Below are 71207 nucleotides of genomic sequence, written 5' to 3' on the forward strand. Positions count from 1 at the left end.
ACAAAGGAGCAAGCAAAGCAACTTCATGGTGGGATACTGAATAATAATAGTTTTGTGGATTGCAAATTATTATCAGAGAGATACTCCTGGACACTAAGTCCCAAGAAAGGTGACTTGACACTTGTCCTGATTTGGGGCCAGAAATGGAACTTATACTAATGGGTGCTTTTCACTATTGCAGGTTGCTCTAGGGGTCAAGTAGCAATGAACCTAAGACTCCTGGTGTCCATGAAACATGACTCTTGACCAATATTTGTTCCTCTTGGGCACATTGTCTCTGTTTAATGGTTAATGGACAAATACATTTCTCAACAGTTTCTCACCATATAAAAGACCAAGCAACACACAGTTCTCTCTCACCCCTCACCTTCAAGTGGACAGACATCTCTGAATGTTAACGTAAGTACTGAAAGATCATTTTCTGATTTTGGCATCACAGACATTTGCTGGTCAGAATGATTTGCACAGGGGCTGATGGGTTTCACTGGGTGAACTTAACATTTTTTATTTTTCAATTAAGATTCCATTTCACTGTGCCCATCCTCTCCCCAAGTCATCGTTAGAGTTTTAATCACAGGAGAAATATGAAATGATTCCATATTGGCTCAGCTGTGGTCTCAAGACAGAAAAGCTACAGAAAAGAGGGGCAGGTTGGCCATTTAAGCTCCTGGTAGCCAAGCCTCAACAGCTCTGCGAGTGCTTCAGATCCTTGGTTCAGACCCTTCAGTGTCACCTCCCCAGTTCTTTCCTCTTGCACTGCTGCCATCTTGTGGGATGAGGCAAGAGCAGAGCCAATGTCCATTGTCAATGCCACAGAGTGGCAGAGCATTAGATTCACCTGGAAAATTTTTGACCCAGAAGTGTGGTCTACAGATATATTCATCAGAGAAGAAAGAAGATAAGATTGTTTTATTAGCAAAGTGCCTGCTAGATGGTTGGGCTTGCATCATGTAATTTCATAGAGAAATGGAATACCTGAGAGTGTATGGAGTGCCAGTCCTATTTTTCTTCCCTGTTTCCTGTTGCTTGCACCATCCTTTACCCTTGCTGGAAGAGCCCCATGGTGCAGAGTGTTAAAGCTGCAGTACTGCAGTCCTAAGCTCTGTTCATGACCTGAGTTTGATCCCCGGCGAAAGCTGGGTTTTCAGGTAGCCGGCTACAGGTTGACTCACAGCCTTCCATCCTTCTGAGGTCGGTAAAATGAGTACCCAGCTTGCCGGGGGGAAAGTGTAGATGACTGGGGAAGGCAATGGCAAACCACCCCCGTAAAAAGTCTGCTGTGAAAATGTCGTGATGCGACATCACCCCAGAGTCGGAAATGACTGGTGCTTGCTCAGGGGACCTTCCCTTCCTTTTCCTTACGCTTGCTACAGGTTTCCTCCAGCCCTTCTCTTTGCCCCCTTGCTGCTGACCCATACTGGCTCCAAGGCTTGGACCTGAAGTGCAGCCTTGGCTCTTCTGGGTGCCTGCCACCAATCACTCCATTAGAGGAGAGGGGGAAGTAGGCATGACAAAGAAGAGAAGCAGCTGGTCAGAGCAGGATCAGGGTTCATGGCATGTGCTCTGTTGTACTGACTGCTATTGCTAGAAATGCCTCCATCCTTGTCTACTTTTGCCCCTTCGCTTTGCTTGATGCTGCTTCCATTACATTCCTGTTGCTTCTTGCATCCACTTCCATTTTCTGCCTTCCCCAAAAGCACGAGTCTCCTTTCTTATGGCTTTCCTGTGCCTTTTATAGATTTTCCCCTTCCACCAGTCTTTCTTCTTCCACCTTACGGGCCAAAGTCTACAGTGGTCATTGGCCCCTTTACCTGATGCCACTTTGTCACATTTCTTGGTTTCATTCCCACCCAGGGGAAGTCATTCCTCACATCCTTGAACCCAGGGCTTTTCTCATAGCAGGAATTCCTTTGCATATTAGGCCACACACCCCGATATAGCCAATCCTCCTACTGTAAGCTCCAGGAGGATTAGCTACATCAGGTGTGTGTGGCCTAATATGCAAAGGAGTTCCTGCTACAAAAAAGCCCTGCTAGCAGGGTTGCCAACTCTGGGTTGGGAAATTCCTGGAGATTTGGGGTGGAGCCTGGGGAGAACAGAGGCTGGAGAGGGGAGGGAGCTCAGCAGGAACATGATGCTGGAGGGTTTACCCTCTGAAGCTGTCAGGTGTCTGACAAAGGGAGCTTTGAATCTCAAAGTCTTATCTCCTGAAAAATTGTATTGGTCTCTATGGTGCTTCTGGACTCGAATCTAAATCTTCTCCAGGGGAACGGATCTCTGTAGTCTGGTGAGATGTGGTAATTCTGTGAGTGCTCCAGACCCCACTGGGAGGAGTAATTAGTGGTGTTTCTTGTTGTTATTTTACTAAAATTACAAAGGATGGTGTCCTTCATGTAGGTTGGCAGCTGTGCATTGGGAAATACCTGAAGACTGAGGGATGGAGCCTGGGGACGGTGGAGTTTGGAGAATGGAGAGATTTCACCATAGAACACCCTCCAAAGCAGCCATTTTCTCTGGGGGCACTGATCTTGGTCATCTGGAAATTATTTGGTATAGTAGCAGATCTGCAGGTGTCACAAGGAGCTTCAGACGATGCAAATAGAAACTATTTCATTCCCACCCATTGTACAGAGCTGAAGGCATCATACATGCCTCTTCTTTATTTTATTTTCATAAGAACCCTATGTATTCTCTAATGTGTGAAGGCAGGGTTTAAGATTACATGTCTTATTCACAGTGCTGATAAACATATTTTATTATGTTCTTGAAGTCTTCAGTGTGAATGTTGTTCTTTTTTAACAGATCCTCCCCAAAAGGGCACCATGTCTATCTCCTGGCTGTATTTGTTACTTGCTTGTCTCTGCGTCATTGCCAGCTGTCATCATGTGCCCGGACATGAGGGTGGCCACGATGGGCATGAACATCCAGAGGATGACCAACACCCAGCTGAAAGTCACCAGGAGAGCGGCCATTTGCCCTGTCTCAAGATAGCCCCAAGCAGTGCTGAGTTTGCCTTTAATTTCTATCGCCAGATAGCTTCCCAGGCTTCTGGCAAAAACATTTTATTTTCTCCAGTGAGCATTTCCACCGCCTTTATGCTTGTGACCCTGGGAGCTAAAGGGACCACACTAGATCAAATTGTTTCAGGAATTGGGTTTAACCATTCTGTGATCAGCAAGAAGGAGATAAATGATGGTTTTCACCATCTCCTACAATTGCTGAACCGCCCCGATGCTCATATTGACCTGAGCGTTGGGAATGCCCTTTTCTCAACTGACAAATTCCCAGTGCGACAGGAGATTGTGGATGACGCTCGTAATTTGTTCCAAGCAGATATTATGCCTGCTAATTTCCAGAACAGTGAAGATGCTGTGAACCAGATCAACAGCTACATAGAGAAGAAAACCCATGGGAAATTAGTGGACTTTCTCAAGGGTCTTGACCAAGACACTAAAATGGTTCTTGTAAACTATATCTTCATGAAAGGTGAGGTACTTTGTTTTTTCAAATTATACAACATTTTATTGCTGAACACAAGCCCTGCAATACCTCTTCTTAGGCCCAAAGTGGTTCGATTGTCAGTGCTCACAAGCAGGGTGGGCCATGGTTAGCATTTGGATAGAAGGCCACCAAAGAAGACCAGGGATGTTATGCAGAGAACATAGCATAAGAGGCGTCATGTTGGATCAGACCAGTGGCCCATCCAGTCCAATATTCTGGTCAACCACCTCTGCTCTTCTCTTGCCTTAAAACACCCATATGGTGGCACCTCCTTTATCATTTTCTGTTACTGAAAGGGTGACATAAGGAACTATTATAAAGCAGGGCTATATAAACAAGGATTTTAATAATGCAGAATCCCCACAAAAATAGGGGGGATCCCTATCCACTCAGTTAGTTTGGTTAGTTTTTGGCTCTGGTTAGTTTCTGGCTCATAACAAAGAAGCAGAGTAAAGTATGGGTCAATCCAAATTGGCAGAAGCTGATATAGTACACAATGCATCTTCAGTAGAGTTCCACCCTTCCAACCTCATTGACTTTAAAAGGGGTAATTCTGCTTTGGATGGTTAGATTTGAATCCAGCAGCACCTTAGAGTCCAACAAGAATTTCACAGGAATGAACTTTTGAGCGGGGGGGGGGGGGGGTGGAGGCAGGCATCCAGGCTGCCTGGGGGACCATGCACCCTCGGGCCGGGCCTACTCTTTAGGATGGTCCTGATAAGAACATAAGAGAAGCCATGTTGGATCAGGCCAATGGCCCATCCAGTTCAACACTCTGTGTCACACAGTGGCCAAAAAAATTGGAGGGTGAACTCAATGGCACTGTACCCCATTGAGGTCCTTGCCCTTCTCACCCTCCATCCCCACATCCCCTGGAGTTATGCAACCTGGATCTTATAACCCTACCCCCCCTTTCACCCACTGGTGGCTGGAGGAACATGGCAACCCTATTTCCCACTGATGCAATAAAGAGATGTGCTTGTGTGTCATGCTTACATATGTCCTTGTCAAGTAAAATTAGGACCTGACACTGAACATATTTCTTCACATGTGAAGGCACAAATAGTGAAGGAACAAGAGGGTTCAGGACTCAGGAAGGATTATATCTTTCCCATCAGATGAAACTGGTAAGAATTATAGCATAAGTGTATATTATGCACATTTAAATACCATTGCTTTAAAAAAGGGGGAGGAGGAGGAGGGAATCTTATACGCAATTTCTCCTAGTTTAAATCTGCTTACACAAATTCAAATGTTTGTAAGTATTGTTTTGTGTGCAGTCTCAAGGTTGGTTACTGGCAGACTGAGGAACTTCAGACACAAAAGGGTATTAACAGTGTTGTGTTTAGAAAGTTGATAACTGGCATTGTCTGCTTTCATGCAGAAATAATTCTCTGTGTAGTTCTTGCTGTTGGGGAGGCATTCATAGTGGTAGTGGAGCATCCATAATGATATTTCGCCTGCCCTTCGCTTGACTCAGTGCTCTTTTGCTGCCACACGCCTGTCACCAAAGGAGGGCTATTTCTATGCTCTAAAAAATGGTAATGGCTATAGCACTGTAATTTTATTAAAAAGTAAGTCTCTAGCCAGTGTTTAGCCAGTCGTGTTTAGAGAGCCAGAGTAGGTTCTGGGAGACCAAAGCTCATTTCCCTGCTGGATGATCTCCTGCCAGTCACATACTCTCAGTCTAACCTGCCTCACAGGATTGTTGTGAGGATGAAATGGAGGACAAAACAACATAAGATGATTTGGGGCCCTATTGATTGCAGAATTATAAAGAGATATGTCCAGCTGTTGCCTTTTCCTTTATAACTTTGCTATCAAAAGGGATAGAATATATTGGATGTATATCCCGCCCTCCACTCCGAAGAGTCTCAGAGCGGCTCATAATCTCCTTTACCTTCCTCCCCCACAACAGACACTCTGTGAGGTGGGTGGGGCTGGAGAGGGCTCTCACAGCAGCTGCCCTTTCAAGGACAACCTCTGCCAGAGCTATGGCTGACCCAAGGCCATGCTAGCAGGTGCAAGTGGAGGAGTGGGGAATCAAACCTGGTTCTCCCACATAAGAGTCCACACACTTAAGCACTACTGGCTCTCCCAGATAAGAGTCCACACACTTAACCACTACACCAAACTGGATACAGACAGTTTTCTTTTAACTGTAAAACAGTACACAGTTTCAATACACTGCTATAATGCTGTAGCAATATAGCTATTACAGATAAAAAGATCACCCCTAAATCTTTGTCGCATGTATGTGGGAATGACCGCCACAAGGACTGAGTTGAGGAAAACAATGCTAATGTGAGAGAGACCCCCCCCAAAAAGCACCTTCCTGTCCAAATACACTTTTAACTGCAATCTTTACAAAAAGGCCACACCAAACCAGAGAAGGATTGCAGGAAAGCAGGGTAAGGCCTGGAAACAGGAGTAGTAAGAGGACATCGTGTAGATGCTCCCCCTCAAACAGCGCTAATCTTAGAAAACCAAGGTGCAGCAAAACACATGGAAACAGCCATTGTTGCCTTGAAATCCTTGCATTAATATCCAACTGTTACACTAGCATATTCTTTCCTCAGTGAGTACTGAAATTAAACTATGAAAAGGTTCAGAATTTCAACTGGTCATATTCAGACCTGGATGTGCTTTTGAATTTGCATGACATTTCATGACTCATTAAGTATGAAGAAATCTTCGGACACTGTATCATATATTCCATCAACTTTTTCTTCCAAAGGTTATTGGGAAAAGCCTTTTATTCCCGAGTTTACTTGGAAGAGGGACTTCTTCGTCAATAACAAAACGACAGTGCAAGTGGATATGATGGAAAGAACCGGCTATTATTCTAGCTATCATGATAAAGAGCTGGGCTGCGAGGTAGTGCGGATACCTTACCAAGGCAGTGCTTCGGCACTCTTCATTCTGCCTGAGGAAGGAAAACTGAACCAGGTGGAACAGGCCCTGGGGCGAGAAACTTTGTTAAAATGGGAGACTTCTGCAGAAGAATGGTACGTCAAGGGTAGTGTATGCAGGGGTCATTTAGTAGAAAAAGAGGTGCCAGAGCTCATTATCACACTTCATTTGCATAACTCATTTGTATATGCCACACATCCCTGACATCACCGGAAGGTGTACTAGATTATATCAGTTCAGCATCTACCTTAAAATGCTTCTTGAATTATAATTGTCATAATAAAACCTTACTCCCATCATACTTTTAAAATTACTTTCTCCTATGCGGCCACAGCGTCATGATGAAGATTTCCATCTGTCTGCTTTATATTTTTTGGTTATTTTCCTTTTTTTTGTGGGGGAAAATGTTAGAAAGTTTGTCAGATCTTAGAGTTCAGCAAAATTCTTACAGGGGGTTTGAACGATGGAGCCCAGAAGCAAGTATGGGAGCAGGGGAAGAAAGGGGGAAGAAAGAAAGACCACCAGGGCTTTTTTTCCCAGCAGGAATGCACAGGAATGTAGTTCTGGCTGGCTTGGCATCAGGGGGTGTGGCCTAATGTGCAAATGAGTTTCTGCTGGGCTCTTTCCACAAAAAGACCCTGAAGAGCACAATAAAATTTAGACGTTCTGGAGCTCCGTTTCTGTGAGCTTCTGCCCAAAATGAGGCCTGAGTGAAAAGAGAGGGTGAGATCTGGTTAGGGGAGACTCTTTGTCAGATGTCTTAGGTCAGTGGCCATCCCTCATCTTTACATTTCTTCACTGAGCTGTTATTTCGTAGAGCCCAACTGTTCATAGTAAATAAGACTGACTATGGACAGTCCCAGTATCCTCCTTCTTGTCCTTGTTCCAGTTCTGTCCCTGACTTTTCTCGTTAAAATGGTATTAGTTTCCGATGCTAGGTCATTCTGCTGGGCTCTGTTTGCTCCTCAGGTGTCCTAAAATTAAATTTCTGAATGGAGGATTGAAGGAGTCACTTGGTATCACAGCAGCTAATTTCTGTGAGCTTTGGGTCACTTTTAAAGTAAACACATTATTTAAAGGAAACCAGGATTTTTAACCGAAAACACTATGGCTGTCATAATATTTTAAGTCAGCATTTTCAACTCAAAACACTGAAATATGTCATAGCATTTTAAAAAAAATTAAGGAAAAATCAGTTAGTCATCACAGCTCTCTATTAAGCCAAAATACAAATTTCTGCTCTATATGTCTTGTTTTATGTGCCTTCCTAAAGAGATACCTGAAGAATATCTGTCTCTTCTTTCCACAGGTTCTTAGACCTGTCACTTCCAAAGGTTTCACTGAGGACAAGTGTGGATGTCAAAGAAATATTTCAAGGATTGGGTGTCACTGAGGTATTCACAGACTACGCAAATCTATCTGTATTCACTGAGCAGTGCCCATTGAAGATTTCAAAGGTATGTTTCTAAAAACTGATTGTGGGAATCAATTAAGCCTTCTCCTTCTGCTATCAATACTTGTTTATTTGCCACCAGCAGGTAAAACAGGTCTTCTGGGACTATTTTATGTGAGGAAGGTAATAGAGAAGAAAAGCTGCCCTTTCCTTTGTATTTGGTTCCTGAATTTTAAATATGCATGTACCACAGGATGTGTGTCTCTATGGTTGTTGGGTCCTCTCTGGCCATCAGTGGGAGTGGTGGTAGGGTTGCCAGCTCCTTGTTGAGAAACTCCTGGAGATTTGGGGGTGGAGCCTGGGAAGGACAAGAGACCTCAGTGAGCTATAGTGCTATTAAGTCCACCCTCCACAGCTTACACTTTCTCCAGGGGAACTGATCTCAGTAGTCTGCATCATCTTCATATACCTTTATTGGCATATCACTAGTCACAGAATAGACAATAATCTAAGCAATAAATACAGATTCCATAAAATATAACATTTTATACAGGAACAGAAAAAAACTATGAAGAATTCACTTTAACTTTAAAGACTTTCACAAGAAATTTAGCAACTGCTTCAGTAATTTCAGGAATCAGATCATTAAAAAAAAAAAACCCTGACATTTGAGATTGGTTAAAACGGATAAAAGGAAGTACTTCTTCACCCAAAGGGTGATTAACATGTGGAATTCACTGCCACAGGAGGTGGTGGCGTCCACAAGCATAGCCACCTTCAAGAAGGGGTTAGATAAAAATATGGAGCAGAGGTCCATCAGTGGCTATTAGCCACAGTGTGTGTGTGTGTGTGTGTATATATATATATATATATATATATATATATATATAGGCCACTGTGTGACACAGAATGTTGGACTGGATGGGCCATTGGCCTGATCTAACATGGCTTCTCTTATGTTCTTAAATGACTTTTAGAATATATCGAATTAGAAAGCAGCCTTTTCCTAGGGTGCTCATAAAAAGGACAGTCCAAGATTATGTGATCACTTTTGTGTCCAAAGAATTAAGACCACAGGGACATAAATGCTCATGCCTCGGGATCTGTATTTCTGCCATCAGCAGGTAAAACAGGGATTTTCTTCATCAATAAGGAAACAACAGTGCAAGCGGATATGAACCAGCAGTTATTATTTCTATCATGACAAAGAGATGGCCTGCGAAGTGATACAAACCCCTAACAAAATAATAGAGCAATAAAAACACAGTTTTTAAGCAGCATTCCTGTAGAGGTGACATAAAATGAGCCAGTTTGGTATAGTGGTTAAGTGTGCAGACTCTTATCTGGGAGAACCAGATTTGATTCCCCACTCCTCCACTTGCAGCTGCTGGAATGGCCTTGGGTTAGCCATAGCTCTCATAGGAGTTGTCCATGAGAGGGCAGCTGCTGTAAGAGCCCTCTCAGCCCCACACACCTCACAGGGTGTCTGTTGTGGGGGGAGAAGATATAGGAGATTGTAAACTGCTCTTAGTCTGATTAAAAGAAAAGGACGGGGTATAAATCTGCAGTCTTCTTCTTCTGCTAAATAAATATGTATCAATAAATAAATCTAAATCAATGAATAATTATGTAAAACCACCGCAATAGAACTCATCTATAAACAAAAAGACCATCCTGATATACTGTATATGTTCAAAACTGCAGTGGGAAAAAAATAGCAGCAAAAAAACCAACAGCATAAAACAATAAGGACCATCTCCTCCCATATGTTTTTGTGCACCAACTAAGGTCTTCGCAAAGCCATCTGTTAGCTATTTTACCAATTAGGATGGCCTGTCTGGCATTGATCAGAGGCTGGGCCTTTCCCATCATGGCTCCTGTAATGTAGTGGGTTCATATGCTCGAGTGATTTCAGCATAGCTCTTCATTACTGAAAACACTGCTGAAAAACACATGTGGCAAGCAGCAACTATATACACATAACCTGCCACCAAACACCCCTCCCCACTGAATACAAACCCACCAATAGAAACATCAGGTGCTGTGGAAACCCCATTCGCTAGAGCGTTAGTCCATAGAGATTACCTGATTGCTGGCTCCACAAGAGCGGCCAATCTGAGTGCAGCTACAAGGATCCTCTCAAACAAAGGGTCTTTGCTTGAAGCTTTCAATACCCTACAGCTCCTGCTCTGTAGAATGGGTACCCTGAGGAGGTGAGAGAAGCCTAGGGTCACCAACCACCAGTGGGGACTGAAGAGCTCCTGGAATTACAGCTGTTTTCCAGATGACCATATATCAACCCCCCTGCAGGAGGGTGGACTCCATGGCATTATACCTTGCTGAGGTCCCTTCTCTCTCCAAAGCCAACACTTCCCAAGCTCCACTCCAAAATTTGCAGGAATTTCCCCACCCAGAGCTGAGAAATTTAGGGAAGCTCCCTCCTTGGACATCTTCAGGAGGCCCTGCAAGCCTTGTTTGTTGGCCTGGGCATCCTTTGGCAGGCATCCAGTGATCCCCAACCTTTTTAGCCCCAGGGACCAGCCCCAGGGCTGGCCCGCTGATCATGGCCCCAGGGCTGGCAGGGTGGGGGCACTCAATTCAACCTCCCCCCACCCCTATCCCATTTCCTCCTCCTTCCTTCGCTGCCCCCCTCCTGCACAGCCTTCCCGTCCATCCCCTCGTGCAGCCTCACCACTTCCTCCTCCCCCGTTTTCCTCTTCCCTCCTTTGCTGGCCCCCACACAGCCTTGCCGCCGCCCTTCATGCAGCCTGGGGACCCCTGTTTTAAGGGGTGAAGGGTGGGGAGAGATTTTGGGGTTGCTCTTTTATTTTTGGTTTTAATCAAAAATGTTTCTAAGCTATTATTGTAAGCTGCTTTGAACTACAAGGAAAGGCTAGGTAAAAATGTTTTACTAAATAAATAAAGACAAAAAAGTAGGCAATTAAAACATTGCCCAGTAAAGAAATAGGCCAGTTGATAGAGTTGCCAGGTCCAACTCAAAAAATACCTGAGGACTTTGGAGGTGCAGCCAGGAGACTTTCCCATTCTTTAAAATAAATAAATAAAATACAGCAGCATAGTTCCTGATTATGGTCTTCATTTTCTTATACTTCAGAACCTGTTCTACTAAATAAAAGTGAGCACACAGTCACAAAGCAGTCAAAATAAACAGTTTGCAAGCACACACTTTTGTGATCTCACCGAGCAATTTACTCACTGGAGCTGCTGAATGTGATCATCTGTTGTATTTCAACCAGTTTCTTCAGACTAACAGGAAAATGAAAGTAGAGCAGTCTAGGGGGTGGAATTTTCCTCTGAGCAAACATGGGGCTCTGCTCTTCCTTTTACACACTCAGCAGGAAGACCCATATGGTTCTGCCTACTCACCCCACCCTTCAGCTTTCCTCTTGGTCTCCTCTCCAAGTATTAACCACAGGATTGAAAAGTACATACACAGTCCAAAACACAGGCAGTTTGCAGGCTTCTTTTAAGGCTGCTGAGGTTTAAGTGCACATGGTAGCTGTTGGGGTGGGGCTTCCTCTCGCAGCCAACTGAATGGCAGTGGGGAGGAGCCTGCAAAACCAGGGGATCCCCCACTGGGACCTGGGGACTTGCAAGCCTAGTGGGTTAACAGAAGAACTGGATAAGAAAAATCTAATTAGAAGCCTTATAAGAGCAGAAAATTTTAAAACTGGTACCTAAAAGCTAGTAAAGTGCCAGATAAGCATTTAAAAAGGTGGCGTGCCACAGAAGAAGTGTTTGCTGTGGTCATCACCCACCTTAATTCTGTTGGGAGAGGCACACAGAGTAGGTCTTGAGGTGAGCATAGGGTTGCCAAGTCTTACCTTGGCTCCAGCAGGGAATCATTCTTACAGACACTTTGTGCCCAGCATGATGATGTCACCCGGAAGTGACATCATTGCACTGGGCACATTGTGCCATGGATGGTCTAGCATTCGGGGTAAAAACTCTATGGTACCATAGATTTTTTTTTTTTAACCTTCATGCTAGAGCATCTCTGACACATGCCCAGTGCAATGATGTCACTTCTGGGTGATGACATTGTACTGGGCACTTCGTGTGACAATGGAGTTCTTTGGGGGTGGGAATCCCCCTTGTGGCCCACTCTGTGCCAGCAGGTTAGGGATTTCCAAACTAGAAAACCCCACCCTCAGTGGGAGCTTGGCAGCCCTAGGTGAAAACCTTACCTGCAAGCAAAGGAACATAGGAGAATGGAGAAAGACAGGCATTTCTATAACCTTAGCCTTCTGAAGAGAAAGCCAGCCTGCTGATAGTTTAAGATATTACTTCTCAAACTATGAAGCACAATGTAGTTTGTCAGGGAAATGAGTTTCAAAACACTTTGCTTTGGCCCATCAAGCATTCAATTTTGATCTAGGTTAGGTCTTCCTCCTAAAAGGAGGAAGCATCATAGTGGGACAAGTGTCTTCAACGGGAGGGACAAGTGTCTTCAACGGGAGGGACGGTGGCTCAGTGGTAGAGCATCTGCTTGGGAAGCAGAAGGTCCCAGGTTCAATCCCTGGCATCTCCAAAAAGGGTCCAGGCAAATAGGTGTGAAAAACCTCAGCTTGAGACCCTGGAGAGCCGCTGCCAGTCTGAGAAGACAATACTGACTCTGATGGACCAAGGGTCTGATTCAGTATAAGGCAGCTTCATATGTTCATATGTTCATATGTCTTTTATGACCATGAAGGCAGACTGTATTGATGAGCAGGAAGGGGACATAAGGGAGACAAGTGGAAAGTCATAGACTCACAGGGAAGGCTGTATTCTGAAGTTATGTTTAGACCAGAGGTCCCCATCCTTTTTGAGCCGGTGGGCACTTTTGGAATTCTCGTACAGAGTGGTGAGCACAACCACTAAATGGCTGGCACATAGACAGAGGAAGACCAAATGTAGAGAAGAATCCAGCCCTGCCCTGGCCGGGCCACGAAAGCGGCTACGCGCCGCGGGGCCGTTATTTGCAGCACTGGAAGGATCCGAGGCTTTCCGGAGCTTCCCAGGCATCTGGGCACTTCAGGAGGGTGGAGCATGGAGGCTATATATAGCCTTAGCCCCGCCCGTCCTTCGCAGTTCTGGGCAAGCTCTCGGGCCACCCACCCACCCTGCAGTAGTACAGGTTTTGACCGGTCATCTTATTAGGGGCCAGGTAGGAATTTTTTCACTCTCACCTGATTGGCTGGCGGTGAGATGTTTTTTGCCTACCTTGTACTGTGGGCAGCAGTGTGGCTGTTAGGTAGGTAGGTTTAATTTGGTCACTTGGCAGAAGGAGCAAGGGGTTTATACCTTGCTGGTGAGCACCCAGGCCTCTGCACCTGTTTAGTGCAGTCGATCCACAGGAACGGCAGATGGGCTTTACGGCTCAATGTCGTATAATGCGGATCGTATTCATGCCTCCCCTTATTTGCCTCCTTCTGGTGATCGGGGCTCGAGTGTAAGGGGAGGATAATTTGTGGCCTGCCGGCCCGGCAGTAGCCACAGTGGTATGGCTCACGCTGGGGGCGGGGTGGCTCACCCATTTATGGACTTGGCAGAGTCGGTGGAAGACCCCAGGGCTTGTCCAATAGCTGTTTACCTTACCGTGTTAATTTTGAAGTTAATAAAGTGGCCCATTTCCCAATAATTATGTGTCAGCCTCTTTATTCCAACTGGGGGTGCAATAGGGATAATTAAGGATACACTGGGAAAAAGTGGTGAGAGAGAGAAAAGCAAGCACTGTGGTGGCAAGTGCCACTGAAAAAATGTTATTTTAACCTGCACAGTTGATCAGATCTTCACTCTCTTGTCAGAAGCCCTGATGGGAAAGATCCCTACTTGGCCCCACATACTTTCTAAAAGTATGGTGGTGGGGGGGGCAAGAAATGTATCTTTGGGCAACATTTTGGAGAGCCCTGGTCTATACAAATTCAAGTGGGTGACATTGAATGGAAAGTGGTTGTCTCCTATGAGTGTGCATAGGATGAGAACCTTAGTTTAAAACATTCTGGAAGGCCATCATACTTTGATTCATAGTTTCTTTTGTTATTGTGAGGAGAAGTTGTTCTTGCCCATAGATAAGTAAATAAATAAAACAGTATTTAATTATTTTTTTAAAAATATTTTAAAAAAATAATTTTTAGATTTGTACCCCGCCCTATCCTGCAAAGTACCAAACATTTGAACACCCATTATGTGAATGAACACCATGCATAGCTTAGGTTTCCAGGTCCACCAGAAATGCCAGTGGTGGGGTAAGAAGGGACTTTCCAGAACCCAGAAGCAACATCACACAACATACCTGCGTCACTGGAAGTGACACCTTACAATGTACCCATGTTACCCAGAAGTGACCTAGACACATCGGTGGCATTGGGAGTGATGCTATCTCGGCTTGGCTTCGCGAACGAAGATTTAAGAAGGCTGCAATAGTCCACGTCTGCTGCAGGCTCGCTGGTGGCTGACAAGACCAATGCGGGACAGGCAGGTCCGGCCACAGTGGCTGCAGGGAAAAGTCTGATTTAGGGTTGGTGCTGTAGCAGTGCGATTCTTCCTCAATCTCCTTTTGTCCTCAAGACCAGCCATGCGTGCGTTCTCAAAGGAAGAGACAGCCTGGTGGATGGTGTGCCTCCATGCTTTGCGATCTGAGGCTAGGTTAGATCACTGGTGATGGTTGATGCGACAGGTGCCAAGGGATTTCTTCAAGGAGTCCTTGTACCTCTTCTTTGGTGCTCCTCTATTTCGATGGCCGGTGGAAAGTTCGACATACAGGGCAATCTTGGGAAGGCGGTGGTTTTCCATCCTAGAAATATGCTCTGCCCAGTGCAGCTGCGTCTTCAACAGCAGTGCCTCGATGCTGGTAACCTCCGCCCGCTTGAGGACTTCAGTGTTGGTCACAAAGTCACTCCAGTGGATGTTGAGGATGGTGCGAAGGCAGCGCTGATGAAAGCGCTCAAGGAGTCGCAGGTGATGACGGTTTAAAACCCACGATTTGGAGCCGTAGATGAGGGTTGTCATCACAACCGCTTTGTAAACATTGATCTTTGTGCCATTTTTCAGATGCTTGTTGCTCCACACTCTTTTGTGCAGTCGTCCAAATGCACGGTTTGCCTTTGCCAGCCTGTTGTCAATCTCCTTGTCGATCTTGGCATCTGAGGAGATGATGCACCCCAGGTAGCTGAACTGCTGGACTGTCTTCAGAACTGATTCACCCACAGTGATGCAGGGAGGGTGATAATCTTCCTGGGGTGCAGGCTGGTGGAGAACTTCTGTCTTCTTCAGACTAACTTCTAGGCCAAATAGCTTGGCAGCCTCTGCAAAGCAGGACGTCATATGCTGCAGAGCTGATACCGAGTGGGAGACGAGTGCCACATCATCAGCAAACAGCTCTCGGATGAGTTTTTCCATTGTCTTGGAGTGGGCCTTTAGTCACCTCAGGTTGAACAGGCTGCCATCGGTGCGATAGCGGATGTAGACACCATCGTCATCATCTAGATCTACTGCGGCTCTTTGAAGCATCATGCTAAAGAAGATCGTAAAGAGAGTTGGCGCGAGAACGCAGCCTTGCTTTACACCTGTGCCTATTGGGAAGGGCTCCGAGAGGTCGTTGCAGTGTCTGACTTGGCCTCGCTGGTCTTTGTGTAGCTGGATGATCATGCTGAGGAACCTTGGGGGACATCCTAAACGTTCCAAGATTTGCCACAGGTCTTTCCTGCTAACGGTATCGAAAGCTTTGGTAAGGTCGACAAAAGTCACATACAGAGCCTTGCTCTGTTCCCTGCATTTCTCTTGGAGCTGCCTGAGAACAAATACCATGTCGGTGGTGCTCCTGTTAGCTCTGAAGCTGCACTGGCTTTCTGGGAGGAGTTCTTCTGCAATGGTGGGCACCAGTCTGTTCAGGAGTATTCTGGCAAGGATTTTGCCTGCGATGGAGAGCAGGGTTATCCCCCAGTAGTTGGAGCAGTCTGACTTTTCCCCTTTGTTCTTGTATAGGGTGATGATGATTGCATCGCGAAAGTCCTGTGGTAATTTGCCTTGTTCCCAGCAGGTGACAAGTACTTTGTGAAGTGAGCTATGTAGTACTGTGCCCCCATGCTTCCAGATCTCTGGTGGAATTCCATCAACTCCTGATGCCTTGCCACTTTTCAGTTGCTTGATGGCTTTAACAGTCTCTTCTAGGGTGGGGATCTCATCCAACTCTGTTTTCACTGGTTGAAGTGGGGTGAGGTGGATTGCTGAATCTTGAACTACGCAGTTGGCACTGAAGAGAACCTGAAAATACTCCAAACACCGGTTCAGTATGGATGCCTTGTCTGTGAGGAGCACTTGGCCGTCTGCACTACGCAAGGGACTCTGAGCCTGATATGATGGATCATATACTGCCTTCAGGGCTTCGTAGAACCCTCTTAAATCACCAGTGTCTGCACACAGGTGGGTTCTCTCTGCAAGCTTGGTCCACCACTCATTCTGAATGTCTCGAAGCTTGCGCTGGAGGTTGCTACATACAGCGCGAAAGGTTGCTTTTTTTCCCAGGACAGGAGGGCTGAGCGAGATGTGCTTGGTAGACAGATCTCTTGCCAGTAAATCTTGGATCTCTTGATTGTTCTCATCAAACCAGTCCTTGTTCTTCCTTGCGGAGAACCCGAGGACTTCTTCAGAGATCTGCAGGACGGTAGTTTTTAGGTGTTCCCAGAGTGCTTCTGGAGAAAGGTCTGTGGGGCAACTGGGGTCCTCAATTCTTGACTGGAGTTTTGCCTGGAAGGCAGCTTTAACTTCGGCTGACTGGAGACTGCCAACCTGAAACTTCCTCCAAGGGATACCTCCTCTCCTGGGTGTGGGTTTAAAGTGAAGACGGAGATTGCAGCATACAAGACGATGATCCATATGACATTCTGCACTGGGCATTACTCGGGTGTGTAAGACATCTCGAAGGTCTCTCTGGCGCACCAGAATGTAGTCGATAAGGTGCCAGTGCTTGGAACGTGGGTGCATCCAGGTTGTCTTCAGACTGTTCTTCTGCTGGAAGATAGTGTTGGTGATGGTGAGCTGGTGCTCCATGCAGAATTCTAGCAGGAGGTGCCCGTCGTCATTGCAGTTGCCAATGCCGTGTTTGCCAAGTACTCCTTTCCAGGCTTCCGAGTCTTTACCTACTCTGGCATTGAAGTCGCCAAGGATGATCACCTTGTCCTCTGTAGGGGTCTTCCGTACGAGGTTGTGTAGATCAGCATAGAACTTGTTCTTTTCTGCAGGATCTGCTTGAAGGGTTGGGGCATACACACTGAAGAGTGTTGCATGCTGCTTGTTTTGAAGTGGGAGGCGCATGGACATGATGCGATCTGAGTGACCCGTTGGCAGGTTTTCGAGTTTGGAGTAACAAGCATCTGAAAAAAGGCACAAAGATCAATGTTTACAAAGCGGTTGTGATGACAACCCTCATATATGGCTCCGAATCGTGGGTTTTATACCGTCATCACCTACGACTCCTTGAGCGCTTTCATCAGCAGTGCCTTCGCACCATCCTCAACATCCACTGGAATGACTTTGTAACCAACACTGAAGTCCTCAAACGGGCGGAGGTTACAAGCATCGAAGCATTGCTGTTGAAGACGCAGCTGCGCTGGGCAGGGCATATCTCCAGGATGGAAAACCACCGCCTTCCCAAGATTGCCCTGTATGTCGAACTTTCCACCAGCCATCGAAATAGAGGGGCACCAAAGAAGAGGTACAAGGACTCCTTGAAGAAATCCCTTGGTACCTGTTGCATCAACCATCACCAGTGGTCTGACCTAGCCTCAGATCGCAAAGCATGGAGGCACACCATCCACCAGGCTGTCTCTTCCTTTGAGAACGCATGCATAGCTGGTCTTGAGGACAAAAGGAGATTGAGGAAGAATCGTACTGCTACAGCACCAACCCCAAATCAGACTTTTCCCTGCAGTCACTGTGGCCGGACCTGCCTGTCCCGCATTGGTCTTGTCAGCCACCAGCGAGCCTGCAGCAGACGTGGACTACTGCACCTTTCTTAAATCTTCGTTCGCGAAGTCAAGCTGAGAGAGAGAGAGGGATCACATTTTGTCTGGGTTCTCAAGCCCTCTCACCACGTCAAGGCAGCAATCCATGAAAGGGATGGCAACCGTATACACATCCTATTTGTGACTCTAGGTTCAATCGCTTTTGGAAAGACTTCAGCTGTCACAGTCACAATCTCATAAAATGAGTCCCAGAAATTCAACTCTATTAACAATGTTGACGTCACCCTACAAAATGGCCATTGAATGAAAATCTAGCATGAATAGGAGGGGAGGGGAGGCAGAGAGCTGCACCTTCCTTACACAGAACAGATGCTGCCAGAAGGTAACATTTACGCAAGCACCTCAGATCACAGGGGAAACAATAAATAACAGGAAAAGCAAAGAACATGACTAATATCTCCTAAGACATTAAATAATTTTTTTTGCTTTGGAAGACTAGAATAGACACAATGTTGCTCACTGTCCTGCCCCTTCCCTCTTCTTTTTTGGGTATTAATTGTTGCTTTTCTTTCCTTGCAGGCTATCCACAAAGCTCATCTGAATATCCATGAGAATGGCACCGAAGCTGTTGCCACCACTTTCATTGAAGCGGTCCCACAGATGGATCCCCCTGACCTTACATTCAACAAGCCCTTCCTACTATTGATTGTAGAGCACTTAACCCGTGCCATCTTATTCATGGGGAGAATTGTGAATCCTAATGAACCCTAATCACCCAGCTGGCAGACACAGGAGGCTGACTTAATGTCCAAGTCCTGGCTTAATGTATGTGAAGAATTTTTTCTACAGCAAAGTAAAAACACTGATGTGATAACTTGGAATCTACTACTGAAATGATGTCAAAATGCTGAGTATTGTTACACGGGACTTCTTAATACATTTTATGTCCAATATTTGTTTTCTAGGGGAAAAAGTGCCTATACAATTTTTTAAAAAAGTGCCTATGAGCTTTTTAAAAATCAAACACATGCACTTTATGTCAGACAGGAGCTATGGCTTGGAAGAAGAGCATCTGCTTGACATAAAGAAGGTCATAGGTTCAATCCCCAACACTTAAAGTTAAAAGAAATAAGTAGTAGGTGGTACAAAAGCCCTCAGTCTGAGGCACTGGATAGCCACTGCCATTGTAGCCACTGGTGAATTTCCCAATGGGCCACTGCTCCTCAGCTTGCCAATCCTTAGGTCTCAGCAGGAGATCTCCCAGTTTTGCAGGCTCTTTCCTGCCCCCAGACAGCTGTCTGGCAGGGGGAAGCCTCACCCCCACAGCCACCATGTACCTTTCCACCTCTGAAGGCTTAAGAAAATGCTTGGGAACAATTTGCTTTTAGAAAGGTATGTGCTTTTAAATCTCAAGCTAGGCTGAATGGGGGCAGGGTGAGCCTGCAGAACAACATGGTTGTTGTAGGAAAGGGAAGACGTTCTGTTCCTCCATTTGTTTTATAGTCCCTTCAGGAGTCATTTGCACAGAAAAATAGTAAACAGTAAAGTAGAACCTCTGGTTTCCCTGTGTTAGTCTGAAGAACTTGGTTGTGTACACAGCATTCAGCAACTCCCATGGTGAGTAAATTGCCCCAGTGAAACCACAAAGTGTGTGCTTTCAAACTGTGTTTATTTTGGTTGCTTTGTGTGTGTGTTTGAGTGTTTGTGTGTGTGTGAGAGAGAGAGAGAGAGAGAGTGGAAGTGGAAGTGCAGCCAGCTGCTGGTAGAACAAGGAAATGAAGACTGTACTTAGGCGAACTCCACTGCTGTATTTTAATTTATTTATTTTAGGGAATGGGAAGTCTCCTAGCTCCACCCCCAAAGTCCCCAGGTATTTTCTGAGTTAGACTTGGCAACCCTAACTGCTCCTTTTCACTTCACAAAAACAGATGAATTGTGGGAAAAGTGAAAAGCAGAAAACTTGAAATTGCTCCCTGACCTGAATAGCCCAGGCAAGCCTGATCTTTCCAGATATCAGAAGCAACATTCGCTGGCTCCCACGCTGGATACTACCTGCAAGAGGGAGAGCACATTAAAAGCCATTTAGGGTACACACATCCTCTCCCATCACAAGGATGAGTCAAACCACAAATCCACTGCCTTCCTTAAAATCAGGATAGCTGAGGATGAGAAAGGGCTGGGGTTTTTTTTTCTTTGAATTCTTAGACCCCAATAGCATGGGGTCCTTCCAGTCCAATGCTTTAGGCCTCAGCTCACTCCTAGTGTCTGGCCAAAATAACCCTCTTTTTATACACATACCCCATTGTTGGCTGAAACATCAGTATCTTCACAAGTACACACTGAGGTATTTTTTGATATACAGACCAGTAAGGTTGTCTACATCTAAACTAAACCTGAGAAGACCTTCCCATAAATATAATTAGAGCGGAAGTAACTTTAATAGGAGATAAGATTAAGGTAGTTTTAGTATGAGATAAGAAAAGGGGATTGAGTAGCAGTGCATTAGCTTGACAAGCAGAAGATTCCAGATTCAACTCCTGGCCTCTTCAGTTAAATGGTAAAAGGTGATGTAAGAGACCTGAGATCCTGGAGAGCCGCTGCTGGTCTGAGTAGACAATACTGACCTTGATAGACCAAGGATCTGATTCAGTATAAAACAGCTTCATGCATCACCAACTCAGGTGGCAGATGCAAGTTGCCATTAAAAAACCACAGACTTAACAACAAGACTGAAGAAATGGTCATAAATTCACCAAGAACATCTCCCGCAAGAAACCCCCTTGGAATGACTGTCCTTGCTCAGCTCTCATTCCTTTCAAAAGGCATGCCCAGGAGAATGTCCCACTGGATTGTATCCCACTTTAATCAGCATGGCAGGCAGCAGGGCTGGATCTACATATTTTTTTGAATGGGGGCAAGAGTAAAAAATGCATTCCCTCTCAAAAAATGGTGTGGGGGGCAGCACCAGCAGTAGAATGCTGCCTCCCCTGCTTTTGCAAGGTGGAGAGGCAACAAAAGCTGTTAATCTGTTTCTTCACCATCACCACCACCATTTAAAGACCCAACTGGCAGATCAAAGATGCGGGGCTGCTTTCGCTGCCTCTCCGCAAGGTGGAGAGGTGGCAAAAGCAGCCACTCTCTCTCCCCCTGCTTGAGAAAGTGGTGGGGTGGGCCCCCCTGCTGCTGCTTTGCTCCCCCCAGGGGGCACCCAATTTGGTGCCCCTCAGGCGGCACACAGGCAAGTGCCCCCTCTGCACCCCCCCCCCCAATCCAGTCCTGGCAGGCAGCACCTTCTTATCTTCCACCTCAGGCACATCAAAAAGCCCTCCAAGGGCAGCTGCTGTGAGAGCCCTTTCAGACCCACCCACCTCACAGGGTGTATGTTGGGGGAAAAGATATAGGAGATTGTAAGCTGCTCTGAGTCTCTGATTCAGACAAGGGTGGGGTATAAATCTGCAATTCTTCTTCTTCACTCGTTGGAGTATTTGAATGAACACTAGAACATTACTCAAGGCCATAGCAGAAGAACTACAAGAAGGTGAAGAAAAAACTATAGATGGGTATTATTACTGTCCACCTTCTCTGGTACCCACAGGCCTGGGCCATACAAACCAAGGGTAGTAGCATCTGATTGTGATTTCCCTCACCTCTGACAGGGGGGAGATGAACAAAATAGCAGTCAAGTTACACCTTTAAGACCAACTTAGTTTTATTCAGAATGTAAGCTTGGGAAGCCTAAATGAGATAAGCAGCCAATATCCCTGTTTTGAGTATGTCAGTACAAAAAATCATTCTGATACACTATTCTAAAAGAGAAATACATTGGAATAATGTGGATTTATAGCTTACTCAGTGAAAGAGGGTTTAAGTTCACACACACCAAACCTTCCATCTTCTATGGAGAAATTCCCTCCAGGGGAGGAAAGGAGCTTTTGTTTGTCCCCCAAGAAAATTTACGCTTGGGCAATCCCAGGACATCAGGAGGCAGGTGCAGGGCTTATCCTAAACCTACTGTTCAGGTAGAGGCAGAGTAGTCCAACCTGGAAACTCTTCCCATGGATCTGAGGTGTGGGGAGGCTGTGGCCATTAAAGAAGAGGACAGATAATGCTTTACATTCCCAGCTTCCCAGGACTCTTACCAACCCCTAGAAAAAGAAATGGGTTTTGCTCCTGCACAGGGGAAAGATCTCTCGTCCAACAATGGAGGGTGGTCTCTGGAGGGCAGGGGAAAGAGGCGTCCATTGAGTCTCAGGGGAGGGGAGGGAGAAGCCACCGGTGGAGCTCTTACACGTGCAGGGGTCAAAGGTAACCACAAACTCTGCCATAATCTGATCCTCTTCCACCTGCTACAAGTCCAGCTCTTGAAGGAGCTGCCAGAGCCAGTCAGAGTAGCCAGCATGAGTGGGCTGAGTGTGAAGGCTGAAAGTGGAAGGGCCTTATGCAGCCCAGGGAAAGTGGCTCCCAAAACTGCAGTGCTGTGTCGTTCCGCCCTCCTTCCTTTGTAGGGGTGATGTGTGGTTAGGCTGGGAAATGGGGTCCTTCCTCAGGGCCACGTTTCTTCCCAGTCTGCTCATGACTGCCACTCACAATAGACACTACTGATTCTCACTAGGCCTAATGGTCTCAATCTGTGTAAAGGCAGCTTCATAGGTGTTCACACAAAAATTCATGTTCTGCAACTCAAATGCCAGCGATAGACTTGAAGCAAACCGAGTGTAAGGGTGATGTCTCACATTGGTTGAAAACTGCAGAACACATTTTCTTACTCCTATGCACACACAAAAAAACCCAAACACTATCACAGATCAACTATCAAGGGCAGAGATTTCAAAACACAGTTTGCCACTTCAAATACTTGAAATAATACCACAGATTCATTTGCAAATGATGATACAATACTGAATTCACAAAGCTGTCTTATTTTGGGTCAAACCGTTGGTCCATATCAAGGTCAGCATCTCCTCAGACTGGAAGCAGTTCTCCAGTGTCTCAGGCAGAAGTCTTTTGCATCATCTATTGCCTGGTCCTTTTACCTGGAGATGCCAAGGATTGAGACTGGGACCTTCTGCATTCCAAGCAGATGCTCCACCACTGAGTCACAGCCCCTCCCCAAAATAAATTGAAAGAGGCGGGGAGGGCGGAATATAAATGGAATTAAATAAATAAATAAGAATCAGCTCAAACCATAGTGCCAAGAGGCATGTAGTTTTCTCCATCTGAGCAACCTTCTTATAGCTATGCTATAGCTATTCATATCTTTGATAGGGTTGCCAATCCCCAGGTGGGGGCAGGGAATCCCCTGGTTTGGAGGCCCTCCTCCCGCTTCAGGGTCATCAGAAAGCAGGGTGGGGAGGGAAATGTCTGCTGAGCTGGGCACTCCATTATTCCCTATGGAGAATGATTCCCATAGGGTATAATGGAGAATTGATCTGGGGGTATCTGGGGCTTTGGGGAGGCTGTTTTTTGAGGTAGAGATGCTAAATTCTCAGCATAGCATCGATGTCTCTCCTCAAAAGACCCTCTAAGTTTCAAAAAGATTGAACCAGCGGGTCCAATTCTATGAGCCCCAAAAGAAGGTGCCCCTATCCATTATTTCCAATGGAGGGAAGGCATTCAAAAGGTGTGCAGTCTCTTTAAATGTGTTGGCCAGAACTCCCTTTGGAGTTCAATTATGCTTATCACAACCCTGTTCCTGGCTCCACCCTTAGTGTTTCCTGGCTCCATCCCCCAGTGTTTGCTGGCTCCACCCACCAAAGTCTCCTGGACCCACCCCCAAAGTCCCCAGATATTTATTTTGAATTGGACCTTGCAACCCTTATCTTTGAACAAGCTTGGCATGGTCTCAACAGCAATTCTTCCACTCACAATAACTTATCATTGAAACTGGTGCTGCTGCTGCTGATTGGGGTGGTTTTTGAACTATCAACACTAAATAACAAATAATAAACTGTATAGGGATCCAGGTCTGATGAAGAGTGTGTTTAGCATACAAAACCTTACATCCTGAATTTAACTGTGTTGGTCTTAAAGGTGCTACTAGACTCCAGCTTTGTTCAATAAATTGTATATGTACAACAATGCATCTATTTGTCTGTTTGTAACAGCTTTAACAGCTATAATATTCTATAATTAACAACTCTCTTCCAACATAACAATAATTGAAAGTACATGAGGGCTAACAAGAATATCTAAACCAGTATAGAAAGGACAACAAAGTCCAAAAGTACAGTCCAAAATAGTATTCAGAACAAAAGTTCCAGATTTTTCAACTCTGCATTTTGGATATTCTTCCTCAGGTAAGGACTAGAATATAATAAAACATATAATCACTATGCATACACACAATCCAAACAATAGAGACTAAAAGCAATCCAATTTTGCACACCTGTTAGCAGGACTTTTTTTTTAACAGGAACGCACAGGAACACAGTTCTGGCTGCCTTGGTGTCAGGGGGTGTGACCTAATTTGCAAATAATTTCCTGCTGGGCTTTTCTGCAAAAAAAAAAAAAGCCCTTCCCAAAACAACAGTTATGTCAGAAGGTGTGGCCTAGTATGCAGATGAGTTCCTGCTGGGCTTTTCCTACAAGAAAAACCCTGCCTGTTAGTAATGGTCACACAAGATCAAATCTTTACTATTGTTAAATTCTTTAATTAGCCTGTGTTACTGAAACACACCTCTGCAGTGTCACAAGAACAAAATTCAAAATTTAGTAGCCATTCTTTATACACTATGAATATCAGCTCAACTATTTAAAAACTTACCCACTAATATATTTGTGAGGTGCTTCCATTCTAATACTTTCCTATGGACTCAGTCCTGCACTTCAATTAGTTGGAAAAGTGTTACTCTTTCCCAGGGTTCCTCTCGTCAGTGGTTTTGAACTATCAATCCAGAAACTTTCTGTATATATACTTCCTGAGCACATATGATGTTAGCCCTTCTTACGTTACAGTGAATGCACGTACAATCTGTGTATAGTGTACACTTGATTTCCTTTATATGTGCAGGATTTTTTTGCAAAAAAAATAGGTGGCGGAGCTCATTAGCATAACTCACTAGCATATTCCACCACCCCCAGCCAAAAGCAGCCCAGTCCAAGAAAGGAGAGCCCTGGGCTAGTGAGGCCTGCTTGGGCTGGCTAGAAATTCAGCCACTCCACCAGTCAAAAGGCCAGCAAGCCACCTGCTGCCCAAAATCACATAAAAGTGGAGAAAGGATGGTGCAGGCTTCTCCAGGGGTTAATGAGGGCTGCTGAGGGCATGGCAAAGCTCCTTGTGGCTGGCTGGCTGCCCACTCTCCTAATCCAGGGATTGCTATGCAGCTGCACCTACTAGTCAATGGCAAATGGGGAGGAAGAGGGGGAACCATCAGAAAGGTTCAGGAGCTGTGCTCCTGTGAGCTCCTGCTGAATCTCAGGCCTGTGTGCACTGAATAATTCTCATCTTACATTCAACACATGTTCAGCTGAATATATGATTGGAAATGCACAGTTATCCAGGTACAGGTCCCCAGTTTCATTTGTAAAATAAATGTGCTTTAGTAGAAGATGCATACAAACAGAAGTATTCATGCAAAACATTCATTCTTCCACTGTATTATGTGAACAGAGCTGGAGTCTATGTGATTGAGGTATGTGATCAAGGCAAGTACATCTTCCCAGTCCTCTATGGTTCGCAAGGTTCACCACAAGCATGCCTAAACCTGCCTCATGTGTACAAATGGTGCATACACATTACACAATGTGCACGGTAGCAAGCCAGACTAGGGAAGTGAAAAGAGAGTGGAAGGAAGGTGGTCTGGATGTGTGTATGCATGTGTGTGTGTGTGGATGTGTGTTGATGCATGTGTGCTGTGATCCTTCCACTTCATCACACATTGCTTGTACTTAATGATACAGATCTGTGAACAGGGCAGCTATGACTATACGACAGCTAAGAAAGCAGGAAGAGCTCCAGTTAGTCTGAAGTTAATTAGCAATTCCCAGTACTCTTCAGAGTGGGTCTTTGCAACTGCATGACTATTAAACCTTTAAAGAAAAAGTGAATATCAGCATCGGAGGGGGGGTGTCAGCTTTGACTAGTGAAACTGAATAGAGGGGAAAGTTAAATCCTCTCTTCCTTCAATCCTGCACCTTGATTAGAATGGCGTCCCTAAACATCTCCTATTAAGCATTAAAAATCTGGGAGGAGGAATCAGTCATAGGTCTCCCAGGAGGATGTCTAATTTGTCTTTCAGTCTAGTATACAATTTTTAAAAATTGTTTGAGGTATAATTTTGATCTCTGTGATCTGGAGTTCAGTTGTAATTCTGGGAGATCCCCAGTCCCCATCTGGAGGTTGCCAACCTTATTTTTAGGAGGGCCAGTTTGGTGTAGGAGAGCCAGTTTGGTGTAGTGGTTAAGTGTGCGGACTCTTATCTGGGAGAACCGGGTTTGATTCCCCACTCCTCCACTTACACCTGCTAGCATGGCCTTGGGTCAGCCATAGCTCTGGCAGAAGTTGTCCTTGAAAGGGCAGCTGCTGTGAGAGTCCTCTCCAGCCCCACCCACCTCACAGGGTGTCTGTTGTGGGGGAGGAAGGTAAAGGAGATTGTGAGCCACTCTGAGACTCTTCGGAGTGGAGGGCGGGATATAAATCCAATATCTTCTTCTTCTTCTATTTTCAAGCAAACTCTACTTCTTTGTGGATTACAACCTTATTATCAGATAGCTCCTCTTGGACACTAAGTCCCAAGAAAGGTGACTTGTCCTGATTTGGTGCCAGAAATGGAAGTTACAATAAAGTGTGCTATTTGCTAGAGTAGGTTGTTTTAAGAAACAACCAGCAATGAACTTAGGACCTCTGGTGTCCATGAAAAATAACTCTTGATCAATATTTGTCCTTCTTGGGTCAATCTATATTGTCTCTGCTTAATGTTTAATGGAAAGCACACATTTCTCAACAGTGTCTCACCCTATAAATGACAGAGCAACACAGAGATCTGTCTCGCCCCTCATTTTCTGGTGGACACTTCTGACTGTAATGTGAGTACTGAAAGATCGTTTTCTGACTTTGGTATCACAGGTGTTTGCTGGTCAGAATGACTTGGACAAGAGCTGATGGGTTTCACTGGGTGAACTTGTTAACAATTTTTCAATTGAGGCTCAATTTCACTATGCCCATCCTCTTTCCCAAGTCATAGGTATATTTTTAACCACAGGAGAAATATGGAGTGATTCCATATTGGCTCAGCTGTGGTCTCAAGACAGAAAAGCTGCAGAAAAGAGGGGCAGATTGATTGTTTAACCCTCAGAGAAACTTTCCAGTGGGCCACTGCCCTGGAGGGCTGCTGGTGGCCAAGCCTCAGCTACTCTGCCCAGACCCTCAGTTCAGACCCCTCAGGGGTTATCAGTTTTCTCCCCAGTTGTCTCCTCTTGCACTGTTGCCATTTTGTAAGATGAGACAGAAGATGAGCCAGCCTCCATTGTCAGTGCCACAGAGTCCAGGGCAGGGGTGGTCAAACGTGCTTAATGTAAGAGCCACACAGAATAAATATCAGATGTTTGAGAGCTGCAAGACATGAACATGAGAGTGAGAGAGAGACAGAGAGAAAGAAAGTAGATGGGGGAGGGGAGGGAGAGGTAGAAAGAAAGGAACTTTAAATGCATTCTCCAAACCCCTCCTCATGTTGGTTGGCTTGACTTGGAGAAGGGATTTAAAGAAACAAATGCCTTCTCCAAACTGGCCAATGGGGTGGTGGGGGCTTCAAGAGCCACACAATGTGTATGAAAGAGCCACATGTGGCTTCTGAGCCTCAGTTTGGCCACCCCCGGTCCAAGGGCTCTTGAAGAGCTGCCAGGTCTGGGCTGTTCAATTGGACTCATTTGTGGGCCATTCCCAGGCAGCTCCTGATAGCAGAGCATCAGACTCCACCAAGGAAGGTTTTGACTCGGGAGTGTGATCTACAAATGTATTCACCAGAGAAAAAAGAAGATAAAATTGTTTTAATTAGCACTAAATGGTCGGTCTTGCTTCATGTAATTTCATAGAGAAATTATATAACTGAGAGTCCTCCCTCACACCCTTGAAAAGGGTTGCCAGCCTCCAGGTGGGGCCTGGAGATCTCCCACTTTTACAGCTGGTCTCCAGCCAGCAGAGATCAGCTCTCTTGGAGAAAATGCCTGCTTTGAAGGCTGGACTCTATGGCTTTGTACCATGCTGAGGCCCCTCCATTCCCCAAAACCCGCTCTCTTCTGGCTCCATCCCCAAAGACTCCAGGTATTTTCTACACTGACCTGGCAGCCCTATCCTTGAATCATAGCAGTCCAATGCATGTAGGTATGGCATATAGGCTTAAACAGATCTCCAGACTACAGGGCATCATTAGCAGGGTTGCCAGCTCTGGGCTGGGAGATTCCTAGAGATTTGGGAGCAGAGCCTGGGGAGAACAGAGGCTGGAGGGGGGAGGGAGCTCAGCAAGAATATGATGTCATAGAATTTATTTATTTATTTCAATTTATAGCCTGCCCTTTCCCGGAAGGGCTCTGAGCAGGTTAAAAAAAAGGTAACAGTAGTCCCCTTTGCAAGCACCAGTCATTTCCAACTCTGGGGTGACATTGCATCATGATGTTTTCACGACAGACTTTTTATGGGGTGGTTTGCCATTGCCTTCTCCAGTCATCTACACTTTTCCCCCAGCAAGCTGGGTACTCATTTTACCAACCTCGGAAGGATGGAAGGTTGAGTCAACCATGAACCGGCTGCCTGAACTCAGCTTCCTCCAGGATCGAATTCAGGTTGTGAGCAGAAAGCTCAGACTGCAGTACTGCAGCTTTACCACTCTGAGCCATGGGTTACAACAGTCAATAATACAAAGTTAAAATCAGATACATGTAATAAAACAATGCAACAGTCTAAAAACAAACTCCAATTCTGCTGAATTCATCCTCTGAAGCTGTCAGGGGTCAGACAAAGGGAGCTTTGACTCTCAAAACCTTATCTCCTGAAAATCATATTGGTCTCTATGGTGCTTCTGGACTTGAATCTAAATCTTCTCAAGGGGAACTGATCTCTGTAGTCTGGAGATCAGTGAGAATTCTGGAGGAACAATAGGCCCCCTGACCAGGCCCCCTGGGAGACTGGCAATGCTACTAATTAGCGGAGGTTTTTTATGCTGTTTTACTAAAACTACAGATAATGGTGTCCTCCCCCCAGGGGTAATGCAATGAAGAAATTCCAACTGTATCATTATAATAAAATGTTTATATCACATAGGCTGTGATCACACAAACACTAAATAATGCACTTTAAATCCACTTTCCAACTGGATTTTTACTGTGTGAACTAGTAAACTCCAGCTGAAAAGTGCATTGAAAGTGGACTGGAGTGCATTATTTAATTTGTGGGATCACAGAGCTCAAGTACAATATCTCTGTGTCATTATTCACATCATAATCACAGGGAACAGAAACATTACAGCCAAACAAGGAGAGTGTCTGTAGAGCTTGTACATCCACAGGACTAAGTTCCAGTGTCCTACAAATGGGAAAATTTCAAACGGTGCCAAAAGTTGCATTGATATTGTACTTTGCAGAGATAGTGTACTTTAGGTGATACACACATTTTATTATCGTGCTACAGAGTTGGAATTTCTTCATTGAATTACCTTTGACAACTGTTGGCATATGTATTTTGTGGTTTCCCTTTAGCTGGTGCAGCTGCAGATAAAGAAGAGGAGCAAAAAGGCTTCCGCATAGCCCAACTTCCAGCTCTGCATTGAGAATTGAGGGGTGGAGCCTGGGGAGGGTGAGGTTTAAGGAAGGGAGGGATCTCAGCAGGTTATAATGCCACATAATCCATCCTCCAAAGCACTCATTTTCTCCAGGGGAACTGATCTTGGTCATTTGGAAACCAACTGTAATAGCAGAAAATCTGTAGGTGCCACCTGGAGGTTGGAAACCCTACATTTGGATTTCAAATGATGACAATATTATCCATTTCAATCCCACTCTTTGTACAAAGAGCTCAGGGCTTCATTATGGTATAATGATTAAGTGTGCAGACTTTTATCCAGGAGAACCAGGCTTTATTCCCCATTCCTCCACTTGCAGCTGCTGGAATGGCCTTGGGTCAGCCATAGCTCTCACAGAAAGGGCAGCTTCTGAAAGAACTCTCTCAGCCTCACTTACCGCACAGGATGCCTGTTGTGATGGAGGAAGGTAAAGGAGAAAGTGTGCCACTCTGAGACTCAGATTCAAAGTGAAGGGCGGGGTATAAATCTAATATCTTCTTCTTCTGCTCAAGAACCCTATGAGATAGGCTAGGCTTGAAGATCACATAGTGATGTTCAGGGGAAGTTGGAACCCTGCTCATCTAGATCCTAGTCTGACCCTCCAACCAGTGTACCATACTGGAAGAAGATAAACAAATGCTTCACTGACTGCTGGTGGTTCCTAGCCCCTAAGAATAATTCTGTATTTCTTTTCCACGTTGTTTCAATCTTGAAAAAAAAATAATAATTCCATTTTGAATTCAGTTCTGCAAATTAATATTTTTATGCCAGTTATGGTTTTCTCACATAACTAACCCCTCCCAATATCTTGACATTGTCTGTAAGTCAATTTTACATGACACAGGCATTCTACATTACACGTGCATTGTATAGAGAAGCAAGATGCAGTGAAAAATCAGCACCATACACAATATAAAGAAATCGACAAAGTCAACCGCAGAAAAGCTCAAATCCAAACCCACATTCAAAGCCATGAAAGAAGAAAAGAAGAAAAAAGACTAGAGAACATTTGCTCACCCCTAAAATGCATTCAAAACAGCCTGCTTAGACAGCCTTGTTGTGTTGTATTTACTAAAACTGCTTCAAAGTTTCATTTTCTAGCACATTTACCAATATAGACTTTGTGGCCTACAGGGATTCAGTGACCTCCTATCTGCTACCGAGGAGGAAGCCCAGACAGCAGCCCACATAGCAAGAGGTGGTGTCAGAGCCAGCCACTTCAAGACATGTGAACCACCAATTCACACATTATACAACACACAAGTGGATTCCCCAACCAGAGTATCATTAGGAACAAGTCACAAGCTCTAAATTCTGGCATGGGCTGTGACTGAATCATAAAGGAATTCATTCTTCACTCCCATGCTGTTGGGGGTGAGGTCTTATTTGGCCCACTGGAGAGACTTGCATGTTCCCTGGGACTCACATAAGTATCTTCCCTGGGCTCAGTAGCACCCCACTAGAACATTCCAGGCTGGGAAAAAATGGGAAGAGGGGAAGACAGAAGCTCAATGCATGCCATGTTCCCAATTCAAACTGGGATCCCCAACCATGCTTTGAGGAGACCTGTGACTCATGTCTGACTATTACACCAGGTAGTGAACCCAGACCCGATCTGTTTATTCTCTAATATGTGAAGGCAAGGTTTAAGATGACATTTTATTCACAGTGCTGATAAACATCTTTTATTGTATTCTTGAAATCTTCAATGTGAATGTTGTTTGTTTTTTTTTCTAACAGATCCTCTCCAAAAGGACACCATGTCTAACTTCTACCTGTGCTTGTTACTTGCTGGTCTCTGCGTTCTTGCCAGCTGTCATCATGTCCCCGGACACCAGGGTGGACATGATGGGCATGAGCACCCACCAGATAACCAGCCCACAGCTGAAAGTCACCAGGAGAGCGACCATTTGCCCTGTCTCAAGATAGCCCCAAGCAGTGCTGAGTTTGCTTTTAAATTCTATCGCCAGATAGCTTCCAAGACTCCTGATAAAAACATTTTCTTTTCTCCAATGAGCATTTCTACTGCCTTTATGCTTGTGACCCTGGGAGCTAAAGGGACCACGCGAGATCAGATTGTTTCAGGGATTGGCTTTAACAAGTCCGTGCTCAGCATGGAGGAGATGGGTAATGGCTTCCGCCACCTCCTACAATTGCTGAACCACCCCAGTGCTCATCATGGTGGGCTGAGTGTTGGGAATGCCCTTTTCTCAACTGACAGATACCCAGTGCAACAGAAGTTCATGGATGAAGCTCATGATTTGCTCCAAGCAGATATTGTCCCTACTAATTTCCAGAACACTGAAGAAGCTATGAAACACATCAACAGCTACATAGAGAAGAAAACCCATGGGAAATTAGTGGACGTGCTGAACGATCTTGACCCAGAAACTGCAATAGTTCTTGTAAACTATATCTTCATGCAAGGTAAGGTGCTTTGTTTTTTTCAAATTACACAGCAGACTTATTTTATTACAGAACACAACCCATGTAATACCTTTTCTTGGGCCCAAACTGGCTCAGTTGTCAGAGCTCACAAGCTAAGCAGGGTGGGCCATGGTTAGTATTTGGATGGAAGATCACCAAAGACGACCAGGGTTGCTATGTAAAGAACATAAGACCATTGAAGAGAAGCCAATTGGATTAGCCAATGGCCCATCCAGTCTAATACAAAGTAGCCAAAACACAGGTGCTATCAGGAGGTCCACCAGTGGGGCCAGCGGAAGGCAACAGCAAACTGTATCTCCTCTTCTCCTGCCTTCAAACTTCCATGAGGCAGAACCTCACTTACCATTTTTGGTACTGAAAGGGTGACATAAGGAACTATTATAAAGCAGGGCTATATAAACAAAGATTTCAATAATGCAAAATCCACCTCCCAAAAAAATCGGGATGATCTCTATCCACTCAGTGGCTCTGGTTACTTTCTGGCCCATAACAAAGGAGTAGAGGGATTGCCAGTCCCCTGCTGGGGCCTGGAGAGCTTCTGCTTTTACAAATGATCTCCAGCAGGCAGAGATCAGTTCCCCTGGAGAAAAATGGCTGCTTTGAAGTTTAGACTTTATGGCGTTGTACCATTCTGAGGCCCCTCCCCGCTCCAAACCCCGCCCTCTCCCAGATCCACCCCCAAAGTCTCCAGGTGTTTTCCAACACAGGTGGGAAAGCAGGTGATGTGTGCAATCATCATTTGGCTGCCACTTGCCAAAAGAAGGAAACACTAATGTGATGATGGCACATCACAATTTTTCCAATAGGGATGCCACCCTTCAGGTGGGAACTGGTATCTCCCAGAATTGCAGCTTATCTCCAGACTACAGAGATCAGTTCCTTTGGAAAAAATGGATGGTATGGTGGGTGGACTCTATGGCACTGTGCTCCACTGAGGTCCCAGCCCTTTCCAGGCCCCATCCCCATGTGCCCAGATGTTATCCAACTGGGATCTGTCAATCCTACCACCTCCACTTTTCCCTTCTGGTGGCCGGGGAGACCTGTCAGTCCTATTTTACACTAATGCATTAACAAGAAGTGCCTACCTATGTCCTTGCCAAGTAAAGTTAGGCTTGCTTATTCATTCATTCTTTCTTTCAAACTCAGGTGTTTGTGAGTATTGTTTTGTGTGCAGTCTCAAGCATGGTTACTGGCAGATTTAGGAGCTTTAGACAGAAAAGGGTATTACAGTGTTGTGTTTGGAAAGTTGATAATCGACATTGCTTCCATGCAGAGATGATTCTGTAGTTCTTGCTGTTGGAGAAGCATTCGCAGTGGCAGTGGGGCATCCACACTGATATTTCCCCTGCCCTTTCCTTGCCTCAGACCTCCTTTGCTGCCACATAGCTTTCACCAAAAGAGGACTATGTCTATGCCCTTTAAAAAATGCTCTGTATTCTTGGTGCTTGGGAAGGGTAACGGTGTGCGGACTTCTAGTTTCCTGGCCCCACTGATGGACCTCCTGATGGCACCTGGGTGTTTTTGGCCACTGTGTGTACAGAGTGTTGGACTGGATGGGCCATTGGCCTGATCCAACATGGCTTCTCTTATGTTCTTAAAATGGTAATAACTAAAGGACTATACTTTTTTTAAAAGGTAAGTCTCTATCCCATGTGATATAATGTTTAATGTGTCAGATGAGATTCTGAATGATCCAAGCTCATTTTCTGGCTGGTTGATCTTCTGCCAATCCCTCACTCTCAGACTAATCTACCTCACAGGGTTGTTGTGAGGATGAAATGAAGGACAGAATGACATAAGTCACTTTAGGGGCCCATTTGGGAGAAAGGCGGAGTATAAATGAAGTGACATAAAATTAATAAATATTCCTTTTATTTGCAGAGCTATAAAGAGAAATGTTCAATTGTTGCCTTTTCCTTCATAACTCTGCAATCAAAAGGGCAATTTTAAAAAGCTGTAAAATAATACTGTGACAATGCTCTGTTATAATATTATAGCAATATAGCTATTACAAATTTTAAAATATCCCAAGCCTTCTGTTGCATATGTGTGGGAATTGCCACCACAAGGATTGAGTTGAGAAAAACAAAACCGATATGGGAGGGATCAGAAAAATGTGCACCTTCCTATCCAAACGCACCTTTAAATACACTTTTTCCAAAAAGATCATACCAAAACAGAGAAAGATTGCAGGAAAGCAGGGTAGGACCTGGAAACGGGAGTAGTAAAAGTTCAACATCATGTGGATGCTCTCCCTCAAACAGCGCTAATCTTAGAAAACCAAGATGCAGCAAAACACGTGGAAACAGCCATTGTCGCCTTAAAATCCTTCCATTTATATCCAACTGTTAAACAATAGCATCTTCTTTCCTCAGTTAGTACTGAAATTAAACTAAGAAAAGGTTCAAAATTCCGACTGGTCATATTCTGACCTGGATGTGCTTTTGAATTTGGGTGACATTTCAACACTCATTTAAGCAGGGGTCATTTTGTTGAAAAATAGTTGGTGGAGCTCATCCAGGGATTGTTATGCAGCTGCACATACTATTCAATGGACAAGGAGGTGGAACTCTCAGAAGAAAGAAGTGGAACTCTTAGAAAGGTTCATGAGCTGCGCTCCCGTGAGCTCCCACTAAATCTGAGGCCTGCATTTAAGTTTGAACAAATCTTCGGACACTGTATCATATATTCCATCAACTTTTTCTTCCAAAGGTTATTGGCAAAGACCTTTTAATCCCATGTTTACTGAGAAGGAGGACTTCTTCGTCAATAATGAAACGACAGTCCAAGTGGATATGATGCACAGGACCGGCTATTATTCTAACTATCATGATGAAGAGCTGGGCTGCAAAGTGTTGCGGATACCTTACCAAGGCAGTGCTTCAGCACTCTTCATTCTGCCAAAGGAAGGAAAATTGAAGCAGGTGGAACAGGCCCTGGGGCGAGAACATCTGTTAAAATGGGAGGCTGGTGCAAGAGAATGGTAAGTCAAGGGTAGCGTTAAGAGAGAGGGAGATCTAGATTGGGGAGACTCTTTGTCAGGTGTCTTTGGCCAGTGGCCCAGTGCCCAGCTCTCAGTTTTACATTTCTTCACTGAGCTGCTATTTCATAGGGCCTATTTATGCTAGGGACAGTCCGAGTTTCCTGGTTCTTGTCCTTGTTCCAGTTCTGTCCCTGGATTTGCTCTTGAAAATGGTGTTAGTTCAAGATGCAAGGTCATTTTGCTGGACTCTGTACACTCCCCAGATATCCTAAAGGTTAAATTTCTGAATAGAGGACTGAGTCTTGTGCCAATCTAAATCCATCACAGCACCTTGTTGCAATGTGATTTGGATCAGTCTTAAAGTCAACACATTATTTAAAGGAAGCCAGGATTTTCATCTGAAGATACTGTGGCTGCCATAGTATTTTAAATCAGCATTTTCAACCAAAAACATTGTAAACATGTCATACCATTTTAAAAAAATTTAAAAATAAAAATCAGTTTAGTCATCACAGTTTTTTTATTAAGCCCAAATGCAACTTTCTGTTCAATGTGTCTTCTGTTATGTGCCCTCTTAGGGAGAAACAACAACCAATCAATCTCTGGCTCTTCTTCCTATAGGTTAATAGAGCTGTCACTTCCGAAGGTTTCACTGAAGACAAGCATTGATGTCAAAGAGATATTTCAAGAAATGGGTGTCACTGAGGTATTCACGGACCAAGCAGATCTATCTGGATTCACTGAGCAGCGCAATTTGAAAATTTCAAGGGTATGTTTCTAAAAACTGATTGTGGGGATTAAGCCTTCCCCTTCTGTTATCAATACTTACATTTGCCACTAGCAGGTAAAATGGGGGGTCTTCTGGGATTGTTTTATGTCAGGAAAGTTATGCAGAGAAAAAGCTGCCCCCTTCCTTTGCAGTTGGTACCTGAATTTTAAGCCCAAATGTACCACAGGATGTATGTAGCTAGGGTTGCCAGCCAGCTCCATGTTTGGAAACACCTGGAGATTTGGGGGTGGAGTTTCAGAAGGACAGGCACCTCATTGAGGACTATGCTATTAAGTCCACCCCGTACAGCATCCGTTTTTCTCCAAGTGAACCAATCTCTTTAGTCTGGAGATGAACTGTAATTCCAGGGGATCCCCAAGTCTCACCTGGGGCTGCCATCCTTATCTGTCTCTTCAGTTTTTCACACCAGCAGGGTATCACATATCTTCTGTTGCTTGCTCCTCAGCAAATATAGGCAGACCAACATCAACATAATTCACCATACAGGTGGAATTTTCTAAGTGCCTTCATAGCTTACCCTTCAAAATAGATTTGCTTCTTATTTGCACAATACATATGGATATGATTTCTAAGAGTGTGTTCTTACATTTATGTTTACATATAGTCTGAAATTTCAGGGAAAAAAGACCTCACAAACCAATACTCACCTTTCCTTAGGTCAACCATGTCATCTTGCAATTCATCTTGTGTCTCATTAAAGTTACGATGTGCCAAAAATAGAGGCCTGGAGCAAAGATTAGTGTTTTCAGGTCCTCCCGGCATTTGAGTGATCTCCTGGTTTCTGGTGCCTCCCCCCTGGTGCTAACCAGCTGCTAGCTGGAGGAGAATTACCACCCCAAATGTGACATGCCTGTATCACCCAAAAGTAACGTGGGCATGTCAGTGACATCCAGGGGGGCAACACTCTGGATTATGGGCAAAACTTTATGGTAGAATTAGCTTCAAATCACAGAGCTTTTCCTCAAAACCAGGGTGCCACCCCCGACATCACCAATGTGCCTGTGTCACTTCTGGATGTTGTGAGCATGTTGCTGTCAGGTTTGCTGATGTTCCAATGTCACCGGAAGAGACATGGGCATGGCACGCTTCTTCCCTCCCCTCTCCCAGAACATCCCAGTAAGTCCCCTGCTGGCTTTTGGTTGGGACCTGGCAACCCTAGCTAAGATTAGTCTCCCACTGTGTTAAACCCACTGAAGGAAAAGGGTTTAGGTACTCAGGTTATTTGTATTGTTGCCTCTGCAGAAACTGTTCAAAGTTGCTAACAAAAGAACAAATCAATAAAATAGGGTTGCCAAGTCCAATTCAAGAAATATCTGGGGACTTTGGGGGTGGAGACAGGAGACTTTGGGGGTGGAGCCAGGAGACATTAAGGGTGGAGCCAAGATCAAGGCTGTGACAAGCATAATTGAACTCCAAGGGAGTTCTGGCCATCACATTTAAAGGGACAGCACACCTTTTCAATTCCTTCCTTCCATAGAAAATAATGAACGATAGGGGCACCTTCTTTTGGGGCTCATTGAATTGGTCCCTGGTCCAATCGTTTTGAAACTTGGGGGATATTTTGGGGAGAGGCACTAGATGCTGTACTGAAAATTTGGTGCCTCTACCTAAAAAAACAGCCCCCCCCAGAGCCCCAGATACCCACGGATCAAGTCTCCATGATTTTCTATGGGAATAAATCTCCATAGGGAATAACAGAGTTCCCAGCAGACATTCCCCTCCCCTCCCCCCGCTTTCTGACGACCCTGAAGTGGGGGGAGGGCCTCCAAACTGGGGGATCCCCTGCCCCCACCTGGGGATTGGCAACCCTACAATAAAAGCACAGTTTTTAAGTAGGTTTCATGTAGAGGTGACATAAAATGTTCTAGATAACTATGTCTCAATAAATAATTCTAAAGCAATGAATAATTATTTAAAACCACTGTAATTAAACTCATATATAAATAAAAAAAGAGCATCTCTCTCTCTCTCTGAAAAACTGCAGTAAATAAAACTAACATCATAAAATAATGACTGTCTCTTCCCATATTTGCATATTAGGCCACATCTCCCTGATGTAGCCAATCCTCCAAGACCTTACAGGGCTCATCTTACGGGGCCTACTGTAAGCTCTTGGAGGACTGGCTACATTAAAGGTGTATGACCTAATATACAAAGAAGTTTCTGCTACAAAAGAAGCCCTGGATAAATCACAGGCAAAGAAAAACAATATGACTAACATCTCCTAAATAATTTTGTGTTGCTCACTTTTCTCACCCCTTTCCTTTTTAGTATTAACTCTTGTTTTTAATTTCCTTGCAGGCTGTCCACAAAGGTTATTTGAATATCCACGAGAATGGCACTGAAGCTGCTGCCACCACTGTCATTGAAGGGGTTCCAATGTCTCTCCCCCGTGTATTTAAATTCAACAGGCCCTTCCTATTCATGATTGTAGAGCACTTTACCCGTGCCATCTTATTCTGTGGGAAACTGATGAATCCTAATGAACACTAATCACACAGCTGGTATGCTCAGGAAGCTCACTTAATGCCCAAGTCCTGGCCTAATGTATACAAAGCATTTGTTTCAGAGCAAAGTAAGAAACTGATGTGATAACCTGGAGTCTGTGAAAAAATAAACAATCCGGTTGTTCTTTCTCCTGTACAGAATTTCTTATCTAATGAATGCATCATTGTCAGTATGGCAGCTGATGCAGTCTAGTGGTTAAGATGATGAGCTATGAGCCACAGGGTCCTCCATTCAAAACTTAGCGCCACCACTGACTCACCAGGGGACTTTAGGCAGACCATTGTTCCTGAGCCTTGGGTTGCCATCTGCCATAAGGGGCATTCCTGATCTGACTGGAGGCTGCAGTATAGTCCAGGCATCTCAGTGGGGCCGCTGAAGCATTAAGGTGTGAGATTGGTTCAGCAAGGGAGTGCTCACCATAGAACGTTTTTTTTAAAAAAAAAAATCCTCAGAGGAAGATCACACAGCACTTTGGAGATGGCTCTTTAATGGGAAGAAATTATCAGCCTTGTTTGCTTTGCATTTCAAAGGCATGTTTTCTAGTGTGTACATAACATGGCAAAAGTCTTATGGTTTATTCCATGTAGATAGATCCAAATAGGCAGCTGTGTTGGTCTGAAGTAGTAGAACAAAATAGGAGTCAATTGCACCTTTAAGACTAAGCTGGTCTTAAAGGTGCAATTGACTCCTATTTGGTTTATTCCATACACACTCGCTACTGAAGTTCCTTGTTAATAACATGAACCTCAGCAGCTGTTCATGCTTGCCTTCACTACAAAGGTAAGTTGATTTTCAGGTAGAATTGTATGCAGTACAATCCCAAGAATGTCTGTTGTCAATGATAGGCACCTTGGAAGCTGCCTTTCCTGGACTGAAGTGGGCAACACCTTGGGCACTGCTGAATGTGCATAAAGGCCAGGGCCAGATTAACAATTAGGCCAACTAGGCACTGGCCTATGGACCTCCACAACTTTAGAGGCCCCGGGCCGGCTCCCCACCCCTGGTTTCTCCCCTACTTGCAACCCTCCCAGCCTGCATATGCAGCCAACAACTGAGCAGCTCTTTGCCCAACTTGCCTGGTGCGGTTGCTGCTGGCATCATTGCCAAGTTTGCCTCTCTCTGCCTCTCCACCACAGCTTTGTCAAAGGGGATTTTGAGAAGGTGCCTACAGGCTGCAGTGGGGCCTTGGACAGTGGGGTAGGTGCTCCACTCTAAGATAATTTGCAAGCGCCCCCCTGAGATTTTGACTGCTTAGGGGCCTCCACAGGGTTTAATCTGGCACTGATAAAGCCCTATGGATACAGAGTCAGTTTGGTGTAGTGGTTAAGTGCACAGACTCTTATCTGGGAGAACTGGGTTTTATTCCCCACTCCTCCACATGCAACTGCTGGAATGATCTTGAGTCTGAAATCTTTGATCTTGAGTCAGCCATAACTCTCTCTGAGCTATTCTGCTTAAAAGCAGTTGGCACGTGAAGATAACATGAAGGAGTAAGCAATGGAAGGCATACTATGAAAGTGTTTCTTGATCAGGTTTTTGGTGCCAAGGAATGGTTCATTTATGGAGCATTTTCTTCTTTTTAGATGCTCTTTTAGATGCACTTATAGAGAGGGGCTGCAGCTCAATGGTAGAGCATCTGCTTTGCTCAATCCAGGCTCAGTCCCTGCCATCTCCTGTTATAAGGCCCAGGCAGTGAGTGATGATGGGACCTCTACTTGAGATCCTGGAGAGCTGCTGCCCATCTGAGTTGATAATACTGACTTGATAGACCAATGATCAGTACAAGGACAAAGACAAGGTCATGATCCCCATGGAAATGGTGGCTCATTTCTCATAAGGAAGGAAGGAAATTGAAATGTGGTTATCAAACAGACCAGCAGGCTTGCCAACTTCTCTCTTGTCCATACTGCCCTACCACCTCATGCCATATAGGAGCAAAGCTGGACAAAGCAAAATGGTTTTCATCCAGTTTCAGATAATTTGAGAGCTACCTACATTTTCTTGGCCTTAATTTCAGAACAGAGATGTAGTCTTCAAACTCAAACTAACATACAGGGAAGGGGCATTTTTAGGATTGTTCTAATGTTTTAAACTCCCTCAAGGTGGCTAACAATCATAGTAAAACAATTCTTTAAAAAATCGCAACCACTAACAGCACAATAGCAGACTAAACACAATACCACTTCAGAATGTAAGAGCAAAACTAGCAAAAGAAAGCAGAAAAGACTGGTAGAAGTTAAAAACTCCGGTAGCATATAGGAGAGCTAATAAAAAGCATTCTGGAATTCTAATATTTTGATCTAATTCCTGAAGGCTATGGAGGGGTAAGGAATATACTGGCCTCCTTGGACAAAGAATTCTTAAGACTGGATACCATTATTAAGAAACACCTACCTTATGTATCCATCTACCTGCTGCAGTCTAGAATCATTCCTATGATGGCTCTAGTGACTAGTGATGGGCACAAACCAGGAGAATGCAGTTTGGTTTGGTTTGATGTTTGTGGTGTTCCTGGTTTGCAAACTGCAAACCATCACAAACTTTTATGAGCCAAACAAACTGGTTCAGTTCATTATGTGGTAAAACAGCTAATCAGTATGCTAGAGACTCTAAACTTGCAGGAGATCTCTAGCAGACTCTCCTCTACATACCCACCCAGTTTAGTGAGGTTTGGCTTTATGGGGTCTGGATGACAGCACCCCAATGATAGTGGCTCCAAGAAAGTGCTTTCTTGGGAAAAGACAGGTGCAGGTTCAGGAGGTTTAAGCGTGTATAAAATGGCTCTTGTGCAAGCTAGTGACATCAAACTCACAGGGGATCTCCGGATGACTCTCTTCTACCTGCTCTCCTAAGTTTGATGAGGATAGGATTTATGAAGCTTGAGTTGCACCCCAAAAAAGGTGCCCCAAGAAAGTACTTTTGGGGGAAATGTCAGGCGCAGGTTCAAAAGTGCAAGCTACACACCTCAAATGCACAGGAAACCTATTGATGTTTCCAAGGCTGGAGAATTACACACACACCCTATTGCTTTGAAGTTGCATTGTTGTTTTGAATTTGTGGGGAAGGGTACTGGTTCTGATATGGTCCAGATCCATCTTGGTTAGCAGAGCACCTGAGGCTTTAATGCAGAGTTGCTTTTCTTGAAGCTGAACACATCATGTGGTTGCAATGTTACAAAGTTACACAGAGGATGGCAGTGGAGGATGGTAAGCAGTGGGATGCCGCTGCGCTCAGTACTGGATCCCATGCTCTTTAACGTTTATTAATGATTTGGAGTTGGAAGGAAGCAGTGAAGTGGTTAAGTTTGCAGATGACACTAAATTGTTCAGGGTGGTGAGAACCAGAGAGGGTTATGAGGCACTCCAAAGGGATCTGTCGAGGCTGGGTGAGTGGGCGTCAACGTGGCAGATGAGGTTCAATGTGGCCAGGTGCAAAGTAATGCACATTGGGCCCAAAAATCATTGCTATAAACACAAGTTGATGAGGTGTGAACTGGCAGAGACTGACCAAGAGAGAGATCTTGAGGTAATGGTAGATAACTCATTGAAAATGTCAAGGCAGTGTGCGATTGCAATAAAAAAAGCCAACACCATGCTGGGAATTATTAGGAAGGAATTGAAAACAAATCAGCCAGCATCATATTATCCCTGTATAAATTTGATGGTGCAGTCTCATTTGGAATACTGTGTACAATTCTGGTCAACGCACCTCATAAAGGATATTATAGCATTGGAAAAAGTGCAGAAAAGGGCAACTAGAATTATTAAAGGTTTGGAACACTTTCCCTATGAAGAAAGATTAAAACACTTGGGGCTCTTTAGCTTGGAGAAACGTCGACTGCGGGGTGACATGATAGAGGTTTACAAGATTATGCATGGGATGGAGAAAGTAGAGAAAGAAATACCTTTCTCCCTTTCTCACAATACAAGAACTCATGGGCATTCAATGAAATTGCTGAGCAGTCGGGTTAGAACTTATAAAAGGAAATATTTCTTCACCCAAAGTGTGATTAACATGTGCAATTCACTGCCACAGGAGGTGGCGGCGGCTACAAGCATCAGCAGCTTCAAGAGGGGAATGGATAAGGATATGGAGCAGAGGTTTATCAGTGGCTATTAGCCACAGCTTATCATTGGAACTCTCTGTCTGGGACAGTGATGCTCTGTATTCTGGTGCTTGGGAAGGGCACAGTGGAAGGGCTTCTAGCCCCACTGGTAGACCTGTAGATGACATTTTTTTTTTGGCCACTGTGTGACACAGTGTTGGACTGGATGGGCCATTGGCCTGATCCAACATGACTTCTCTTATGTTCTTTCACTATTTCAAGTTGAAAAAAGATCAAGTTTATTTTAGAAATGCATGTCTAATAGTGTAGGGTAAGAGACAGAGGAAGATTCTATGCTATCTACTGGTAGATGGGGCTGGATGCAGAGAGGAGCATCTTGCAGTCCCATCTTGTGTGGGTGGAAGGAAGAAGAGACAGAGAGAAGGAAGGAAGTTGCTTTTCCCTAGGAGTGTTCATCTGCATCTCAAAGGGAGCCTGTGACAATAGAGGGCAAACAGGAAGGAGCTTCGTGTGTACTTGACTTCCCTGCCTACTCTGTAATCACTTGCTTCTGGAGACCTGAGGCACAGGGGCATCACACCAGGTACTTCCAACAGAAGTTTGGAAAATGTTTTGTTTGGGCAGAGACTGTTCGGAAATGTATCCATTGATGTACCACATGAACCTCCACAAACTGCTTGAAAGATTGTGGAAAGTTCGTGCTGGTTGACCTGCCATGAAATTCAGCTTGTGAACCACAAACCAGCCAAAATCCATCCCATACGTTAGTTCATGAGTCAGTTTGTGCCCATCGCTATATTGAACTCAGTAATCACAACTACCAAAATGGTGGACATGAGTGGCACTTCTAAGGCATTTAGATTACCATGACTGCTAGTGGGGGAGCCTAGCTATTGGCCAATTTAGGATCTGCAGTGACAATGGACCAAAAGCACAAGACTCAGCTTCTCCTTGATGGAACTTGGGATGCACTCTGACTGGTACAACTTTAGGATTCAAATTGGTGTGAGAGTCTGAAACCATGGAGTCATAGAACAGTTCAAATATGCAGTCAGATTCCTGAAGATGTAAAAGACATGGATCTAGTTGCAAGCCATTCATTTTGGATGGGTGGCAGCTGTGATTCATATTGGCCAGTAATCAATTGAACATTCTTTAAAAAAAAAAATCAAGCACATAACACTTTATACCAGGCAGGCAGGAGCTATGGCTTGGAAGTACAGCATTTGTTTGACATACAGAAAATTATAGGTTCAATCCCCAACACCTAAAGTTAAAAGGAATAGGTATTAGGTATTACAAAAGCCCCCAGTCTGAGACACTGGATAGCCACCGCCAGCAGGGCAGACTGGACATTGTAACCACTGGGGAACTTCCCAATGGGCCAGTGCTCCCCCTCACTTGGCCCAGTACAGTCCAAAGTGGAAGGGCCTTATGCAGCCCAGGGAAAGTGGCTCCCAGAACTGCAGGGCTGTGTGGCTCCTCCCTCCTTCCTTTGTAGAGGTGAGGTGTGGTTAAGCTAGGGGATGGGGTCCTTCCTGAGGGCCACTTTTCTCTTCTTCCCAGTCTGCTTATGACTCACAATAGACACTACTGACCTTCGCTAGGTCTATTGGTCTCAATCAACATAAAGGCAGCTTCGTAGGTGTTCATGCATTTATTTTCTGTGGCTCAAATGCCAGAGATGGACTTGAAACAAGCCAAGTGTAAGAGTGATGTTCTACATTGCTTGAAAACCACAGAACATATTTATGACTCTCATGCACACAAAAATGCCACCGCAGATCAACTATCAAGGGCAAAGATGTCATAACACAGTTTGCCACTTCAAGCACTGGAAGTAATATTGCATATTCATTTGTAAGTCTTCCGGTTCCAGCAGATGAGGGAGGACATCTGAGTTGCAGCGCTGCTTGTTTGAAACAGTATTTTAATTTTATTTTATACCCATTCAATCACTTTTAGCCTATCTTGTATGGAATTTTTAAAGTGAACTGTTTATCTTCTATCCGAGAAAGTTTTGTGACAGCTACTAGCTCTTTGACTCGAAACTGTTTGCCTCCCCTATCACTCACTCTGGAACTGGGAGTCTTAATTAGTTGGTTTGCTGTGAGGTTTCCTTTTTTGTTTTCTTCTCCTTTTCCTTCTCTTCATGTATTATATGCTGGCAGAGAAGCAACCAAGAGATATGGAGGAGGCAGCTCCATTTCCAGCTTCCAAACAATCCAGGATCAGAGACTTTTTTAGCTCAAGTGAAAGTAAAAGTAGGAGTAGAAATCATGCTCCTATTTATGCTGTTGAGACCACAAATTATGTTTTACCACTTGAAACTGGCAGTGAGGAAGATGTGAGTACCCTGGTTGAAGATACTACTACTTTGGAGTCAAGGGTGAGGCATATTTATTCAGCCCCTGAGGCAGCTGGAACACCTATGGAGAGCAGCCTTTTAATTTTAATTGCAAGAACTGTGGAATGTCTCTTTAGAGACATTCAAAACATCAATACTCAAATGAAACAGCTAACGGCAGAGCTCACCAAGCTGTCTGCTAACTATCAGCAGATACAATTAACATCTCAGGTACAGCCAATATCCCAGAATACTAGCATGGGGAGAGGGGGGCAGTAGGGTTGCCAAGTCCAATTCAAGAAATATCTGGGGACTTTGGGGGTGGAGCCAGAAGCAAGGTTGTGACAAGCATAATTGAATTCCAAAGGGAGTGCTGGCCACCACATTTAAAGGGACCTCACATGTTTTAAATGCCTTCCCTCTATTGCAAATAATGAAGGATAGAGGCACCTTCTTTGGGGGCTCATAGAATTGGACCCCCTGGTCTAATTCTTTTGAAACTTGGAGGATGTTTTGAGGAGAGGCGCTGGATGCTATGCTGAAAATTTGGTGCTTCTACCTCAAAACACAGCCACCCCCAGAGCCCCAGATTCCCGCAGATTGATTCTTCATTATACCCTATGGGAATCAGTCTCCATAGGGAATAATGAAGTACCAAGCAAACATCCCCCCTGCTTTCTGATGACCCTGAAGTGGGGGGAGGGCCTTCAAACAGGGGGATCCCCTGCCCCCACCTGGGGATTGGCAAAAAAGGGGAAGGAACACAGAAAGTAGAAGACTGGGAGAAAACAGTGTTACAAGTGAAAATTACCAACATTAAACCACTGTTACTCATGAGAAGTACTAATTACACCCTAGGGGTCAGGCAGGTTTCTTTTTCAAACCATTCCAATTGTGCGAGATAAAAAACAATTTAATTGTTGGCAAAGAAAGATCTCAGAATTTATATGGGTGGGCAAGAAACCAAGAATTAAGATGAAAATTTTGACAGATGCAAAAGAAAGAGGTGGCTTCCAATTACCTGATTTAATGTTATATCATGATGCAGTATGTTTGGTATGGATTAAGGACTGGATGAGTAGTTGAGTTCATATAGTAAGTCCATGTGAGTTAAGATAAGATTAAGACTTGAATAACTATTAGTGATGATTTAATGACTATGAAATCTATGTTTAATGTTTAACAAGTAATAATTGAATTTCTAAAGTGCAAAGGAGAATAGATTATGGCTATCTGATTAAATGTGTAATGTTGATGATTAAGTAGAAAGTATTAGGTAAAGGAATAAAAATAGTAGTTATATTGGAGCTAAGACAAAGTTAAGTGAATGATAACTTTTAGTTAAGATTCTAGATATGGGAATTTTTACTTTTAAAAGGTTTTTAATTTGTTTTGTACACCAGCGGACGTCACAATTTGGAGGGGGGGATGGGTGGGAAAATGTGTAATGTATTGATGAATTATATTTAGATTCTGATAGTAGAATATTTTCCATATATTGCAAAATAAAACTTTGTTATTAAAAAAAGGAGATAAGGGAGCACAACTTGAAACAGGGAAGTGCTTAATGGAATAACTCCCTCCAGCTAATATTTCAGCCAAGAAAGATCTGTTTAACAATATGTGGGTGAAGGGGACAAACTCCAAACTGGAAAGGAGGTCAGCGTCCCAAATGTTATTTGACCAACCAACATAGAATAAAATACTCAGAAATTGACCCGGTGGAGGACGAATCCCTTAATCCCCCAAATCAATCTCAAAAAGTTCTACTCTCCTTTGCTTCTACTAGAATACCCTCTCTAATTCATGAGGAGAAGTCACAGCTTGTTACCAAAGGTGTTTTTTCCAACAGGAGTGTTCCAAAATGCAATGACATTACCCTTGTGCCATAAGAAATCCTCTGGTGCCGATATGAACTCACCATTACAAGAGGGGTCACCAATGGAGACAGATACACCAAACACCTCAATGAACTTAATTTCCTGAGATGACTTGGGTGAACCCATGGAGAGCACACAAATCTTTTCAGAACATTATCATTTGAAAGTCATGATACAATATTGAATGCACAAAGCTGTCTTATTCTGAATCAGACTGTTGGTCCGTATCAAGGTCAGCATTCATAGAATCATAGAGTTGGAAGGGACCTCCAGGGTCATCTAGTCCAACCCCCTGCACAATGCAGGAAACTCATAAATACCTCCTCCTACATTCACAGGATCTTCATTGCTGTCAGATGGCCATCTAGCCTGTTTAAAAACCTCCAGGGAAGGAGAGCCCACCACCTCCTGAGGAAGCTTGTTCCTAATGTTGAGCTGGAAACTCTTTTGATTTAATTTCACCCCATTAGTTCTGGTCCTACCTTCTGGGGCCACAGAAAACAATTCCGCACCCTATTCTATATGACAGCCCTTCAAGTACTTGAAGATGGTGATCATATCACCTCTCAGCCGCTTCCTCTCCAGGCTAAAAATGCCCAGCTCCTTCACCCTTTCTTCATAGGACTTGGTCTCCAGACCCCTCACCATCTTCATCACCCTTCTCTGGACCTGTTCCAGCTTGTCTACATCCTTCTTAAAATGCGGTGCCCAAAACTGAACATAATACTCCAGGTGAGGTCTTACCAGAGCAGAGTAAAGCGATACCATCACTTCACATGATCTGGACACTATACTTTTGTTGATACAGCCCAAAATTGCATTTGCCTTTTTAGGCACCACATTGTCCTCAGACTGGAAGCATCTCTCCAGAGTCTCAGGCAGAGGACTTTCTCGTCACCTACTGCCTGATCCTTTAACCTGGAGATGCCGGGGACTGAGCCTGAGACCTTTTGCATGCCAAGCAGAGGCTCTACCACTGACCCTCAGCCCCTCCCCAAAGTAAATTTAAAGAATCAACTCTGACCCTTGTCCCAAATGGCATACAGTTTTCTCCATCTGAGCAGCCTCTTTATCACTATGCACTGATGTATCCATATCTTTGAACAAGCACAGCAAGGTCTCAGCAGGATTTGTTTTGGGGGTTTTTTTGCTGATGGGTGTGGTTTTTGAGCTATCAAGCCAGAAATCTTTCTGTATATATAACTTTTGAGCACAAATGACATTAGTCCTTTCTACAAGTTACAATACATGTACAATCTGTGTACTTGGTTTTTCTTTTTATGTGTGTTGAATAATTCTCATCTTACATTCAATGCACGTACAGCTGAATGTGTGATTGGAAATGCCCATTTATCCAGGTACTGGTTCCCAGTTTCATTTGTGCTTTGATAGGTGCAACAAACAGATGTATTAATGCAGGATGTACATGCTTTCACTGTGACATGTGAACACAGCTGGAGTCTATGTGACTGAGTCATGTATGTGTTTTTGCTCCTCCATGGTACACATGGTTCACCACAAGCATGCCTAAATGTGTCTTATGTAGAAGGAAGATACAAATGATCTTAAGGGACCCTTCACATCCGGGCCACTTGCTATTTGAGAGTTTACCGTCAGATATAGAGTGTTGAAAGCAAAGACAAATAGATTCAAGGGCAGCTTCTATCCAAGTGCCGTGGTTAAGCTAAATGCAGGGTTATGAATGGTTATGTGTTTTTAGATGTATTTAAATGGTTTATGTATATGTCCTTTTGTGGGTGTTGATGTGTTGGTATGTTTGTGGAAGAGCACCTCATTTCGTTGCTCTCATTTTCTTTTTTGAGAACAATGACAATAAATTTATCTATCTATCTATCTATCTATCTATCTATCTATCTATCTATCTATCTATCTATCTATCTATCTATCTATCTATCTATCTATCTATCTATCTTATGTGTACACATCACATACACATTATACAGTGTACATAGTGGTGATAGAATAAATATGATTCATTAATTCAATGAAGAAGGAGATATAAAAGTCAGAAGGCCCCCACCCTTCCCCAGCTGCTGACAGTCAAACTGTTATGTGCTAGCTTCCTGATGTGGCTTGGTGGTTAGGCCATTTCCTACTGCAGCTTAGTATTGGACCCACTCCCCCTCCCTCACCGTTTTCCTATACACTAGCCTCTTAAGCCTGCAAAAGTAAAATGCTTCTTTCTTTCTTTTTATATGCTAACAAGACAACTGTTATAAGTATAGTGGTTTATAATATTCAGCATAAATAGTGAGTAGAGTGCACAACAAAGAATTAATCAACCACTAGGGCAAAATTAGTTTTAGAGCTGTATGCTCAGTTAAGTCATGCGTACTGTTACTGCATAGATAAGAGGTGTCAGAACTGGAAACATCAAAGGGCACCTGCAGATGTTTATCCGTCACCCTTCAGTGGTTAGTGGTTGTTTGAAATGCAGAATCACAGGGTTAGTAAAGTTCACAATATGGAGTCGGTTGTGCTAACTGAGTACCATTCTAGCTAAGCACATAGATAAAGAAGTTGCAAGTTCTGACAAGAGGAAGTGTTGGTGGGCGGGGATATTTGTAACTTACCTTATATGGCTAAAGCCCTCACTTGACGGCCGGTCGAGGTAGACTGTAAGCTCTGACCAATGGCAAACAGCCACAGAGCAAGATAGGAAGTAAGTGACGTCGGGAACTGTTTAAAAGGCGGGGGCTTGGCCAAATTGGCAGAGAAAGGCGTTCCTTTGCTTGTCTTTCTCTCCACTTTCTGCAGAAGTGAAAATAAAGCTGCTTTTCTCTGAACAACATGTCTCCGCCTAGTAATTGGTATCTGGAAGAAGGGGCATTGCCCCAAAAACCGGTTGACAGTGGCAAGCCAGACTGGGAAAGTGAAGTGTATGAAAGGTAGATGGCCTGGATTTGTTTGTGTGTATGAGTGTGCGCTGTGATCGTTCCACTTCATCACACATTCCTTGTACTTAATTCTACAAATCTGTGGGAAAGACTAATATCAGCTATGACTGTACGATAACTAAGGGAACAGGAAGAGCTCCAGTTAAACTAAAGTTAATTAGCAATTTCCAGTAGTCTTAGAAGTGGTTCTTTGCAATTGCTGTGCTATTAGACCTGGGGCAGAACGTGCCTGCTCTGGCTTGCAGGCAAAATTCCACTTTGCCCTCCAAGGTTTTGCCAACTCTTGGAGAGGCTTCTCTCTCTCTCTCTCTCTCCCTCTCTCTCCCTCCCTCCCTCTCTCTCTCTCTCTCTCCCTCCCTTCTCTCTCTCTCTCTCTCCCTCCCTCTCTCTCTCTCCCTTCTCTCTCTCTCTCCCTCCCTCTCTCTCTCTCTCTCTCTCCCTCCCTTCTCTCTCTCTCTCTCCCTCACTTCTCTCTCTCTCTCTCTCCCTCCCTCTCTCTCTCTCCCTTCTCTCTCTCTCCCTCCCTCTCTCTCTCTCCCTCCCTCTCTCTCTCTCTCTCCCTCCCTCTCTCTCTCTCTCTCTCCCTCTCTCTCCCTTCTCTCTCCCTTCTCTCTCTCTCTGGCCTTTTTCACACAGCCTAAGTATTCTGGTATGGCAGCTGGCCAGTTACTAAATAGTAACGGGTTTCTGCTGTCATTTCAGACAGACTTGATTCAGCAACTGGCTGCTACCGGAATACTGTTACCTTTTCACACAGTCCTGCAGCTGTCCTAGCAGTGAGGTGTGCCTGAGTCATTTTTTTACTAAGAGCAGTTCCCTCCAGTTTTCATCCCCTCCTTCTGGGTTGAAATCACTATGCGACACTATGTGAAATGCCCCATAGCGATTCCGGGAGTGCCAGCAGTTTTTGCACCCTTTTTTTGCTGGCCTGCACGTGATCTCTGGATTTTTTTTTTTTAAACATGGGGCCAAGACCACTATAGCGATGTTTCAAAACAGTGCAACAGCACCACCATTTGGATGCCTGGCTCCATTGAGATGTCTGAGATCGCTGCCGCTGACACTTGGTAACAAGTACCCCATTGGATACACAGTCCAAATGGGAGATCAGGGCACCAAGCTTTGGTCTGTCACCTGCTTCCATGCCCACATGGAAGGGGAATGTGATCATTTTCTAAGTGACAGAGGCACGTATGGGGGGGGGGGGGCTGTTGCTACCTGGAGACAGGTTGCCCAAAGGGCAGCAGATTTGGGTGGGAGAGCAGATCAACAGTGATTGGTGAGACAGATGTTGCTAACCCAGCCTGATGTGCACCCATCAATGCCCACAGGCTATTGGCTGGAAATTGACTTGTGCCAAGCTGCAGCAGGTATAAATGTCAGGTGGGGGGGGAGGGAGCCACAGATTTCTGTGGGTTGTAGTTGCTAAGCAGTTTGTCTGGTTTAATAGGCTGGTGAAGAAGAAGAAGATACTGGCTTTATATCCCGCGCTCCACTCCAAAGAGTCTCAGAACGGCTCACAATCTCCTTTACCTTCCTCCCCCACAACAGACACCCTGTGAGATGGGTGGGGCTGAGAGAGCTCTCCCAGCAGCTGCCCTTTCAAGGACAACCTCTGTGAGAGCTATGGCTGACCTAAGGCCATGCTAGCAGGTGCAAATGGAGGAGTTGGAAATCAAACCCGGTTCTCCCAGATAAGAGTCTGCACACTTAACCACTACACCAAACTGGCTCTCCACATGTATTGGGGGGGGGGCTGTTGCTACCTGGAGAGGAGTTGCCCAAAGGGCAGCAGGTTTGGGAGAGCAGATTAACAGTGATTGGTGAGACAGATGTTGCTAACCCAGCCTGATGTGCACCCATCAATGCCCACAGGCATTGAGTGGTTTGTCAGGAATTGTAAGGAGGATGAGTGGGTCAAGATGTGTAGCTTGGAAAAAGCATGAGATTCTGGATCTCCTAGCAGTATGGGGGGAAGATGGAATCCAAGAAGCTCTGTGGGCATCCCATAGGGATTATGGATGCTATCAAAAAATCTCAGCAGAGATGGCCAAACATGGCCATGACTGGACAATAGAGGAATGTAGGAGTAAAACAAAAAGCTTGAGAGCAGAATACAGGAGGGTAATTGAACATAATTCCAATCCTGGAAATAAAAAAGTCACATGCCCCTTTTATAAGAGCTTTATGGAATACTGAAGGGGAATGGAAGCATTAAGTCAAGGAGGCTGTCTGCCATCACCTTTCTGGATGATCAACCACCAGACCATGGCAGGACTGCCTTGGTCACTGCAGAAGTGTTGTGTCCTGAGATGCCAACAGTCAACATGGACAGCATACATGAAATTGTTCATTGTAAGTGATGCATTATAAGGGGGGGAGAGTAAGTGCACTTTGAAATATGTCTCATGGATTAATGTGGTGTGCATGGTTATGGCAGCATAGTGTGAAGGACAAAAATAGGGGCTGTCTTGCCTGTTGTCAGATAGATAGGGTCCTCTACTTCAACACCCTGCACAATGCAGGGGATTCACAGATACCTCCTTCCCCCACCCAGTGAACCCTGCTCCAAGTGCAGAAGATGGTTAAAAAAAAAAAAAAGGATCCCAGGCCAAAGTGGCCTGGAGAAAACCAACTTCCTGATCTATCTTTGATCCCTTCCTGTGCTTGAGTTCACTGACAGACAAGAGCAGCTTCCCAGAAGAACAAGCCCAGTGACATGAGTGACAGGTTTTGAAAGTGAACATGTACTAAGATAATGGGAAATCCCTGGCTTGATGGCTGTTGATACCTTTCAGAAACGTGGAATGAACATTATTTCTGTCCTAGTCACTTTGTCTTGGTTGCTTTTGCAAGACTTTAGAAATGGGGGCTTCTGAAAAGCAACCATCCTAATAGCCCTGGTTTATGTGCACTGCCTAGCTTGCAGGAATTTGTCATTAAAGTTAAAACCTACAGTGATAGAAAAGTAGGTATTGTTTGGTTCACTGTATGTCTGCAACACCAAATAAATCTACTGCTCTGCTTGATGAGAAGCAGGGCAGTGAATGAGAATCCAGACAGGCATCTTGTCATAAGACAAAGTTCTAGTCCAATGGCACCTTTAAGTGCACAGAAATTTATGCATAGGTATAAGTTTTGTTTATCCTACAGGTTCCACTGGAGTCATACAGCTACCCACCAAATCCATCTCCTTAGAAATATATACATATTTAATTGCCTTATCATTATCATGACCTCTATTATTGTATGTGGGCAATGAGAAGAACTGTATGGTGTCATCCATGTTATCTATGTATGAAAATATCTGTGGTATATAAGTGGTGTGTTCAGAGACAGCACTGATTGTCTAATATTTGCATTTTGTTACTTGCATGGAGGAGACTCTGGACCAAGATGAAACACTGGTGGAGGATTTCATTAGTGAGTATAGCTTTTGTCTTGTTTTCTTCCTACCTGTATGCAAGAAATTTGTACTCCCAACTGCAATCCCTAGCAGTATAAGGTGAGCATAGAATACTTTATAATGGCAACCTCCAAAAAAAAGGAAGCATGTACATTCTTGGTATTTTGCTGCAGAATGCTAAGGTGTTTCCTAGTGAATCAGGCAGCTCATGACAAGGTGGGCAGCAAGGGATGCATCAGTGCTCAGTTCTTGTGACTCTTCCTTACTCCCCCAGGAAAATGCTGTTCATTACTTTTGGGTCAGGCAGCAGTGTTTCTCCAGGCCAGTTTGGCCAGGGATCCTGGAGGTTTTTGCCATCTTCTGGGCATGGAGCAAGGGTCACTGGGGATGTATGTGTGTGGTGGAAGGTATTTGTGAAGTTCCTGCACTGTGCAGGGGGTTGGACTAGATGGCCCTGGAGGTACCTTTCAACTCTGTTATGACATTTACGTATAGGATTTCTAACAGTGATGTTATATATTTTTTTATTTCCCATTAGTACCAAATACTACTGAAGACGAGGAGGCAAGGACCTTCTTCTCACTGCAATCAGGATCAGAAGGCAGTTCACCAGAGCCAGGTGGAAATATGCTTACAGCCTGCACAATGTGGCAGAGAAGATCATAGACCAGTCTGAGAGGCATCATGGAGATCAGCTGGCTCTCTGTGAGACGCAGCATGCTGATCACATGGCAGCAAAGAGGCAAGAGATGGAGCTATACAGGGAGGAGATGGAGTTGTGCAGACAGGAGATGAGGGGAAACAGACCACACTGGGCAGGGGAAGCTGCATTCTTCCTAGGTTTTGAGGGATCAGAGGAGCTCCCCTGATCCTTTAAAGCCCAGAAAGAACACTGGGCACCTTCCCCTGCCCAGCGCGCTCTGAGATGGAGTTGTGCAGACAGGAGATGAGGGAAAACAGACCACACTGGGCAGGGGAAGCTGCATTCTTTCTCAACTCTGAGGGATTGGGGGAGCTCCTCTGACCCCTCAGAGCACAGAAAGGCTCAGGGACGGCACACATGGGGAGGGGGCGCCCACCCCTGCCCCTGTTGGGAGCTGGCACCCTAGTTCGCCGACTCCCATGCTCCGGCCTTGTTTGTAGCATCACTCAACACCTAATCCTGTCACCTTGGAATATCAAAGATGGAATGCTGAACTTGGGAAACTGCATGTGTGTTACTATTTTTAGACCTTACCTGGAAACTTCTTGCATGATGTATCGAATATTTATTACTACTTGTTTGTGCTACACAGTTGTTTTTTCTTGTTTGTACATTCTATTAACTATGTTTCTCTTTTTTGTATATTTGTCAGCATGATATCCAACATTTGCCTCCACTTCTGTGTCGCTCCAAAAAACACTCTGTCCACATTGGGCAGCCATTTCAAGTTGGAACTAAACACGTTGCTACGTTGCCGCGATTTTCCACTAGAGCGCTTCTATTGGGCATGCACGGAACTGAGCAATTTCATCGGGGCTATTCAAATTTCATCTCCTTTTCAAGAAGTGTAGAGTGGAGTGCTCCTGTGCAGGGCCAGATCTAGGGGAGGCAGAGGGGTTAGCTTGGGCACTCCTCAGGGGACAGGTGGGGGGAGGAAGGCAGAGAGCCGGCTAAAGAATCTCCGCACCCCTGATCTGTCTCTCTCCCCATTTAAACTTGCCCCCCCCAAAGGCATCTTCCATGGGAGCCCACAAGTATTCTTCCCCTCCTCCCCCGCCCCCCGCTCTCCATGCATCTCTGTGTTTTCAAAGAAAAATTGGAAGATCAAATCCTCATCCACCTGCCTGCTTTGCTCTTGAGCGGCTCGTCAAGATTCTGGTTCTGCATTTGTGTTCAGAACCAATCTTGGGAGAGGGGGGGAGCACTGAAAAAGTTACTGCAGCCTCATCTCTTCCATGTTCCTAACATCCTTCAAAGGCTAAGCTCCCAGCCACAACAACCTTTCTGTCTCATAGGTGTCTTCGCTAACACTAAGCAGGAGTCCACAGACGTAGGGCTATTTCACATTTTTCCAATTGATGCTTGGAAGGGTGAGAGTGTAGCATTGCATGAAAATGGAAATAATTGTAATGAATGAACAAGCTACAGCTTAGACAAAGTTTACAGTGAAACAGGGAAGTAGACCGGTTTTGCCTGCCATTTTACTTCTGTGTGGATGCTGTTTTGTGTTGAAGTGGTTCCACATACAGGTATCCCTTATGAATTTGTGATGTATATTTTGGATTGAATTTCCACATCTAGTTGTTGATGCAAGTCACATTTATTAAAAGAATTAAGGCGCTTGAGATATTTCACAACTGGGATTTTTTATTGAGTAGTACATCTTTAAATGTTATTTTTGCTTCAAGAGTCTGTTGCACACGGTGCTTTGTGCTTGTTCTCCATTTCCACATCCCGTGTGACTCTTCTTGGTTGTCTGGCAGGATATGGAGCAGAGGTCCATCAGTGGCTATTAGCCACAAGGTATTGATGCAACTCTCTGTCTGGGAGAGTGATGCGCCGTATTCTTGGTGCTTGGGGGGGGGCAGTGGGAGGGCTTCTATTGTCCTGGTCCCACTAATGGACCTCCTGATGGCACCTGGTTTTTTGGCCACTGTGTGCCACAGAGTGTTGGACTGGATGGGCCATTGGCCTGATCCAACATGGCTTCTCTTATGTTCTTATGTAGGATCTTCACATGTCTTATTTCTCCCTTCTCTGTGTTGTCATATCTGCTTTAACATCCAGGCTTATGATGCTGCCAAAAGTCCAATCAACTGCATTTTTTTTATGCCTGCAAAGATTCAGGGCATTTTCACATGTGCACCCTCTCTCATGCTATTTAAATGCATATGCCTGATCATTGTCCAAACAGAGAAAAGGGAGACAAGAGGCATTTGTAATGTGATTGAACATTATGGTCAATGTAGGCTTTCCATTCATGTTTCACATCTCATTGAGCTGAAAACCACACTTTGTGAAAATTTATTATTTATTTATTTATTTATTTATTTATTTATTTATTTATTTAATAGGTTTCTATTCCACCTTATCCCATAAACGGGCTCAAAGTGGATCACAACATATAAAAAACCCCAATAAAAACAATGAAAATGCTACTTAGAGATTTTTCAGTATTGTGGAACTCAAGACTGCTCTGTACAAAATAGAATAACAGTGAGGGGGAGAAAAATCAGCTTTGGATTTCCTGTTGTTAACAGTTAAAACTAATAGTTTCCCCTTTTTTCAATCCCTGAAAAATGCTCCCTTTTCCTGCTTCCTTCTCTCCTTTGCACCCATGAGCAAACACAGCTTTATCTGCCCCCTACCTTCAGTTTTCTCTTTTTCCTTAATCCTAGCAGCCCCCCCCCCCCCTCCAGAGTTGGGAAATACCTGGAAATATTGGGATGGAGCCAGAGCGGTGGGTGTTGTTTTCTGACATACTTCCGGTGATGTGAGGGGATGCGGCATATACAAATATCTTATGCAAATAAGTTACGCTAATGAATTCCTGGAAACCTTGTTTTACAAAATGCCCCCTGATTATGCTGGGCAGAAAGTCTCATCATCATTTCAAACAGAATTCTAATTACTATAAGCCTCTGCACAGATATTTATAGGGAGAGGCAGGGTATAAATATTGTGTTTCATCTGTGGTAATACAGATGGAGTCGTTTTTCCTGAACGTTCTAGAAAGAAGAGCAAACAGGGAAGTGGAGCTCTTTTCAGGATGCTGTTAAGGTTGTTCCAGGCTGTACATAGGGTGTTCTATTTGACCAGTAAAAACTAGAGTTTTGGAATATATCTCCAGAGTACGTTCATCGGTGCAGGGAGCTCCTTTGGTGAACCATTTCCATGAATCAGACCATGATATAAATCCAATTAAGTTTTTTGTCATACAGAAGTTGGACAAATCTAAATATGTATATGGGAATTTACAAAAAAAATTGCTCCAAATGGAGGCATGGTGGATACACCATCTAAAAATAGTATAGCCCAATAGTACACACATAATGACCTGTCTTGTTTTGCATAACTAGTTATTGCAACTGTATGCTTCAAACTTTTTAAATTGTGTTAAAATAGATATAAATATGTAAGATACCTTTAAGAAGTTTATAAGTAACACCTAGGACTTCTTGTATAAAGAACCTCACTTTGGATATGGTTACTGAGCTTGTGGCTAATGAAAAGGTAACCAAGTGGTCTTAGTTGACGTCAAAAGGTTGAATAGCAGGTATGTTTTTGTACTATCTGTATTGTATTTTTATATGGTTTGTAGATACTTCGTTATCAGGTGTTACATTTTACACAACAGATTGGCTCTATGAGAAAGCATTCTTTTGCGAAACGTGATCCAAAAGTTGACTGTTACATAACAAAAATTACCCTTGGAGCCTGAATTATTAAGGAAATTGGATACCACAGATAAATGAACTAAAGGACAAGAGGATTGAAGGACTAAGTAATTGCGGACTTTGTATTTTCAGAGTCTTGTCGATCATTTTCCTATGTGATTTTTTGTATGCTGTGTATCTGGTGATATTTCTACATTCATTGAAATAGCAAAGAGAGACTTTGTATTATTGATATTTTTATTGAGTGTTTGTACACAGTTGTTGGTTGTTTTTATGCTGGTATACACTGTGTTGCCACTTTAATTAGGGTACACTTTTCCCCTAGCAGCTCCAAGAGAAGGGGGGCAAGAATTTTTTTCTCCCTCTCTTTTTTTTTAGGTTAACACTGATCATTCAGAGAGAGAGTTGATGTACTTCTAAGTCAGCCTTGTTCCCAGAAGTGCAAACACAGAATGTACCTCGTTAGAGGTGCGCTCCTTGACACCTTTCATAAAAATCTATTGCTAAAGGCTGATACTGTAGTTTTTAAATGGTTATACTCAACTTGCAGGGTTCCTTCCCATCTCCAATATGTGCCAACCTGTTTGCTCAGCAGAAATGCATCGATAACACTCAGGTTGCTGTTACATGGTGTTCTTCCCACGAGTTGCACCCAACACGCTGTATAAAATCAAGGGATTATTACAGTAGTTATGCTGGACAGAATGTCTCATCATAATTTCAGACAGAATTCTGATTACAGTAAGCCTCCTTAAAGATAAGGAGAGGGAGGGTTTAAATATTGTATTTCATCTGTGGTAATTCAGACGGAGTCCTTTTTCCTGAACATTCTAGAAAGAAGAGCAAAGAGGAAAGTGGAGCTCTTTTCAGGATGCTGTTAAGGTTGCGGGTTTTCCTGTTAAATGCTTTTATATATTATAGAAGGCAAATTTGTGTGGATTTTGATGAGGGATTTGATCTTCCTTTCAGAACTCATCCTTGTGGAAAGGGATAAGATGGGGTACAGGGAGCAAGTCCTGTGTGCCTGTGGCATGGAGGTGGCAGCAGAGGCCAGAGGAGGCCCCACCTGGATGGAAGGCAACAGCTGCCCCAGGAGAGAGTGAAGCAAGGACAGGAATGGGTTAAGAGATGAGCAGGGCTCTGAGGAGAGAGGGGCTGTGCTGGGCTTGGCTGGAACCAGTAGAGCCTCAGGGATAAAAGGGGTGATGTCAAGAAAGACAAGATGGGAAGGAAGGCATGCTAGCTGGGAAAGGCTGAGAAGGCACAGAGAAAGGAGAAAAAGGAACCAGAGAAGAAGTTTAGGTGTTGGGCAAGGTAAGGCAAGCTGAGGTAAGCAGACTTGGTAGAACTGCTGCATGGCTGGTCATCACTTTGAGGTTTTAAAGGGGAAAGGCAGGCAGGTGAAAGAAAGCATGCTTGCGTGGATATTTATGTGGAGGTGATTCTTGGCAATAAAGGGAGCTTTAAGGAGCACCATTGAGTCTAGGCGAGTCAGCTGACCATGGAAGACACTGAATCATGTCCTACTGTTCCCTAGTGGTGCCATAGTGTCCTAGATAGTCTCTGCTTCTGTGGAAGTTTCTTTTTGTGCAATGACAATGATTTTCCATGGGTCCTTCACATGCATACGCGCGCGCGCACACACACACATGGTTTTAGAGGAAGAACACTCAGCAGCAGTAACTATCTAGTGTGTATGGAACTTGTTATAGAAATGTTGGTCATTTGATTTCAGAATACTTTTTTTTTTAAAATCTATTTCCATCTGAACATGAATGCCATCCTATTGCTACTCATGGGCACCAAGAAAACATGATTTGTCTGATGTCCCAAGTTTTTTTCATGTTGAGATGGAACATGCTCACTGGACCTCAATATGAATTGAATTGAATTGAATTGAAATTGAATTGAAATTGAATTGAAATTTTTATTTATACCCCGCCCTCCCCCGCCGAAGCAGGCTCAGGGCAGCTAACAACACAATGACCAATGGTACATTAATAAATAAAACAATAATAAACAACATAGTAACCAATGGTGCATTAATAAAACAATTACATTAAGAACATTAAAATTAAGCATTAATTTAACCTTAAAAACCAGTAGAACATTAATTAAAACAAACTATAACATTATCATTGACGCTATTCTAGTTAGTGCTAATGGCGGATTTTCTTCGTTGTAAAATTGTGCTTCAGCTGTTCATAAAAGCTAATTTAAAAAGGGTGGTCTTGCAGGCCCTGCGGAACTGATCAAGGTTTCGCAGGGCCCGCACCTCCTCTGGGAGTTGGTTCCAGAGATATGGGGCCGCAGCCGAGAAGGCGCGGGTGTTCTGTAGTTTAACTTCTCTTGGCCCAGGGGTAGTCAGTCTGTTTTTTCCTACTGATCTCAGTGCTCTCTGGGGCTCATACGGGGAGAGACGGTCCTTCAGGTAGGCCGGTCCTCGGCCATATAGGGCTTTAAAGGTAATAACCAGCACTTTGTACTGGACCCGGTATACAATATCATATTACTGTAGGGCTCGTAGAAGGAATTAGGAGAATTAAGACTGTTGGTGTCCACAAAAACACACGTATTTTGATAAATATTTGGAATCAATTTTTACAATGCAGAGCATATAAATATTCAGAAACACAAACCCTGAAAGTAATGTATATCTGAAGTACTTTTGGATGCTTACATCGAAGAAGTTTGAATAGTTGCTCATAGCTGAATGATGTGGCTGGGTGACTTTGACCATTGCCGGTTCATGTGAGTTTTTTGTTCTTCTGTTTCCCCAAATGATCTAAATGAGAGTATAGACAGGGGAAACCTGGGTAATAAACATAATTTTAAAAAATAAATATAACCTTAGGCCAAGAATTCACGGCTCAGCAATATGACATGAATGTTAGCCAAAAGTAAAATCAGAGGGGGGGGTACTCTATGCAGAGGCAAAAGAGCCCTCGTATTCCCCTGCTTGAAGTCAGAGTAATCCTGAGCAGAAATCAACACCCACAATCAGGAGACACTTCCAGATGAAACATCTCCAAGGAAATCATGCAATGAATAAAATTTGTACTTCATATGGATGAGCAGCTGTATCTTTCATTATGTTACCAAATTATGCATCAAGAACATGATTCTTCCTTTACAGATTAACCCCTGAAATGTCCATTTTTTATCATTCTTTGCTGCTTGCTGGACTCTGTGCTTTGGCCCACTGCCATCTTGTTCCTGAGATCTGGGAACATCCTGACCACCACTCTCCTGATGAAGATAAAGGTAGAAGCAAAACTTTGACCAGTTGGGAATTAGCCCAGGGCAATGATGATGTTGCTTTTAAATACTGCCACCATCTTGCTTTAAAGGCCATTGGCAAGAATTTTTTCTGTTCCCCTGTGGGTATTTCCATTCCCTTTGCCATGCTATCCATGGGGGCTGAATCGGACACTCTGAGGCACCATTTTTTAAAACTTGGGTTCAATCCCAAAGAACTCAGTGAGCAGAAGAAGAAGGAAGGTATTCGTAATTTCCTTCACGTGCTAAAGTGCCCTGAGGCTGAACTCCAGATGAACACTGGGAATGCCATTTTTACAGACGACAAAGTACAAGAGCTTCAGAAGTTCTTGGATGATGCTGAAAATCTCCACCAAAATTTCCCTACATCTGTAGAAGCTGAGGACCTTATCAACGCCACAGACAGTGCCTATGGCAAGTTAGTTGACCTCATCAAGGTTCTTGATCCTGAGTTTGTGATGGTTTATATAAACTATATTTTCCTGAATGGTAAGGCAAGACAAATCTCGTTTTCACTTGCATTTAGTCCTTTCTTTATATACATATAACTTTTATTTGGTTAACATTAGATGTCTGTATTCCAAATGTTGTCCTTTGCAGCAGATTTCTTGTCAGGGATATTATCATCTGCCTCCAGTAAATCCATTCATGGCATGAGTTCAAGAGTCCCCAATTGCCCTGAAGTTAAGCTTTAAGAATAGTTTTCCTTGATTTTGTTTTCTGCTGTTCTTAAAAGGACTGGATTCTCTTCTTTTGGCTTGCTTTACAATTTTAAACAGTTTTTTTTAATGTGCTTTTATGGAGTTGTTACTTTTAAAAGTCTATCCTCTTTGCAATCTTCTGCTTCTCTTTTTTATTGTTGTTGGTCTACAGTCATTCTGAGAATTTTTCTTTGTTGTGTTTTGGGGGGAACAGTTCCATAGAATAACGGGCTTTGCCTGTTTGTTTGTATTTAAATTTTAATTGTTGCCACAGGTTCTGAACAAAATTTCTAGTGAGGTTTTGATGATGATAATGATGATGATATTGGATTTAAATCCTGCCCTCCACTCTGAACAAGAGTCTCAGAGTGGCTCACAACCTCCTTTATCTTCCTCCTCTACAGCAGACACCCTGTGAGGTGGGTGGGGCTGAGAGGGCTCTCACAGCAGCTGCCCTTTCAAGGACAACCTCTGCCAGAACTATGGCTGACCCAAGGCCATCCTAGCAGGTGCAAGTGGAGGAGTGGGGAATCAAACCTGGTTCTCCCAGATGAGAGCCCACAGACTTAACCACTACACCAAACTGGCTCTCTTTTAGTTTTAGTTTTAGTAACAGTTTAGCATAAGTGAACTTATAGGTATTTTTAAAAATAAGGTTGTTTACCTCAGATTCTCCAGTTTGATGTTGATTCTGTTTGCATTTGGAGGCCAGTTTGACTGGTGGTTGCTATTCTGTGTTTGGCTATTGGTTTCTTTGCATTCCCCCACCCCAAGAAACAATGGAGACAAATAGAATGGGTGGGGGCACCTGCAGAACTGGTTCCTCTGGTCCAATTCACTTGCAGCATTTGGATTCCTGATAGCTTGTTGTCATTTGGTTGAAAAACAGCCACTCCAGCCTCCCCCCAGTCCCCTATAATGAATAATGGAACAATAGCAATTCAAAGATTCCCCCAGTGTTCAACCACAAACCGTTAATTCTTCAGAAAGGTCACAATCAAATCCAGTGCAATGCTTAATTCAGAATATAAGAATTCAGAATATAATAGTGCACAAGTCTTGTTTCAGCTTCTGTATGAGCCCACCTTCTGGCTTAACCCCCATCTTTTTCTTTGTCTTCATAAGCCTATACAGAGAATCCATTCTATAACCAGCCTACTCAAGAACAGGACTTCTTTGTGGATAATGTTACAACAGTGAAGGTTGAAATGATGCATAAAGCCGGCTACTACAACACTTATCATGATCAGGAGCTGTCCTGTGAGGTGGTGCAGATTCCTTACAAAAGCAATGCTTCTGCATTGTTCATTCTACCTGAGCCTGGGAAAATGAGGCTGGTGGAAGAGGCCATGGGGGAAAAGCTTCTTCAAAGATGGCAGGATTCACTGAGACCAAGGTAAGCTAAGTGTGATGAAGTGGGTACATATGAACATATGAAGCTGCCTTATACTGAATCAGACCCTTGGTCCATCAAGGTCAGTATTGTCTACTCAGACTGGCAGCGGCTCTCCAGGATCTCAAGCTGAGGTTTTTCACACCTATTCGCCTGGACCCTTTTTTTGGAGGTGCCAGGGATTAAACCTGGGACCTTCTACTTACCAAGCAGATGCTCAACCACTGAGCCACCGTCCCTCCCCTAAATATGGTAAGTAGAATATGGTAAGTAGGCTGAGGATACTTCCAGTCCCTACTAACCTGGCAGTGGAAACTTTAATTTATGACCATCTCTCATTCCCATCAGATGTGAGAGAGTTTTTATTCTGAGAGATTCAAAAAGTGGAGAAGTTCTGGAAGATGCTGATAATATAGATCAATGATCTATAGTGGAATGGTTCATAGATACTTTCAGGGGCTTTTTTGTAGAAAAATCCCAGCAGGGACTCATTTGCATATTAGGCCACACCCCGTGGTGCCAAACCAGCTGGAACTATGTTCCTGAGTGATCCTGCTCAAAAGAAAAAGCCCTGGAGATTTGTGATTCTCAATGAAACTGGGCAATATTTCAGGTTCAAGCCCTGAAACCAGGGGTTGTTTTGTAGAAAGATAGGTGGCAGAGCTCATTAACATCTCATTAGCATATACTGCCCCCCCTCCCAGCCAAAAGCAACTCGATGCAAAAAAGGAGAGCCCTGAGTGAGTGAGACCTGCTTGGACTGGCTAGAGATCCAGCCAGCCCAAGCAGGCTTAGCTCCCCTGGGGCTCTCCTGGGCTGCTCCCCCCCCAGTCAAAAGGCCAGCAAGCCACCCGCCACATAATCATATAAGAAGTGGGTAGCCCAGGCTTGTCCAGGAGTTAATGAGGGCTGCTGGGGGCATGGCAAAGCTCCTGGTGGCTGGCTGGCTGGCTGCTCTCCTAATCCAGGGATTGTTGTGCAGCTGTACCTACTATTCAATGGACAAAGTAGGTGGAGGGGAAACCCTCAGAAAGGTTCAGGAGCTGTGCTCCTGTGAGCGCCTGCTGAATCTGAGGCCTGCCTGAAACAAATGGTCCAGTGAAAGTCACACATGCAGGAGTTTCCTGTTCTTGCTTATGAAAAAAAAAACTTATCTGTCTCATGTACAAAAATTGCCCAGTTGCTCAGAAAGTTCCCCTTCTGAAAGCAAACCTGAAGTCGCAGTTTCTATGAGTTTCACCTTGGCAGAATGAGTACTCAGTTTGAGTCACATGAGCTGATTAAAGAACAAGTTTTTTTATTCAAGGAACTCCAGTACAGGCGATACAAAGAGGGAGAGTGCTCTGTGGCTCATGGAAAAGAAAGAGTCTATGCGTTCTCAGAAATTGGCAGATGTAGCCTGAGACTAGAATTCCAGGCAGACACACAAGGAAATGACACTTAGAAGAAGAAGAAGATATTGGATTTATATCCCGCCCTCCACTCCGAAGAGTCTCAGAGCGGCTCACAATCTCCTTTTCCTTCCTCCCCCACAACAAACACCCTGTGAGGGGGATGGGGCTGGAGAGGGCTGTCACAGCAGCTGCCCTTTCAAGGACAACCTCTGCCAGAGCTATGGCTGACCAAAGGCCATGCTAGCAGGTGCAAGTGGAGGAGTGGGGAATCAATCCCGGTTCTCCCAGATAAGAGTCCGTGGACTTAACCACTACACCAAACTTGCTCTCCACACCAAACTTGCTCTCCACTTACAGTGGAGAACAATAGAGACCCCAGTTTTCTGTCTGACAAGCTTTCCACCTGCTGTTCCCTGCAAAAGCTTTTTCTCTTTTGTTGCACAGCAGGCATTGCATATTCCAACAGTTCTTGCTCACAGTCAGAATATTACACGTTAACTCACAATCCTATTAAAACCCACCATTTTAGCTAGCTTTCTGAGTACAAGGTGAAGAGTTACACCATTGCTATAATGATCATTGGGACATGTGGTTGTTTTTAAATCCAAGCTATTTGTTTTGTGTTAAATCAAATTGTAAAGTTCAATACAGTGTTCAATACATTATGTGTTTTTTGAAAAGGTGGATAGATCTGTACCTTCCGATGCTTTCACAGTCAATTGATGCTGAAGAGATATCAAGAAGTTTAGTTACAATTGATGTATTCTCAGACGAATCTGGAATTCTTAGGAAAGCTGAGCTGAATATGTGCAAGGTATACTTCCTAAAATTCATTTTGCAACACAGATACTTTCCATAGAGAACAAAATAGTCGGAAAGAATTTCCATGTGGCTATAGTGCGATGCCCCACTGTTGGGGGGAAGTGTCCATATGACATCATGCTCGTGCTGAGAATGTTTCAGGAGGCTCTGGTTAACACCAGCTGGTCAGTACCTGCTTTTTGTTCATGTGTGGTGTATCTGGGTGGATTTTTCCCTTCTGCAAAAAGATATGAGTATTTTCCTTAGAAAAAATTATTTTTGAGGGCTCTATGTGTATGGGTTAGTAGCAGGAAAAGACCACCACATTATTACAAGTATTCCTGCAAATGCTTAGAAATGAAGAGAAAGTGCCAGGGACTGAATCTGGAACTTCCTGGGTACAAAGTAAAGCCTCTGCAATCATGGCTCTTCCTGCTAGGGTTGTTGGGAGCTGTAGTTTTTACAGCCTGCCAAATGGAATCAGAGGGCTGAGAATACCACCGTTTCAATCAACCAGGAGTCTGGTTAACATCCAGGAAGAAAGGAAGAATCTGGGGCTTGCTTTAGCCCGGTTTGCCTCCCTGGAAGGGAAGAGGCAGAGGTCGCCCATTAGTCTTAACGGCTAGCTCCCCGCTCCCTCCTGTCAGTCCTAGGAAGATCGGCCCTCCCACCCGCCCTGTCTGTTATGTAGGCGTTTGCTGATTGCCTCATTTGGGAAGCTGGGTAGGAATTTTTTACGCCCCAGCAGATTAGCTGTTGCTGGGTGTGTGTTTTTTGCCTACCCTGCATAGCAGTGCAGCGGATTGTGGAACTGGCTATCGGGAGGTGCTGTTAAATAGGTGGTCACTTTAGTTGGAAGGTTTTTGGGGTTTAGGACACTATGCGGCTAGGGGAGGACTGTGAAGCATCCCCCTTTTGGGGAATTAGGGGTCTAGCATGAGCAACCTTGGGGTTTGGAGTCCCGGGTTTGGAGAATGCAGACCATCCTGGAGGCTCGGCTAGAGGATGCCTTTCCGTCAAGACGTGCGTCTGGGTCTGGGCTTTCTGGTGCGTGCCTCCCTGCTGGGCCTGCCTGGAAAGAGCTGAGTCACTCATCTCTGGCTGGGGTGCTGGGTCTCTCACCCGCTAATGGCAGGGGAGCAGTTGCGGTGACCCCTAGCCCTGGCCAGGCCACTGGTGGGGTGCCCTTGCCGTTTATTTGATATTTAATAAAGTGGCCCAATTTTATTCCAATGCATTGTGTCTGACTTTTTATTCCGAACTTGGGGGGCAATTACCCCTCTCCGACACTGGTGCTGTGCAATGCCAGGTCTATCAACAATAAGATCTCAGTTCTCTACATAGTAGAGATTTTGCTTATTAACACATTTTCTGGAACCAAATCAAAAATCTAAACAAAGAACCTGAACAACATCCTCGGCTATATGCACATTCTTAGATGACCACCATAACCACAGAGTTCCATCCGGATGCCAGTGGGAGGCATTGGGGTACAGAACAAAGTTGTTTCAAAGGAATTATCTCATCTTGAGTGAATTCCTATATCTAGAAATAGAGATGAGGGTCCTTTGGACCAATGAGGTGCACCAAAAGACTAGAAGCAAGAACTTTGTGACCAATCAACTAGACCTGATTTGCTATCAAAATTGTATAATATGTTATGTTTTGTGAAGGAACCCTGAGGAAAAACTCAGGGATGATTGTTGGTACAGAGAGATAAGAGTTGTTTTTCCTCCTTGCTATCGATATGCAATAAAAGGATCTCCGGATCACCTCACTTAGACCTCTGGCTATTGAGTCTCTTAAACTGGACTGGGGACTCAACTCTTGGCACCGATGGTGTGTATAGCACTAATGTCTCCATGAATGACATTAGATCCTTAGTCTGCAAGGAGGTTTCATCCTCAGCATGGACACTGCATCCTCAGTGTGGTCATTTCAGGACTAAAATCCTGGAATACGTCAACACCCAGGCAGACACCGCCTCCATCAGGGCAGGCAGGACACTGGCTGGGGTGTTAGGCGGGTGGTACACCAGCCAAATGGCCAAGCTCTCCTTGACTTCACAATTGCCCTCTCACCACACCCCCTCCAGCCTAGAAATAGCAGCTCTCCAGCAGCCCTTGCCTCACTCAATGTACAGCAGCCAAGAAGGTCAGAACGCCTGCTCTGGCTGCAACGCCACTGAGTATGTTCTCCGCAGCTGAGAACAAAACGTCTGGAAGAAAAACTTTCTCCAGTAGAACACGGCACTTGAACCGGAAAGATTCTACAAACCCTAATCTCCTAAGATATTAAATACTTTTCTTTTATTTGGAGGACTAGAACAGAAACAAAGTTGCTCACTTCCCCTCCCCCCATTTTTTTTGGAATTAATTCTTGCTTTTACTTTCCTTGCAGGCTGGCCACAAAGCTCATATGAGTATCCATAAGAATGGCACTGAAGCTGCTGCTGCCATGTTCATTGAACTGGTCCAACCTTCTGTGCCTCCCGAAATGAAAATATACTTGCCCTACAGATTTGTTATTTATAACGAAATTATCAATATCACCTTATTGTTCGGGAATGTTGTGAATCCTAATGAACCCTAATCACTCAGCTGCCATGTTCGGGAGGCTCATATAACACCCAAGTCCCGGCGTAATGTGTGCAAACAATTTCTTCCAGAGCAAATAAAAAAAAAATAACATGATATGAAAACACACACAAAAAATCTGTTTGTTCTTTCTCCTGTACAGAATTTCTTGTTTAAAGAATACATCATTGTCAGTATGGCAGCAGATGTAACCTAGTGGTTAAGATGATGAGGTATGAGCCACAGGGTCCTCCATTCCAGTCTTAGCTCCACCACAGACTCGCTGAGTCATGTTAGGCAGAGAGCATTGTCCCTGAGCCTTGAGTTGCTGTCTGCCATAAGGGACCATGAGAGGAAAGACATTATGTAGCCTAGGGAAAGTGGCTCCCAGCCAGAAGAAGCCTCTCCTGACCCACAGAAGGTGCTGACTGCCACTCACAGTAGACAATATTGACCCTCTCTAGGCTTAATGGTTTGGTGTAGTGGTTAAGTGTGCAGACTCTTATCTGGGAGAACCGGGTTTGATTCCCCACTCCTCCACTTGCACCTGCTGGAATGGCCTTGGGTCAGCCATAGCTCTGGTAGAGGTTGTCCTTGAAAGGGCAGCTGCTGTGAGAGCCCTCTCAGCCCCACCCACCTCACAGGGTGTTTGTTGTGGGGGAGGAAGGTAAAGGAGATTGTGAGCCACTCTGAGACTCTTCGGAGTGGAGGGCGGGATATAAATCCAATATCTTCTTCTTCAACCAGCATAATGGCAGTTTCATATGGAAATTCATGTTCTGTGGCTCAAATGCCAGAAATGGCCTTGAAATAAACCAAGCTTAAGGGTGATGTCATACAATGCTTGAAAACTGCAGTTCCTTGGATGTAAATCTAGCATGAGTAGGAAGAGAGGAGATGCAGAGAGCTGCACCTCCCTTACACAGAACAGATGCTGCCAGAAGGTAACATCTACACAATCATCCCACATCACAGGTGGAGCCTTAATCAAAGGAAAAGGAGATAACAACATAACTAACATTTCCTAAGATATTAAATCATTTATTTTGATCAGGAGGACTAGAACAGACACAATGTTGCTCACTGCCCCCCCCCCACCTTTGGGGATTAATTCTTGCTTTTACTTTCCTTGCAGGCTGTCCACAAAGCTCATTTGAGTATCCACGAGAATGGCACTGAAGCAGTTGCCACCACTTTCAATGAAATGGTCCAACCTTCTCCATGCTCTGAATATATGCTATGCATATCCTTCCAATATGTGGTTGTAAGGGGCACTACCGGTATCGCCTTATTATCTGGGAGAATTCTGAATCCTAATGAATTCTAAGAATGTCTTACAGAGCAAATTTAAAAAAAAAAAATAATCTGATAATCTGGAGTCTGAGAAAACACAAACACTCTAGGGGCTTGTTCAGACGCACAGTTTAATCAGTTGTCGCTGCTGTTTTCTACCAGATTAAAAGTGTCTAATCAGATAGCAACATCTGCCTCCCGGTAGTCAATCGTTGTTGCTCCCCTCCAATCCTTCTCCAAACTGGATTATTTTGTTACCTGCACCTTTGCGGGGGTTTTTTTAGTTGTCCAGTTTCACCTCATAGCTTTCTCCGTCTGGATAGTTCTGCTGCAATATTAACCAACTTCCGGATGTCTGAAGGCTGTCCCAGAGCAAAAGCAGCCTCAGACATCCAGTTTACAGTTGCCATTTTTTTACTACTTAGCGATATGCGCATAATGCATAACCACATAATGTACTCATGCGCATTATGCTCTTGTGCACATAACAGTGGAGGAAACAAAAAAAGAACTGCATGGTGACATCATGTGGACGGGAGAAGACAGTTTCATCACAGAGTGATTCGAATTGCAGTATGGCAATCTGATCGATAATACCTGGAACAAAGATATTCGGAACAGAACCGGGTCAGTTCAACACAGACTCAACATGCTGTGTGAACAGGACCATATAGAATTTCTTGTCTAAAGAATGCATCATTGTCAGTATGGCAGCTGATGCAGTCTAGTGGTTAAGATGATGAGCTATGAGCCACAGGGTCCTCTATTCAAATCTTAGCTCCACCACAGACTTGCTGGTTCATGTTAGGCAGAGCATTGTCCCTGAGCCTTGAGTTGCTTTCTGCCATAAAGGACCATTAGAGGAAGGACCTTAAGCAGCCTAGGGAAAGTGGCTCCCAGCCGGAAGAAGTCTCACCTGGCCCACAGAAAGTGCTGATGGCCACTCCTGAGTCCCTTAGAGCTACACTGAAAAAGTTACTGCAGCCTCATCTCCATGTTCCTAACATCCTTCAAAGGCTAAGCTCCCAGCCACAACAGTCTTTCCGTCTCATAGGTGTTTTCGCTAACACTAAGCAGGAGTCCGCAGACGTAGGGCTTTTTCATATTTTTCCAATTGATTCTTGGAAGGGTGAGCGTGTAGCATTGCATGAAAATGGAAATAATTGTAATGAATGAACAAGCTACAGCTTAGACAAAGTTTACAGTGAAACAGGGAAGCAGACCGGTTTTGCCTGCCATTTTACTTCTGTGTGGCTGCTGTTTTGTGTTGAAGTGGTTCCACATACAGGTATCCCTTATGAATTTGTGATGCATATTTTGGATTGAATTTCCACACCCAGCCATTAATTAAAAGAATTAATACACTTGCGACATTTCACAACTGGAATTTTTTTATTGAGTAGTACATCTTTAAGTGTTATTTTTTCTTCAGGAGTCTGTTGCACACGGTGCTTTGTGCTTGTTCTCTAATTCCACATCCCATGTGACTCTTCTTGGTTGTCTGGCAGGATATGTAGCAGACATCCATCAGTGGCTATTAGCTACAAGGTATTCGTTTTAACAATTTATTGATAGCATATGGTTACAAAACTTAATTATTCTTAATTATTTCAGTATTAACCTATATGACATTTCAATCCCCCCTCCCTCCAATGTTGACAATGAGGTTATAAATTCAAATTCAATACTAAAGGTACTACTAACTGATCAAAATTCAATATATATGTTCTTACTACTAAAAAATTGTCCAATGTCTTTTTACTTTCCACTCTTTCTCCATATATCCTTTAAATTTCCTCCACTCCCTTTTAAATATCTCTAAATCATAGTCTCTTAGTGTTCTAGTTAGTTTGTCCATTTCACACCACGATAAAACTTTCATGGTCCAGTCCCATTTCTCCATGAAGAAACCGAAACCACAGGAATCCAAAACAATGTGTCTTTTCTTCAAATATCTTTCAAGGCTATTGTTTTTACAGCATCCAATTTTCACAGGCTGAATTCTCTTCCAATTATGCCTTCATTCAGTTCAGTCTATTTAAAGTTCAACAGTTTGTGGGCATGTATACACAACAAATCTCTATTCTTCTTTATGCGTCACCGACCACGAACTGCCAACTCCCTCTCTTATTTTCAAATTCTTTTACTGCTGTTCACTTTCAAGGTTACAGAGTTCAAGCTTAACAAGGTAAAGTTTTTTTTTTATTCAATTATGCTTTGCCTTCGTCTGTTTATAATCCACTTAATGTTTAAACTGTATTCAAAGTCTCTCAGAGTGAAGATAAGAATAGATTAATGTACCTTGTAGATATTCACAACACCACGGCTCTTGTTATCTTGCAATTAAGTCAGTCCGCTTTAGAGTGTTTGGATTCTGACAGGCTTGAGTCAAATTAATGACTTTAGAATCACTGCAGATAATGGTTGACAAGTCCCATAAACGCCAGACATCAAAACCTGAAGGAGACAGCTCCCCATCCCCCCCAGATCGATATCAA

General features: G+C 44.2%; 3 protein-coding genes across 3 annotated transcripts; all 3 read left to right on the plus strand.

The window, feature by feature from the left end:
• The first annotated feature begins 351 nt into the window (after positions 1 to 351).
• LOC132588734 (alpha-1-antitrypsin-like) lies at positions 352 to 18649 on the plus strand. Its single transcript, XM_060261123.1, has 5 exons — positions 352 to 399; positions 2398 to 3486; positions 6239 to 6509; positions 7724 to 7871; positions 18355 to 18649. Exons 2-5 carry the CDS (start codon positions 2823 to 2825, stop codon positions 18544 to 18546), a joined length of 1275 nt encoding a protein of 424 aa, XP_060117106.1. The 5' UTR covers positions 352 to 399; positions 2398 to 2822; the 3' UTR covers positions 18547 to 18649.
• An 8077-nt stretch (positions 18650 to 26726) lies between these two features.
• LOC132588733 (alpha-1-antitrypsin-like) lies at positions 26727 to 38410 on the plus strand. The gene is made up of 5 exons (XM_060261122.1): positions 26727 to 26799; positions 31287 to 31973; positions 34707 to 34977; positions 35599 to 35746; positions 38069 to 38410. The coding sequence occupies exons 2-5, from the start codon at positions 31307 to 31309 to the stop codon at positions 38258 to 38260; spliced, it is 1278 nt and encodes a 425-aa protein (XP_060117105.1). The 5' UTR covers positions 26727 to 26799; positions 31287 to 31306; the 3' UTR covers positions 38261 to 38410.
• A 22275-nt stretch (positions 38411 to 60685) lies between these two features.
• On the plus strand, positions 60686 to 67432 carry LOC132589560 (alpha-1-antitrypsin-like). Its single transcript, XM_060262327.1, has 4 exons — positions 60686 to 61040; positions 62378 to 62648; positions 64721 to 64853; positions 67241 to 67432. The coding sequence occupies exons 1-4, from the start codon at positions 60686 to 60688 to the stop codon at positions 67430 to 67432; spliced, it is 951 nt and encodes a 316-aa protein (XP_060118310.1).
• The last annotated feature ends 3775 nt before the right edge of the window (positions 67433 to 71207 follow it).

This window comes from Heteronotia binoei, chromosome 21, assembly GCF_032191835.1.
Source record: "Heteronotia binoei isolate CCM8104 ecotype False Entrance Well chromosome 21, APGP_CSIRO_Hbin_v1, whole genome shotgun sequence".
Classification (NCBI taxonomy): Eukaryota; Metazoa; Chordata; class Lepidosauria; order Squamata; family Gekkonidae; genus Heteronotia; species Heteronotia binoei.

What these genes read in the sequence shown, in the direction of transcription:
- LOC132588734 (XM_060261123.1), top strand. Translation starts at nt 2,823, where the DNA reads ATGTCTATCTCCTGGCTGTATTTGTTACTTGCTTGTCTCTGCGTCATT. An exon ending in AAACTATATCTTCATGAAAG is followed by an intron (nt 3,487 to 6,238) that starts GTGAGGTACTTT and finishes TTTCTTCCAAAG; the next exon opens with GTTATTGGGAAAAGCCTTTT. An exon ending in GAGACTTCTGCAGAAGAATG is followed by an intron (nt 6,510 to 7,723) that starts GTACGTCAAGGG and finishes TTCTTTCCACAG; the next exon opens with GTTCTTAGACCTGTCACTTC.
- LOC132589560 (XM_060262327.1), top strand. Translation starts at nt 60,686, where the DNA reads ATGGGGGCTGAATCGGACACTCTGAGGCACCATTTTTTAAAACTTGGG. An exon ending in AAACTATATTTTCCTGAATG is followed by an intron (nt 61,041 to 62,377) that starts GTAAGGCAAGAC and finishes TGTCTTCATAAG; the next exon opens with CCTATACAGAGAATCCATTC. An exon ending in CTGAGCTGAATATGTGCAAG is followed by an intron (nt 64,854 to 67,240) that starts GTATACTTCCTA and finishes CTTTCCTTGCAG; the next exon opens with GCTGGCCACAAAGCTCATAT.
- LOC132588733 (XM_060261122.1), top strand. Translation starts at nt 31,307, where the DNA reads ATGTCTAACTTCTACCTGTGCTTGTTACTTGCTGGTCTCTGCGTTCTT. An exon ending in AAACTATATCTTCATGCAAG is followed by an intron (nt 31,974 to 34,706) that starts GTAAGGTGCTTT and finishes TTTCTTCCAAAG; the next exon opens with GTTATTGGCAAAGACCTTTT. An exon ending in GAGGCTGGTGCAAGAGAATG is followed by an intron (nt 34,978 to 35,598) that starts GTAAGTCAAGGG and finishes TTCTTCCTATAG; the next exon opens with GTTAATAGAGCTGTCACTTC.